General features: G+C 35.6%; 3 protein-coding genes across 4 annotated transcripts; 1 reads left to right on the top strand and 2 right to left on the bottom strand.

Moving 5' to 3' along the window:
- The first annotated feature begins 29,879 nt into the window (after nucleotides 1–29,879).
- On the top strand, nucleotides 29,880–30,932 carry LOC110781122 (uncharacterized). Its single transcript, XM_056841373.1, has one exon. The coding sequence runs from the start codon at nucleotides 29,880–29,882 to the stop codon at nucleotides 30,930–30,932; it is 1,053 nt and encodes a 350-aa protein (XP_056697351.1).
- Nucleotides 30,933–39,639: 8,707 nt separating this feature from the next.
- On the bottom strand, nucleotides 39,640–53,390 carry LOC110792570 (ultraviolet-B receptor UVR8). Of its 2 annotated transcripts, none has more exons than XM_021997398.2 (15): nucleotides 52,916–53,390; nucleotides 52,596–52,672; nucleotides 49,664–49,742; nucleotides 48,806–48,865; nucleotides 46,015–46,116; nucleotides 45,815–45,908; nucleotides 45,342–45,384; nucleotides 45,202–45,247; nucleotides 45,062–45,108; nucleotides 44,855–44,957; nucleotides 43,492–43,546; nucleotides 43,301–43,367; nucleotides 42,719–42,755; nucleotides 42,367–42,449; nucleotides 39,640–40,428 (listed from the first exon to the last, which is right to left on the bottom strand). In XM_021997398.2, exons 1-15 carry the CDS (start codon nucleotides 53,175–53,177, stop codon nucleotides 40,309–40,311), a joined length of 1,275 nt encoding a protein of 424 aa, XP_021853090.1. In that variant the 5' UTR covers nucleotides 53,178–53,390; the 3' UTR covers nucleotides 39,640–40,308. The 2 variants fall into 2 exon arrangements, with proteins under 2 accessions (XP_021853090.1, XP_021853091.1); XM_021997399.2 differs by having other exon boundaries at nucleotides 42,367–42,446; nucleotides 52,916–53,384.
- A 4,667-nt stretch (nucleotides 53,391–58,057) lies between these two features.
- Nucleotides 58,058–62,339, bottom strand: LOC130471319 (uncharacterized). The gene is made up of 2 exons (XM_056841372.1): nucleotides 61,868–62,339; nucleotides 58,058–58,278 (listed from the first exon to the last, which is right to left on the bottom strand). The coding sequence occupies exons 1-2, from the start codon at nucleotides 62,337–62,339 to the stop codon at nucleotides 58,058–58,060; spliced, it is 693 nt and encodes a 230-aa protein (XP_056697350.1).
- Between the last annotated feature and the right edge of the window lie 9,750 nt (nucleotides 62,340–72,089).

The raw sequence follows: 72,089 nt of genomic DNA, 5'->3' as shown, positions 1-72,089 counted from the left end.
ATTTTGATAGAATGTCACATCCTCATCAAGACTAAGCTAATAAATTTGGTCAATAACTTTATAAGATTATTTAATTGCTTTTAATGGTTTTTTTTTTTTAAAAAAAAAGATTGTAATCATAAATAAATGTTTAAATGCATTTAAGAATTCATGATCATTCTATTTGTCCTTGAATTTTTCTTGGATATATAAATCTCATTTTACTCCTTATCTTAAATTTTACTTATGTCCAAAAATAGGTTACAATTTTATTTCAGCTTGATCCAATATGATAGAAACTTTAAATCCAATTAATAACGATACAAATTAACGGGTTGACCTAACCAAATGTTACGATCACCTGCTTTTTCTTTTGTGTAGCAAATGAATAAGAACCTACGAGAACGATTTTTTATTTTTTTTTTAAAATAAATAAGAATTTGCCTAAGCCCCCTGCACTTTTATTTTTATTATTATGATGATCTCTCTTCGCGTTGAAAAAATAAGTTCCAAGTCTATTAAGTCCAGGTAAATTTTAATCAGAATCAATATACTCCATTAGTAAGTTTTAATCATATCTAATCTCTTGGAAATACGTCAAATAAGTACGAATCAGGTCCAATCAGGTATTTTCCTCGATAATTACGAGATAAGGGGTGAGCAAGACTAACTAACCGGTTGAAATTGTTCCTAATTTCGTTACCCGTCCAGTTCCAAAACCGTCGGTTTCTAACCGATTCCGGTTCCACTTATTTTGCTCACCTATTTCAAGTGAGTATTTGAAAATAAAAAAGGAAAAACAGTGTGAAAGAAATGGTTGAATAGAACATAATTTATCTATTCTTATGTTTACGTTGGAGATAATTGGGCGCGCCTTATTCCCTCATCATACTTTTTACTGTTATACTTCTTCTGTTCAGCTGTTCTTCAGCTGCCAAATTTTTTTTAAAAAAAAACAGTGAATTAACTATTTTAATTTCAAAAAAAATGTATTCCAAATGAGTGCATGGGAGTAAAAAATGGTCCTGTATGCAAGAAATGGCACAGTAAAAACTCCATAAAAAATAAAAAAAATAAAATGAAATTGGTAAATAAAAAAGAATGGTCTCCTCCTCAAAAGACAGAATCTGTCTGTAAAAAAAAAAAAAAACAAAAAATTAAAAAAAAGGCAGTAAAGAAAGCTCCCCAAGACTTGTGCTGAAACATCTGAACACACTCAGAACTCAGAGAGATCAGTTGTGAGGAGAGAGAGAGAGAGTTAAATTTGATTTCCCAATGACTCCAAAATTAAAAAATTTGTCAGTTGCTTACTCCATTTATTTCTCTCAACTGCTCACTCATTCATTCACTGTGACGACCCTTGTGTTTTTTTAAAAATATAATAAAAATATGCTGATTGTTTAACATTAATGCATATGATTATAGAAGGAAAACTGAATTTGGCTCACTTTCTAGTAAGTATGGAGTAGAGTATGGTTTTGCCAAACTCGATGTTTGGTATGCCAAAATTTGTATCCTTGTAGAATTATAGATGAATTAGACATTTAGACCTGGTTAAAAGGTGGGCCTGGTTGGGTTTGATCCAGGCCACCACCAAAAAATTCTACCCACCCGACCTAATGGGACAAATTTTTTTTGCACAAAATCCGCTATTTTGGGCCAAAAATTATGGGCTTTCGGACACTTTTCAGATTGGACCAATTTTATAACTAAAATTCCAATTTCGAGTTGCCTAAAATCCACCTAATTTTTTTTAAAATGGGGTCGAACTGGGCCTGGAGACGGGCCAAAAAACATGCCCAAATCCCACTATTTTTTGGGCCAAGTTGGGCCAGCGGTCCGGGTTCATGATGATCAGGTACAAGTAGAGATGGCAACGGGTCCAGGACCCTACCCTGACCCTGTCAGACCCTACCCTAAAATTAGGGTATGGGTCTTAATTTTCTAGATCCTATAGGGTAAGGGTAGGGTATGGGTATATGATGTATCGAATAGGGTAGGGTAAGGGTCCAACTTTTTCAGACCCTTACCCTACCCAGACCCTACCCATAGACCCTTAAGATCCATACCCTACCCAGACCCTAAACTAAACCCGCTCAAATTTCATTAAAGAAATATAAAAATAACACAAAATCTTAAGGCAATCCACAAAATCACATTTACTCCTCTAACCACCATCCAACACTACCACTCACTAGTCAAAAAACCCTCTAACATTGACATTGTGAGATTTTTTTTTTAATCCGTGACCTTAGTACATTAAATTGTAAATGTTTAAGGAAATACAAGGATGATTTGGGGCACTAGGATTTATTTGTTTTAAAATGTCAAATTAATCGTTTGTCTTGTATTTTTTTTTTGTGCATTACATATGGTTGGATATAAAAAAAAAATTGAAAAAAGTTATAGAAAAAATAGGCCATACGGACCCGCTCCGGACCCTAGACCCTACCCATACCCAGGACCCATAGGGTCCGGGTAAGGGTCTTGTAATTCTAGACCCTATAGGGTAAGGGTAGGGTATGGGTATAGGTCAAAAAAATAGGGTCCGGGTATTGCTAGACCCTACCCAGACCCTACCCATTGCCATTCCTAGGTACAAGTAGATCTGTCAAAACGGTTACTCGAATCGGGCCCGGGTCTGGTCATCTCGGGTCATGATCTGATCGGGTCGTGTAGGGTTATTTATCACCCGGGTGCAGGTCGAGTTCAGGTTGGGTTTGGTCAGGTTGATTATTTGTCGGGTTATGCCGGGTTATTTTTTCATTTCGGTATAGGTCGGGTTTGGTCGGGTCTTTTTCTAGTCGGGTACAATTTTGGGCAGGTCTTAACAAGTCGGGTTTGAGTCAGACTTGTAGCAGTCAAGTTGGATCGGATAATTATTGTGTCGGTTAAAATTCAGGTGGGGTTCACTATGGGAGTCTGATAACTATCAGGTCTAGCCAAGTTTTAACCTTATAATTAACTTTTATAAATTTGGTTAAATTTGGTTTAACGCTTTTCACTTGTTCTAGATTAGGTAATTATAAAAGATAATATTAACTTGATTTAAGTTATTATTTAGTTAGGTCAATGACAAATCGGGTTGTCAACAAGTCGCGTAAAATCAGGTAACTCGTTGTCACGAGTTGGGTCAATAACATGCTTCATCGGGTTATAATCGATTTCGGGTTGACATCGGGTCGAGTGTTGAATCGGGTTCGGGCGCCAGGTTCGGATCCGGGTCATGCACTAACGGGTCGAAATCGGTCGTCGGTTTTAACGGGTTGGATACGATCGGATTACGGGTTTCATATTTTAACAACATTTCGGGTCTCGGGTCCTTAAAAGTATAGGTCGGTTTCTCGGCTTTTGACAGCTTGGGGTACAAGATGAACGTGTTAGAAGTGTTCTTGTTCATATTTCTACCACGAGTAAATAAGGGCTAGTGTTGGTATGATTTGGATAATTCAGTTTAGTTTACATCATATTCGTGTGACGACTAATTCAATTCAATTTATTTTAGGCTATGTGAAATCACAAATTCTTATTTACAATGGGTGTATAATAAATATTGTACACCGAAGTAAAAGTTGATTCAAAATACTTAAAAGTTACGTTTATATATGTAAAAGTTATCTATTTTTTAATGATAAAATTTTTCATTCCAATAAAAATTATTTCTTCAAAATCACTAATCTAATATATATATATAAAGGGGAGTTTTTTCAAGAGATTTCGGAGCGCCACGTAAGAATTCCACGTCATCAAATTAAATTATAAAGATTAAAAAGATAATAAAATGATAATCAAGGTAAATTTAATCTAAATAAAAAAGATAAAGCCAAAGTAAATTTAATCTAAATAAAAAAGATAAAGCCAAGATAAGTTTAATCTAAATTAAAAAAAAATAGTCCTTCTTCAATTATATATTTTGTCCTATAAAAACCATTAACAAATTTTCAAACTAATGCGTGCATACTCTTTTGAAAAGAAGAAAACCCTATTATAAAAATAAATTATGAATTAAGGCTTTTGACCTGTGAACCCATTACGTACAATACCGATTTCTACACTTGTTTCAGCTTTCATGGAATTCTTTTTTAAGCATAACAACTTCAATCCCCAAGATTTCTCAACTTTAAGAGTTAAGATATGTAAGTTTCCAAAAACCTGAAGGAGCTATCTAGCATAGATGCAGATTTTACACCAATCGTTGACCAGTAATCCTGTTGAATACTTTAAAATAGAGATTTATGGCATGAATGCATTTTGGACGCATCGTACGAGTTTACCATATGATTATTATGCTTTATTTTTTGCTATTGGAAATTTTTAGTATAATTTGTTGTGGTATGCAAGTTAATATTATTGAAATTTATTTTACATTGTAAATTAATTTGTTTTGTGATATTTTAGTATAATTTGTTTGTAGTATGCAAGTTAATATTATTGAGATTTATTTTAAATTGTAAACTAATTTTTTTTTTCCCTTTATCCTTCATAAATGATATTAAAAGTGTTTTGTATTCTTTATTTTCTTTACATAAATTTGGATGTTGCAACAGTCCCTGTCAAGATTCAACACTCTTCTATAAAGTTTGACAATAGTAAAGATAAGATTTTATTTTATAAGAGTTTTGGGAAATGAAAATACCATAAGTGACGATGAATTTTTTTTTAAAAATCTGGCATATAGTAAAGTGCATTTAGATAAATCTTAGCAAAGATAATAAAATTAGTTATTTAGATGATCAAAGAAGTTTGTTTAGGGTAGAAATAGTCCATTTAGATAAATCTTAGCAAAGTAGAAAAATAGAACAATATATGTTAATAGATCAGTTCATATACGAAGTATATAATTTCATCAAAGATTTTTCTTATTTAGAGTAAAATTTTAATTTTAGCTTTGGTATTACAATTAGCCCAATTAGGAATATCATAGACTGAGCATAAGAGTTTTTCATAAACTTATATTTTCGTATAAAATATAAGTCATTGTATTTTAAATATTGTTTTTTTTAGATGCACGGGCTTCATACTAGTAATGTATAAATTAATCATTTAACCCTTTAAAATGTTTATCTATCAACTTTTTAATTTTATAATATAAAAGTTACAGAAAAATAGGTTAAAGTTACGAAAAACTGCATAAAAGTTATCTTGGTGTACAATAAATTTATTGTACACCTTGTGCGCGCAAGACCTTTTGATGTGAAATTAGTTTATGTAGGTTTTTAAACAATTTCCAAGTCAAAAAACTAATAACACGGAGTCCTAAACAAACTACTCCATATAACATGTAAAGATCTCAGGCAAATTGATAAATTTTGGTATGATCAAACTCGTATTATCAATCTTATATGTTGCGTATATAGTTTCCTGCATTAAACTTGATTATTCAATTAGGGTAATTGAATATACATGTCAATTAATTTGTCGAGTTAAGATGAAAGCAAGTCTTGGACAACCCTAAGTTCTCAATATATTTGGATTAATAGAATGCGTCCTAAGTTCTTGTTTAGAGCTGGTAAAAATTGACCCAACTCACCAACTCAACCCGAACCCAACCCAATAATAAAGGGTTGGGTCAAGATTTTCAACCCGTTTAAATTAAATGAGTCAACTCACCCCAACCCGTTTAATTAAATTGGTTGGGTCATGTTGAAATTTTCAACCAGAAAACAACCCGTTAACCCGTTTAAGCAAGTACTCCGTATGTAATATCACTACAAAAAGTTGTACCATTAACGACGGGAAATCCCGTCGCTAAAGGCCAATAATCATTGATTAATGACGGGATTTCTTGTCGTGAACCCGTCATAAAAGGGGGCCGTCGTTAATGGAAAATCTCGTCGTTAATCCGTCGTAAAAGACATTTGCGACGGTTGTTCCCGTCTTTGTTTGGTTGTTAGACCCGTCGCAAAAGTCTTTTGCGACGGTTTTGACCCGTCGTAATTAGGTTGTCGTTAAAGATACAAATTTTTGTAGTGTATACATCTGTAGAATATTATTTGAAAGATTTTATTTCTCATTTTCCCTTCAACATTGAATAATTATTTGACATTTTGATTCATGTCAAATATATATTGAAGTATTACTTTTTGCTACGAGATATGCACAAAAAAATCACCTCGCAATTCTATAGTCTAGTCAATTTACACTTAAAAGTGGGAAAAAAATTAAAAGGATCAACTTCAAGTCAACCATTTATAGTTGGGTTGGGTTGGGTTGAAAATCTCAAACCTTTTAATTAAACAGGTCGGGTTGGGTTGGAAAAATCTCAACCCGTTTATAAATAGGTCGACCTGATTTCGACCCGACCCAACCCAACCCATTACCCACTCTATTTTTGTTCGTGGTTCTTAAGAAATCACTATAAAAAATTAAAAACAAACAACAACATAATAGTGTTTATTAGAGAAAGAGTACAGTTATCTCGAAGGAATCAACAACAGTAGCAAACTATTAAGATGAGTATAATTAGATTACCAAGGTTGGCAACTGTTTAATTCTTACCAAATTGAAAAGCTTCATCAATACTTTTCCTCTTTTATATCTCTGCAATTCCACCTGTGTTTCCTTCTTAATTGTGGCATTCATTTTTATTCCAAACAAATAATTAATAATGTCGTATCGGAGTAACATTTGCGTCACCTTTCTACATTTTTGGGGGATGTCCATTTTTATTAATTTTTAGAACATCATTACCCAACAAAATCTATTCAACCCTCTACATTATTGTTAATTGTCAACATCTCTCTTTCTCTCTCTCTCTCTAGATTTTTAGATGATTTTCTCTCTCTAAAAATATGGTGTGAATGTTTGTCAATGTCAACATTCCATGGCATGATGGCTGAAGACATTATGAGAAGAGTTAGCTAAGTCGATCGTCCACAAGTGTTGCTTTACTTTGCTTACATCTTTTATTAATTGGACTTTATTACGTATTACACTTTATTGCTCATGCATTCAGTCACTTCACGTACATATGCAAATCCTTTAAATGCCTCGTTATATATGTTACCTTTTGACATTAGATATGTAATCCAAACGATATGTATGTAGCTAGGTTAGGCCGTGTCGTGCCATGGACAACACATTCCTAGATTCAGTGACACTTCTGAACTTGACATTGGATCTATGTTGTGGGTTGTTCGATTATTCCTATACTTAGTCTCGTGCTAGCTATGTGTCCATAGTCATCAGTTGCGGTGGGAGTGAATGTTAAGTGGGGTCATGTGACCTCACTTGTCAAAAAAAAAAAAAAAACCTAATTCTAGTTAATTTTTAGAACTTTTTTTTTAAAATACTTAATTTTTCATTCCTTTAAAATAGTGATCAATTATCTATACTTTTTGCATTCTCTATGATAGCCATTGGCCCAGTTGCCTACCTCGGCTTGTAACACTACAAATTGTACCATTAACGACGGTAAATCCCGTCGCTAAAGGCCAATAATCGTTGATTAATGACGGGATTTCCTGTCGCGAATTCGTCATAAAAGGGGCCGTCATTAATAGAAAATCCTGTCGTTAACCCGTCGTAAAAGACATTTGCGACGGTTGTTCCCGTCTTTGTTTGGTTATTAGACCCGTCGTAAAAGGCTTTTACGACGGGATTTTTAATCCGTTGTTATTAGATTGTCATTAAAGATATAAATTCTTGTTGTGTAACTCAAATTGACCCAGTCCATTACCGGCTCAATATATATTACTCCGTATGAAGTAAGGTGTTATTGCTCCGTAATATTTATTATTACATCGTCATGTCTTTCCTAGAGTGGAGACAATTTTGGACTTAGGAAACCCAAGTGAAGGTGTGCACATTTCAAATAAAGGCACACCCAATCTATGGGCTATGGATTGGATTTTTCCCTTTTGAGTTTTGGCAGAGGCCGGGTTTCTTGCTTGCAAATATATACTGGATTTAGTTATAATGCTTTGAAAGAACATAATCATCTTTTGCTAATTAAATAAAGGTAAAATTTTAGCAATTTATTTTTTAAGTAAGAAACGGTCATTTTTGTGCTTGAAAATTATGAAACGCTGATTTGACTTGTATCTTACACTGAAATTATAATGATATGTAATGATACACTGAAATTACTATAGATTTGTAATCTTAAATTGATAGTATAATTATGCTTAGTTCATTGTCTTTACACTACAAAAAAAATTGTACCATTAACGATTCCCGTCGCTAAAGGTCAATAATCGTTGATTAATGACGGGATTTTCTGTCGTGAACCCGTCATAAAAGGGGGCCGTCGTTAATGAATCCCGTCGTTAACCCGTCGTAAAAGACATTTGCGACGGCTGTTCCCGTCTTTGTTTGGTTGTTAGCCCCTTCACAAAAGGCTTTTGCGACGGAATTTTTGACCCGTCGTAATTAAATTATGGTTAAATATACAAATTCTTGTAGTGTTAACTAATAGTCAAATTGACCTAACCCAGCCCGAACCTGGATGGATGCGTTAGCCCACTTATAACCCTAGCAAGAAAAAATTGAGGGGTAACCCTAGATATTTATTTAGAATATAAGCATGTGAGCAAAAATAGCAAGTTTTGTAAATGTACGGCACACAAATTAAGACGAACATTATACGGAGTAACATACTTTCGTGGAATATATATTTTTGAACAATGTTTACATCCAATTTCATGTAGCAATTTCATTTTCATGTAACGCCCACATCACAAATTATTCGAATTTAAAACTCCCAATAGTTACATTTGAGGCCTTTGTCTTTGTCTTCTAGCCCTATTTTTGCCTTGACACTAGATACCCATAGAAATTAATATTTCGTACTCCATGTTTCTACATATGGTATTCGTGAAAATGAAATTAAGTTATCTTATTTAATTATAATTTATCCCAAAAAATAATATTCCTCATACATTCTAGCGTTTGGAAGTATTATCGAAACTAGTTCATGATGTTTGATCCGTTCTCGTGCTAATTCATTGTTTAACCAAACAACCATTTACGACTTAAGGAAATAATAGATATTGAACCACTTAGTAAATTAACCCGACTCAAACGTACCGGATTATTGAACCCGTCTCTTATTCGTACAAGTTATATTTATATTACAAAAATTACATTGAGAAAAAAAAAATTATTATTATTAGTGAGAAGAAACGACAATAAATCTTAAAAAAAATAAGTCAATCAATAAACAGTAAAAACACTATGAGTTGATCAAAAATTACAATACCCTAGAAAAATACAGTATATGTTGAAAAAAACCTACGTACAATTGTACAAACATAGCCTAGCTGTGGCTCGTGAGCTGTGTGATATACATCAATATATGTCAAATCAAAAATTAAATGAAATAAAAAAAACCAAAATAAATTGGAATAAACTTGAAATTAATTATCACCAAAATATTTACCATAATACCATTGTCATCAAACTGAGATTAGTGAGATCTGAGTTCAAGAACCCATCTTCATACATTCATCCACAATTTAAACCAGGAAAAAAGACCATTAGTTAATCAAACAAAATATATATATAAAAAGGAAATAATTAAAAATAAAACTTACCTTAAATCTTGAAAAATGGATGGGAAATTGATATAATTATGCAAAAGAGTTGGAGGGTTGGGAGGAATGAAGCCTGGTCCGAGAATCATGTAGGGTTTTTCTTTTTTTTTCCTTTTTATCTTTTCAATTTATACAAATTATAAATGGAGAAAAACCCCATAAATAATTTGTAAAAACAGAAAATTATTTATAAGAAAAATAACAAAAAAAATAAGTTAACCTCCATGATCTCGAACCAGACAACATACCCCACAACCAAACCCTTTGATATTTTGACCTCAAAAATAAATAAATAAATAAATAAATAAACTCCACAGTTATGATATTTGAGGGGAATGAAGCCTGGTCCGAGGCTTCAATCATCATCATCATCATCAACAACAACATGAACATGGAGAAGAAGATGGATAGCAAAGCCTCGAGCCAGCCAACATTCCCCTCAAAATCTTTTTTTATTTGAGCTTTCTCTCTCTAGATTGATTGTGTTTTTGAGTTTCTCTCACTAGTTTTAGAGTTTGAGAGTGTGAGGGGTGAGAGTGAAAGTGAAACCCTAATTGAGAAACGCTCACAAAGGGCTCTCTTTATAAGAAGAAAAAAGAAGAAGAGGGGGAGGAGAAAAAGGTGGGGGGTGAGTTGTGAATGAGTAAAAAGAGGTCAGAGTAAAAAGTATCAAGTCAAAGGACAGAGATTAAAAAAAAAAAAGTAAATAAAAACATAAGATAAAAAAGGCTAGAAAATAGAGGAGGAACAAATGAAGGTCTATACAATTACTGAGCTCACTAAATCTCAGTGCCTAATTGTGCTTTGGGAATTTGCATCTTTTTTTTTACTATTCATTCTTTATTACTCTTCCCGTTTTCATAGAATGTCTTGTTTTGCTTTCAATTTACTCATTTGCCCTTTATTTGGTGTTTTTTACTTAACCAATTCAGTATCAGATTCTGTTAATTTTTTGGATTTAATTTTATTTTTGGATTTAATTTTATTAATTAATGATTATATTTTAATTAAGGCACTACAAAAATTTGTATCTTTTATGACAACCTAATAACGACGGGTAAAAATCCCGTCGTAAAAGGGCTTTTGAGACGGGGATAACAACCCAACAAAGACGGGAAAACCGTCACAAATGTCCACTAAAAGAATTTGTATCTTTAACGACAACCTAATTATGACGGGTCAAAAATCCCGTCGCAAAAGCTTTTTGCGACGGGGCTAACAACCAAACAATGACGGGAATAACCGTCGCAAATGTCTTTTACGACGGGTTTGCGACGGATTTACGACGGGATTTCTATTAACGACGACCCCCCTTTTATGACGAGTTCGCGACATGAAATCCCGTCGTTAATCAACGATTATTGGCCTTTCGCAACGGGATTTCTCGTCGTTAATAGTACAATTTCTTGTAGTGGTCTTTTACAAATGTTTAACGACGGGATTTTCCATTAACGACGGCCACCTTTTATGACGGGTTCGCGACGGAAAATCCCGTCGTTAGTCAACAATTATTGGCCTTTAGCGACGGGATTTCCCGTCGTTAATAGTACAATTTCTTGTAGTGAGGGTTAATTATAATGTAATCAGTGGATTAATTAGCCAAAACATGGACTATGGTAGCAATTGATATCAATTGTTACTCCGTACAAAGGTAATTGGCATCTTTTAACAACCTAGGTATAGTAATAATTGACAACTTTTAACTATCCTAGGTAGTAATTGATCGACAAACTTTTTAAACAATTAATTATTGATCACATGCCAAAAGTGAAAATTTTGCAAGTATTCAGAAGCGTTGGGGAAAGAAGCAATTATTAAGGAACGAAGAGACTGATTTTTTGTGGTTTCCATATAAATTTTTGTTTTTAGTTTTCTAAAAAATAGAAATCTGAAAACCAAAAACGACACATAAAACCATTCAATAATGTGGGTAGATTAAATGGGTTAATTTTTTATTTTTTAGTTTTCTCAAAACAGAAATCTAGAAACAAAAACGATACCGAACACCATTCAATAATGTAGGTAGATTAAATTGGTTGATTTTTTGTTTTTAAGAGTTTTGTGTGGGGTTTATGGTTTATGATATAGACGATAACTGGACTTGAATCTTAAAATATTATTTACTCCTTATATTCATACTCCGTATAAATTTATTAGTTACGATTAACTAACATAGAAGATTGATCCGGTTGAAAAGAGCTCAAGATCGATCTACATTTGAGGAGGGGTACATCGCACATCACACCTTATTAGGAAAATCAAGTACTCCACAAGTATGGCATGGAAATATGGTACTTCTAACTCATAACTCATTCTCCTTGTGTAACATCAATATATCATCCACCACGAAGATGGATTCTTTAAGTATTGATTTCAAATATCATCAAATGTCGATCAGCTCACGAGTTCGATATAAATATTTATGACTATATATATGTCATCTCAATCATAACAATGTTACGTGGTATAATTAAGTCTAGCAACATGCACAATTGCACATCAATCATGTTGAGCTCATAACGTACGTAGAGGGAGTATTTCTTAAATTGATGAAGCATACTCCTTATGTAAATTGTCCCTACTCTTTACCTACTCTTTTAAAATTTTAATTTTTTAGTATTAACACACTATATACTCCACCTATTTCAAAATAAGAGAAACTTTTTTTTTTCATTTGCTTCAAAATAGGTGAAAGATTTTTCTTTTCTTGACAACCTTAACTACTCTGTAATATTTTATTCTTTTTCTTTCCTTCTTCATATTGGCGGATCTTTTTGGTGGTTGGGGTGGGCCCACTCCCCTATCGAAAATTTTCGTAGTGTAGTTTTAGTTCTGCCTACCCCCTCAAAATTTAATATAAGTGTATAAATTACATACTACATAGTATATTGCTTAATTTTTCTACTGACTCCCTTCGTAAAACTATCTAAGATCAGTCACTGCTTCTTCTTGTTGCGATAATACCAAAACTTAGAACAAACTTATCTGATTGATGAACAATGTTGCATCGTGGACACCCACTACGATTCCGCGCTACCTCTCGATGAAGTAGAACAGAATGCGGTTGCCCTCCATGATTAGCGCAACTTCGAGTTTGTGTGCATTCACAAAATCGGATGGAGTCAGAATATATGCCCAAAACGAGAGCAATTTTGGAAGAAGTAATGAACGTTTTTTTGTGTTTCTGGAAAGTTGTATGTTGTTTTTGGAAAGAACCGAAATTCTGACTAAATAATCATATTTAAGGAGATCAACCGTAAAAAATGGGCCGAAACAATAAAGGTTGCAATGGCCAAAAAACGGACAGAATTATCAATGGATGTAACGGACATACCTTAAGGCTAACTAATCCAACACCTACATAATCAATACAGATTCATGTAACAAAGACTTAACCAAAATAACCCGGTACCAAAAAGAATTAAGGTCCACAAAACCCACCCAGTCCCACGCCCGCGCTTCGCATTCCCAAGATCCCATGAACCGACCCTACCGGGCGGCGCGCGTGGTTACCTGTCCATCCATATCACTCTCACTTTCATATACAAGAGTATAACAAACCTCCTTCGAAGTGCTTTATAAACAAAGCCAAGAGGAGAATTTCTACCAATGTGAGACATATACCACAACACCCTTTTTCACTCTTTTCTTACTTTTCTCACTAGAACTTCCAACACTTCTCACAACATTCTACTCTTTTATTATTTCTCTTTCCCTACTTAGAGCACTCTCAGCAGTGGGGGAAAAATTAGCTTACGAGAAAAAATACGTGAGGAAAAAAAAAACACGGACCACATCAATGGGGAGGCGAATAATTTCTCACGAGCATATAAGAAAATGCTCGCGCAGCGTTCTACTTCATGAACTTGCTCGCCAGAAATTGGGTCCCACCAATCAATTGAGAATGATAGGTATTCCCCCACATGTTAGTGTTGAGCCACAAAATTTCAAAACAAAATTGCTCTCAACAAATCTGATCACGTGTCAGATTCATCCACCAATAAAAAATAAGGTGCAAATTGTAACGCCTCTTTTATTTAACGACTAATTTTAGCCCAAAAAACTTAATAAAAAAATAAATAAATTATACCAACGGTGATAAAATTTCAAGATCTAAATAGAGACTCATTTTGCTATATTTTGACACACTTTTAAAATTTATTTTTCTCAAAGGGGTTCAATTAAATTTAGAGTATTAAAATATATAAATATCGAAATATATATAAAAATAACGTAATTAAACAATTTAACGTAAATAAAATAATTTTCCTTAATTAATTGTCAGAATTCATTTAAGTTATTAATATTATAGAGTAAATTACAAAATAAATTACTGCCTTTTGTTTTAAAACAAGTGTTTCACGTAGTATGAAATGGAGAGAGTACGAGTTGTCATACTTTTTTTTAAAAACATTAAATAAGCATCATGTGCATATAAAACTAATACGAGTACCGATCATGCATGGCAGGTGCAGCTAATAATGAGGAAGTATAAATCAATATTTGATACTCCCTCCGTCCCGAAATACTCGACCCGGTTTGACCGGCACAGAGTTTAAGATACTTGAATTGACTTATTTAATTTAATAGGTAGTAGTTGATAGTGGGGTATTATTTTAATGTAGTTAGTGGGAAATGTGTTAAGAGGTGGGGTTGGGGGAGAGTAGGGGTTAAATTTTTAATTATTTTTTGTATGGAGTAGGGGGTAGGTGGGTTAATAGGGGTGGAGTGAGAAATAATATAATATTGTTAGAATATTTTCATTTTTAGAAACATGTCAAGTATTAAGGGACGGCCCGATAAGGAAAACAGGTCAAGTATTCCGGGACGGAGGGAATACTCCGTATGTATTTCACAAATACATATCACCCACTAAACGACAAAATAGGGATAAGACAAACGCTAAAGGACATTTTTTTTTTTTGAAAATGACATCCTTTTTGAAAAATGGCATTGGTTTTTGAAAAATGGCATCCATTTTTTCAAAATGGCATTTGTTCTTTGAAAAATGACACCTGCTTTCATGTTTGTCTTATCTCTATATTTTCGTTTAATAGTGATATGTATCTTTAAATACATATCTGATATTGATCTCTCCACCCTCGCTAATAACTAACTAAACTTTAAATGCATTCTAAACTTGAATATTTGTCCCAATGGTCAAACAAAAATATTGGACACAAAAAGTGATGAAATGTTTTTTTTTTCCCCCTTAAAAGAAGAAGGAATGGGAATTGACAGTTGACACGAGATAATACAATGACCAAACTTATTTATCATCATTACCTTATTATTTTTGGGCTTCCGTTCTTTCTTTCTTACTGACTGACTACTTTTAATTTCTTACCCTTATTTGTACGGCGTTCATGCACATCAGCCAAAGCTCTTTGCCTTCATCATTTCACCTATCTCTTCCATGTCTTGCATTTATTAACCTTGTACGTACCCTTTTTTATTTTTATTTTTTTTTATTTTTTTACTGTCTCTTGTTCCTCCCTCATCCTAGATGCAAGAGATCTTATTTTATTTTTTCAAATTCAAAATTTACACTAATATAAATATAGAGTTATCAACCAGATGGTAAATAATCTATGAATTACAAAGTACTCCGTATAAAATTGGACTTCAGTTCCAATAAAGTCTATTTAGATCTAATAAGTTAAGTTTAGTTCAGATAAGTCCAGGAGATTTCAGGTGGAGAGAATGCATAACAATTTCTCAAGCCAATCGGATTAGGAAGTGGCATTATCAGTGTATCGTTATCGGCAACTTGTGAAGGTAAATGAGGAGCTTACATAGGTGATGTTTGGTTGACATGAAAAAACCATGGGAAGCATGGGCTTGTTTGGTATAGAAAATTGTAATTCAAGAAAAATTACTTCCCTTGTTAAATTCATGGGAATTTCCTCAAGTTGTTTGGTTGACAACATGAGAATTAGAATTTTCCATGAATTTTGATTGACCAAGGAGGGTTAAGTAATTTACTTCAATTCCCATGTTCTGTAGGAATTCTAACTTCCTCCATTTTTACCTTTTTATGTCAACCAAACAACTACCCTATCTATAAATTCCCATGAAATTTCACTTTCCTCATTTTTAGTTGTCAACCAAACAACCCATAGTATTGTTTAGTTGACGTATAAAATGGTGGTGAAGTCACACTTCCTACAAAATGTAAGTGGAACGTACTTGTCATGAGAATTATTTCCTATGTTTAACCAAACATAATCATACACTTCCTAAGAAATGCTCAGTACATGGGAGAAATTTCTTCCTAGGAAATTTTACAGTACTTCCTACAATAAACCAAACGACCTCATAGAAGTGGATCAATTTAAACAAGGGTGTTTTTATACCACCTTTCAAAAGCAGGATTCAGGCCCAATAGGTTCATATAAGTTTCTACGAGGCCCAATCAAGTTTAATAAGTTCGTATTAGATATATTTGTAAGTTATAATCAGATCCAGTAAGTTTAGATTAGCTAACATAAATGACTTCAGAAAAATTCATATAATTTCAATTCGTTCAATTCGTTCAATTCGTCTTTATGCCGGTACGAATCTATCAAATATTATTTTTATGTATAAATTTATGAATGAATTTTGAAATTCCATAAGAATAAGGGATGTTTACGTTTGATTGTTTGAAATCCTACTACTAGAATGCAAAGTCAAATTTAGTACGGACACTCTAGCTCTGGAATGAGATAGATTTGCCCCCCTTAAACTTTTCAAGAGAGAGGTGGAGGTGAATAAATTGTAGTGCGTAGTTTTCTGTAAAAAAGTGGTACAAATATTTAAAAAATGCAAATCCCAAATTCCAAAGGGTAAAAACTAAAAAGCTTTAATTAGATCCGCTTTTGGACAACTTTTACGACATCATAAAAGCACATCCAATAGATTAGTAGAATAATAGTCACCTTTTTGGTCATCTAGAGGATGTTTTCTTTTCTTTTCTTTTCTTTTGCTACCCCCTATTTTAGGTCAAGCCCATTATTTACGTTTCTTTGACTCTTATCTAGTCTCTGAAATTTACAGCTCTAGCTATAAGCACAATTCGGCATACGATCATGCCCACGATTGTAAGAAATACTTGTACTCGTATGTTTTTTTTTTTTTTTTCCGAATTGAAATAGTTACTCATCTTTTGTAGGTGGGTTACTCGTATGTTTTTATTGATTGCCATAAAAGCACCTCTAATAGTTGATTATAGAGAGATGTTTGCAAATATTAAGCTTCTTACATATTTAACTAGTAGCTAAATCATTGTTGCACATAGAATTGGCTTTGTAGAGTTACTTAGCTTGAAAAAATATGACAAACAAAATTTTACTTAAAAATGTAAAAAAAATAACAATTGGCAAGTAGCCGACCATTAAACTTTTATATAAGGCGGTCTTACACGAAAGACCACGTTGATGTCATATAAGTTAAGTAATGAAATCAATTAGTTAAACACTTGAATTAATTAGTTAAGCACTGAAACAAATTAGTTAAACAATGAAAATATTAGTTAAGCACTAGACCTAATTAGTTAACCAATAGAACCAATTAGTTAAACAATCAAAGTGGTCTTTCCGGTAAGGCGGTCTTACACAAAAGTTACCGATTTGCAATAGGTGGGAATTGTGTAGCTTAGAAAGTTGATGTAGTTGTAAACACAAATTTACGAGTCTGCAAAAATAATAGAATCAAAATAATGTGAACAAAATTGGCACGCTCGGTGGGCCTATTTGATTTATAACCCAAATTAAACAATTTATCTGACATTTAAATAATAGAAGTCAATATTTGACTTTTTCGGGACAAAAAATGATGACATGGCATTTACCAAATTTTTAATGCCTACAGTAGTATACTAGCATCACAAGTTATAATACTTCCTCCATTTTTTTTAATTGCACCATCTGAGATTTCACGCTTATCAATGCACTGTTTTAACCACTAATATATATTGTAAGACGAATCTAACAAGACCCCAATGAATATATTTTTCCTTACATATAAATCACAAAAAATAACTATATAAGAATATGTGAATAGTGCCAAAACCAAGATGGTGCAATTATTACAAAATGGAGGAAGTAGACCTGATCAAACGGCGGGCCGGGCCGGGTTTGGGCATAAAAAACCAGCCCGCTATGTCGGACCGGGCCCAAGATTCAGGCCAATTTTTTGTACCCAAACCCACTATTTTCGGGCCTAAAATACCGGGCTTTTCGGGCCATTTTCGGGCCGGACCAAATTTATAACTAAAAAGTGTATTTTTGTGTTTCCCAAACCCGCCCAAAAAAATAAAATTTCCGGGTCAGGTCGGGTCAGGCCCGGATCCCGGGCCGAAAAATTCTGCCCAACCCCGCAAAAATTTCGTGCGGGCTGGGCCGGGCTCATCTTGATCAGGTTTAGGAGGAAGTATGATTTTAGCCGATCACTGGAGTTGCTCTTATGCTAACAACACTTTGAAAGATCTAATACTCTCGGATAGATTTTGACCTTCCTTACGAGTAATTATAGACTTGCAAACGGCAGTGTCAAAGCCATTTCAATTCCCTATATGTTGAGAGTCAACAATTGTAGGAGTCAACAATTGTAACTAATACTTAGGTGAATGCAATATTTTTACACAAGGTTTTCTACCACCTACCCTAGTAAATAGTAGAGCTACTAGGCATGAATAGTAAGAGTATTTGGCTATAAATACTCCTTGCTTTACCTTTGCAAATGATACGAGCAATACACTTGCTTCACAAAAGTTTGTATTGTATTTTACTTGTATCAGATATAAACTTCTGTTTCTTTCTATTACCTCACAACACGTTATCAGCACGAATTTTCCTCAGGTATATTTTTTACCTGTTACTCAATTTTTTTTATAAAATGTAGTATATATTCTTAACAAAATATTTTGAGGAGTATGCTCTATAGTTGCCCATATTTGGGATCCTCTATATCAGAAACTCTAAACACCCGCTTTAATCATAAAAGAGAGTTCACATTGCTACCGATATTATGATCAACTTGGTAAAAGGAGAATATGCTTGTGTACTACATTTATGACACTTGGTTGTTTTTTTTCTCATTCATGCATAGTAATATTAGCCATGCATTATCATTACATATATATACTATTCCTTTGCATGCCTACATGCATATAGCTAGACTATACTTAAAATAAAATAATTTTTTTTTGGTAAAAACGATGTAGCCTTTATTTTCAGCTACATCTTTATTTTTGTTTTTCGAACCCACGATCTCTTAAACAGACTAGGGTTCTCGGACCATTACAGCTTGCATCCCGGGGGATATCTTTTTACCATTTTAATTCTATATATCCATTATTTCTTTTCAAATCCACAGTGATATTTTTTTGGTAGTAAGTAATAAAACTATTAACCTCTTTAGACTATAATATACCAGTTTACTGTAACAAATTGTATAATACAATCATGATTTATCCCTTATAAAAGGGGGATTACCCGTCCCATTTGAAGGAAATAATGCCCTTGGTCCAAGTATGCATTCTATGTTAAGTTTAATAAATGCGGTTCAGTATTAATTAACAAGTTAATAATTCAGTGAGATCAAGTGAGCTGAATGCCTAGCTAGAGGCCGCTTCAGTTCAAGTGGAATTAATGATATTAATCCACAGCTTACTCTTGACTGAACCCGTAGGGTCACACAAATAGTACGTAAACGGATCAAGTATTTAATGGCATTAGATACTCCATCTATGGATATTCGGAATCGACGGATCTTGGTTTCAGTGGGAGCTGAGATCGTCACAGGCAAGAAATGAATACTCCGGAAACGATGATATTGCCGGAAACGGGAATATGGATCGTATCGGAAATATAAATATTATCCAAGTCGTAGATGTTGCCGGAAACGGAAACATGGTACGTATCGGAAAATATTATCGGAAATGGAAATATTACCAGAATCGGAAATATTGCCGGAAACGGAAATATTGTCAGAATCGGAAATATTACCGGAATCGGAAAATAATTCCGGAAACGGAAATATTAAATATTTGTTCGAAACGGAAATTGATTCCGGAATCGGAAATATTAAATATTGTTCGTATCGGAAATGAATTCCGGAACCAGGAATTTAATCGGAATCGTATCGTACGAATTAGCATCGGACGAGGCCTGCCGGACGAAGGCCCAGCACGAAGTTGGGCCATCGCCCAGCAAGCCAAACGCGCGCCCAGCCAAACGCGCGCCCAGCCAAGGCAGCGCCCAGGCCCACCGCAAGGCAGGCCCAGCGCGCGCCAAGGCCATGGCCTCGCTGCATGGGCTGCTGCTCGCACGCACACGCATGGGCGGCCCATCGTGGCTGCCGTGTGTGTGTGAGTTTGTGTTCATGCACGATTCCTAAAACTATTAGAATTAGTATATGATTAAAATCCTATTCCTAAAAGGATAAATTAATTAATTAGAGTTCTTGTAGGATTCTAAGTTTAATTAACTCGTATCCTACTAGGATTCCAATTCCCTTTCCATAACTCTATAAATACGTGCCTAGGGTCACATATTTTCAGAGATTAATTCAAGTATTCAAAGTGAGTTTTGAGAGAAAAATTCAGCCATATTTCTTACCTAAGAGTGCCGAAAATTCTAGTACCTTAAGGGCGATTCTAGTTGGTCAATCTTAAGGCGGATCCGGACGTGCTGTGGACTATCTACGGAGGGACGACACTTGGAGTCCTAAAGACTTGTTCTTGTTCGGTTCGGGCGCAGCTAGGGAAGGCACGCAACAAAAGTATGCATCTAAATTATGCTATATGATTATGTGTAAATAATATGTATTCCTGGCTTAATGGTTGTTTCCGCATGATTTATGTATTATCATATGTATCATAACCTAACAGTGGTATCACGAGCCCCTTATTATTTTCATAATCTAAATTGCATGAACATGGTTAAATATTACAAATTTGCATGAATTAAAAGGGGTGATTAATTTTCGTAATTGTTAATTAATTGCAAATTGCGTTTATTTAATTATACGTACGCAGTTTTTCGGCAGTTTTTTCGTTACTCATCCAAATCGAGTGATTTTTGTGTCAATTCCAAATCGAGTGATTTTTGTGTCAATTTCGTTACTCATGCCGAACCCAGAATTCTCAAATTCGAAGCCTAACTATGACTTTTCGAAGGTTTTAGTTTTTCGAATGCAAAATTTCGTAAATTTAAGATGTTAAATTAAATATTTGCGATTCTTGTTGATAAATCTTGAATTTTTGATTGACCTACTGTATATGTTTAACAAGTTTGAATGCCTAGCCTTGTTAATTATGCAATCTAATTTGTAATTATGATTAATTTGTTGAAAATTAGAATAATTTAGAATTAATTTGATTTTCATAATTAATTATAATTTAATTAGAAACCTATGATTAAAAACCACCATAAAAATTGTAAATTTATGATAAATTTTAAATTTTTATGACCTAGGCTTGAATCCGTAATAATCGGAAATCAATTGAAAAATAAATTTTCGATTTTTCGCCCTAAAATTATGAAATTAGTATTATTTATTAATTTGTCATGCGATTCGTTCATATAACTTGCACGCACAAAGCAATGGACGCTTCGTGTTACCCTTAAGGGGTGTTGTATAGTGCGGGCATGCGACGACGAGCAAGGGAGCTCGTCGCCCGTGCGGCACGAATGCAATGAGCAAGGCATGGTGCACGAGCACAAGGCAGCAGCCCTGCCTTGTGTCGTGGGCCACGAGCTATGGACGAATGGGCATGGGCGAAAGGCAAGCCAAGGCAGTCGCGTGTGGGCAGCAAGCGAGCTGCGCCACGACGCGCACTGCCTCGCGCGCAGCGAGCGCAAGCTCGCGTGCCACGAGCGCTGCGCCCAGCGAATGCTCGCGCGCACAGCGAGCGATGGCTCGCGCGCACAGCGAGCGATGGCTCGCGCGCACAGCGAGCAATGGCTCGCGCGCACAGCGAGCGATGGAGCACGCGCAGCGAGTGCTGGCGAGCGCGCACAGCGAGCGATGGCTCGCGTGCGTCGAGCGCTGGCGCGCGCGCAGCGAGCACCATAGCGTGCGATGGCTTGCGATGGAAGATGCAGCAGCTATGCGACGAGCGCATGGGCTGCGCGCACATGGCCAGCGATGGTTGTGTGCGTGCGGCCCATGGGCGTGCGATGCGTAGGGTGTTTGCGTTGCGATTAGATCGTTTTGAATGTTTAATTTGAAATTTTTCAGTTTACGTAATTTTAATTAATTTTAAAATTAATAATTTAAATTATTTTCTTGGATTTTAATTTTGAATATTGTAATTATAATAAATTTTATTTATTCTAATTATTTTACTAAAATTAAAATCATGAATTAATTTAAATACGACTGAAATTAAATTAAACTTTTTGGATTCAATTATAAATTTATATGAGCTTTAAATTTTAATTAAATTTGTATGTTTCCGGTTAGACTTGAAATACATTTTTATGTTTAAAATTAGTAAAGCATATGAATTTATTGGTTTAAGTGGGAGCCCTTTTAGTCATAAACTCTTGATTAGGTCTACAAATCATTAAGGTTAAAACAACTTGATTAGAATTAATAAGGACTGAATAATTGGTAGATTATTGGTGCCCTTGATTAATTGCTGCAAATGTTTACGTGATGCATAATGTGTTTTACTAACCAGCTATGTGGGCCATTCATGATAATGAATGGGTGAATGGTATATATTGTATATGTACTGTTTTGCAGGTTATGAAGTGACTAGTATGGCCCAAATAGGATAGAAAATATGGTCTGCGTACCATTAATTTGAATGTAATTGGTCTAAAGTACCAAAGTTATTTTTCAATTCAAATATGGTCTGCGTACCATCAAATAGTTGTAATTAGTTATAGCTTATCCTATTTGAAGAAAATGGTGCCTCCCACGGAGATTTTCAAAACGGACTTTGAAGTCAAAGCTTCAAGATGAAGTCGGGCCATACTAGATCACATTTATCTTATGCATGTTTTAAGTTATTTATTGCTTTTAAATATGTCTTAAAATGCATGAGATCAAAAGCTTGATTATGTTGCATGATTAAGGATTTTAGTTCACTTAAAATCTAACCAACATAGTAAGAGCCTTAAGTTCCAAACTTAAAAATTGAGTTAAAAGGTGCCATGCCAAAATATACACTTGCTTGGATATCCTTTACATCAATCTAGTAATAGTTTTCGCTCAGCGAGGTGTTACTTATTGGTCCTAAAGGGGCAAGGTACACAAATAATTGTGAGTACATGTTAGTTTTGGTGAAACTCAACGATATAAGTAAGGAGTCCTTTTATGTCGTGGCAAAATCGATAGGTTTACCTAATAAGTTCTTAGACGTACCTATCAACCAAGAATAGTTTCTAGACTATTAGCAAAAGGCTTTTGCTTACCTAAGATGTTCTAGGATTAAGTCGACAAACTGTGCTTAGTTCTTCAATGATTTTAGGATCTTGGAATCATTTTATTCACACCTGCCGGAACACATAACTTGAATAAAATGCTTAATAAACATTGAATTATGCATGTATGCTAGAATTTAAGTTTATTAAGAGAAACTGTGAATGATTATTTATTTGTTTATTCTTTTCAATTGTAGTTTTTAATATGGCAAACAACAATTCATTCAACATTCGATCAATTCTCGAAAAGGAGAAGTTGAACGCGAAAAACTTCCTTGACTGGCAAAGGAACTTGCAAATAGTTCTTATGCAGGAAGAAAAGGAGTATGTCCTAGATGAGGCGATGCCCGAAGCCGCAGGCAACGGGGTCACTCAGGCAGCCCTCAATCGTTGGATTGATGCCAACAAGGATGTGAAATGTCTAATGCTCGCCACCATGAGTGCGGATCTGCAGAAAACGTTCATCAACTCAGATGCTTTCACAATCATCAGTGAGTTGAAGAACATGTTCCAAGATCTGGCTCGAGTCGAAAGATTCGAGACTCATAGGAAAATTCTTGAGACCAAGCTTAAGAAAGGCGAGCCCGTAAGTCCACATGTTCTCAAAATGATTGGACTCATTGAGAATATGAGTCGGCTGGATCAGCAGTTTTCTCAGGAAATGGCTATAGACACCATCCTCCATTCTCTTCATAGCGGGTATGATCAGTTCAAACTGAACTACAGTATGAATAGTCTGGACAAAACGCTCACTGAGCTTCACGGTATGCTGAAGACCGCTGAAAAGACGCTCAAAAGTGATAAGCAGGATGTGCTTATGGTGCGTGGGGGCAAGTTCAAGAAATCTGGAAAGAAGAGGAATGCTAAGAAAGGTGGCAACAAGGCCAGCCCAACTAAGCAAACTGGCGCCAAATCTGTAAAGAGGAAGGTCAGTCAACCCACTTCTGAATCCGAATGCTTCTACTGCAAGAAGAAGGGGCATTGGAAGAGAGATTGCTTGAAGCTAAAGGAAGATCAGAAGAACGGAACAGTCGTTCCATCTTCAGGTATTTTCGTTATAGACTGTATACTTGCTAATTCAAATTCTTGGGTATTAGATACAGGTTGTGGCTCACACTTATGTTCCAATCCACAGGGACTAAGAAGAAGTAGAAAGTTAAGCAAGGGTGAAGTCGACCTACGAGTGGGAAATGGAGCACGGATTGCTGCATTAGCTGTAGGAACTTACTATTTGTCGTTGCCCTCCGGGCTAGTTTTGGAACTGGAAGAATGTTTCCATGTTCCAAGTCTTACTAAAAACATCATTTCAGTTTCTTGCTTAGATGCTAAGGGATTTTCCTTTTTAATAAAAGACAATAGTTGTTCGTTTTATTTTAAAGAGATGTTTTATGGATCTGCTAGATTAGTCAATGGACTTTATTTATTAGATCACGACAAACAAGTATATAACATAAATACCAAAAAGGCCAAAAAGGATGATTCAGATCTCACCTATCTGTGGCATTGTCGATTAGGCCATATAAACTTGAAACGCTTAGAAAGACTTCAAAAGGAAGGAATTCTAGAACCATTTGACTTAGAGGATTATGGTAAATGCGCATCATGTTTACTTGGCAAAATGACAAAGCAACCTTTCTCTAAAGTTGGAGAAAGAGCAAATGAACTATTGGGTTTAATCCATACAGATGTATGTGGACCAATGAGTACAAATGCTAGAGGTGGTTTCAGCTACTTTATCACTTTCACTGATGACTTCAGTAGGTATGGTTATGTCTACCTAATGAAGCATAAGTCTGAATCCTTTGACAAATTCAAGGAATTTCAGAGTGAAGTAGAGAATCAATTAGGCAAGAAGATTAAGGCACTGCGGTCTGATAGAGGCGGTGAATATCTGAGCTATGAATTTGATGACCATCTGAAAGAATGTGGAATTCTATCAGAATTGACTCCTCCTGGAACACCACAATGGAACGGTGTGTCAGAACGGAGGAACAGAACCTTGCTAGACATGGTCAGGTCAATGATGGGTCAGGCCGAACTTCCATTAGAATTTTGGGGACATGCACTAAATACAGCTGCACTCACTATAAATAGAGCTCCGTCTAAAGCTGTCGAAAAGACTCCATACGAATTATGGTTTGGGAAGCCTCCAAATGTGTCTTTTCTTAAGATTTGGGGATGTGAAGTATACGTCAAACGATTAATTTCAGACAAACTTCATCCAAAATCTGACAAATGTATCCTTGTGGGCTATCCAAAGGAAACAAAGGGGTATTACTTCTACAATACATCTGAGAACAAAGTGTTTGTTGCTCGAGATGGTGTCTTTTTGGAGAAAGATCACATTTCCAAAATGACAAGTGGGAGAAAAGTAGACCTCGAAGAAATTCGAGTCGAACAACAAACTCTAGAGAATGCTCAAGATGACATTCAGGATGAAGCTCAGAGATCTTTAGAAGAATCTGGTGAGAATCATGGTCAATCTAGAAATGTTACCCCGCGTAGATCGCAAAGATATAGATCTCAACCGGAAAGGTACTTAGGTATTTTGACGAACGAGAGCTATGACGTTCTATTACTTGAAAGTGATGAACCTGCGACTTACAAACAAGCTATGACGAGCCCTAGCTCCAAGCAATGGCAAGAATCCATGCAATCTGAATTAGACTCCATGTCTGAAAACCAAGTATGGGATTTGGTCGATTTGCCAGATGGCTACCAAGCCATTGGAAGCAAATGGGTTTTCAAACTGAAAAAGGACAAGGATGGGAAACTTGAAGTTTTCAAAGCTAGATTGGTTGCAAAAGGTTACAGGCAAGTCCACGGTGTGGATTACGATGAAACCTTTTCACCAGTTGCAATGCTAAAGTCTATTCGGATAATGTTAGCAATCGCTGCATATTACGATTACGAAATATGGCAGATGGATGTCAAAACTGCTTTCTTAAACGGCGTTTTAACAGAAACTGTGTTTATGACACAACCTGAAGGTTTTGAGGATCCAAAGAATGCTAAAAAGGTATGCAAGCTAAAGAAATCAATCTACGGATTGAAGCAGGCATCCAGGAGCTGGAATATACGTTTTGATGAAGCAGTCAGTGACTTTGGTTTCATCAAGAACGCAGACGAATCTTGTGTATACAAGAAGGTCAGTGGGAGCAAAATCGCTTTCCTAGTATTATATGTCGACGACATATTACTTATCGGAAATGACATTCCTATGTTGAACTCTGTCAAGATTTGGCTTGGGAAATGTTTTTCGATGAAGGATCTAGGAGAAGCACAGTACATATTGGGCATCAAGATTTACAGAGATAGATCTAAAAGGATGATTGGACTTAGTCAAAGCACTTATATCAATAAGGTGCTTGATAGGTTCAAGATGGCGGACTCCAAGCGAGGCTACCTACCCATGTCTCATGGAATGACTCTAAGCAAGACTCAGTGCCCAAAAACACTCGATGAGCGTAGACGAATGAATGGGATTCCATATGCATCATTGATTGGTTCAATAATGTATGCTATGATATGTACACGCCCGGATGTTGCGTACGCACTCAGTGCTACGAGCAGATACCAGTCAGACCCAGGAGAGGCGCATTGGACTGCTGCCAAGAACATTCTGAAGTACCTGAAAAGGCACAAAGATGACTTCCTGGTCTATGGTGGAGATGATGAATTAATTGTTAAAGGCTATACGGACGCAAGTTTCCAAACCGACAAAGATAATTTCAGATCACAGTCTGGGTTTGTCTTCTGCCTCAACGGAGGAGCAGTAAGTTGGAAAAGTGCTAAGCAAAGCACCATTGCGGATTCTACAACTGAAGCGGAGTACATTGCTGCACATGAAGCAGCAAAGGAAGCTATATGGCTAAGGAAGTTCATAGGTGAACTTGGTGTAGTCCCCTCCATTAAAGGACCAATAGCCCTGTATTGTGACAATAACGGAGCTATTGCACAGGCAAAAGAGCCTAGACACCACCAGAGAGTCAAGCATGTACTTCGTAGATTTCACCTTCTACGAGAGTTCGTTGAAAGAAAAGAAGTCGAGATAAGCAAAATTGGAACTGATGACAACATATCAGATCCATTAACTAAACCCCTGCCGCAGGCGAAGCACAACTCGCACACTGCAGCTATGGGAATCAAGCATATTGGAGAATGGCTTTGATGTCTCTGTTTAATGTTTTGAAGTTTTAGAGTTTAAATCTTTGTAAAACATTATTGGTTAATCATTCACAATAAATGAAAAGAATTCATTTTTCCATTTAATTTGTGGTTTATTAAATGATGAGTCCCTTCAATTTGACGATATATTCAAGATAGACTGTCAGGACCAGTCCTGTGACTAAGAAATGTCTATCAAGTGAACTTGAATGTCAAAGGTTGAAAATGGTCCCTAGTCGGAGTTTTCTATAAAATTGGACGCATAGAAAACGTTAGACGACTAGAATGCAAGATGACTAGTAGTTCTGTTTCTTGAACTATGTGGACATGGCAATGTCATAATCATTTGCATAGATACTTACTTTGGGAAGACTAGTATCGAACAAGACCTATGAAACTTTACTGTAAGAGATGAAAATCTGTCATAAGTAAATTTCATTAAAATTATTAGACACTAAATCCTCAATACCTGAGTGATTTGAGATTACTTGTTTGAGAACTGGTTGCTTTGACGTTGACCAACCGTCGCACCGTAAAAGGAGGCTATAAAGGCAACGCTCAGGTAATCACCTATCAAACGAAGTCTAATCTCAAGATCGCAAGATTGGGATTGTCCTCCCATAAATCGGGATGAGATGCTTAAAAGTTGTACAAGGCCACTCGGAGAGCTAGAAACTGTGAAATGCATGGCCGTGCTCGGATGAATCATAGGCTATGATTATCTGTTTATTTGATCAGTTGAACTCTGAAACCGAGGAACACCTCTGGACATAATAAGGATGACAACTCTTACCTTATGTTCAAGAGCAAGCATCGAGCGACAAAGGAATTAGGAAATGCACACTTGTCCCTAAGGACAAGTGGGAGACTGAAGGAAATAATGCCCTTGGTCCAAGTATGCATTCTATGTTAAGTCTAATAAATGCGGTTCAGTATTAATTAACAAGTTAATAATTCAGTGAGATCAAGTGAGCTGAATGCCTAGCTAGAGGCCGCTTCAGTTCAAGTGGAATTAATGATATTAATCCACAGCTTACTCTTGACTGAACCCGTAGGGTCACACAAATAGTACGTAAACGGATCAAGTATTTAATGGCATTAGATACTCCATCTATGGATATTCAGAATCGACGAATCTTGGTTTCAGTGGGAGCTGAGATCGTCACAGGCAAGAAATGAATACTCCGGAAACGATGATATTGCCGGAAACGGGAATATGGATCGTATCGGAAATATAAATATTATCCAAGTCGTAGATGTTGCCGGAAACGGAAACATGGTACGTATCGGAAAATATTATCGGAAATGGAAATATTACCAGAATCGGAAATATTGCCGGAAACGGAAATATTGTCAGAATCGGAAATATTATCGGAATCGGAAAATAATTCCGGAAACGGAAATATTAAATATTGGTTCGAAACGGAAATTGATTCCGGAATCGGAAATATTAAATATTGTTCGTATCGGAAATGAATTCCGGAACCAGGAATTTAATCGGAATCGTATCGTACGAATTAGCATCGGACGAGGCCTGCCGGACGAAGGCCCAGCACGAAGTTGGGCCATCGCCTAGCAAGCCAAACGCGCGCCCAGCCAAACGCGCGCCCAGCCAAGGCAGCGCCCAGGCCCACCGCAAGGCAGGCCCAGCGCGCGCCAAGGCCATGGCCTCGCTGCATGGGCTGCTGCTCGCACACACACGCATGGGCGGCCCATCGTGGCTGCCGTGTGTGTGTGAGTTTGTGTTCATGCACGCTTCCTAAAACTATTAGAATTAGTATATGATTAAAATCCTATTCCTAAAAGGATAAATTAATTAATTAGAGTTCTTGTAGGATTCTAAGTTTAATTAATTCGTATCCTACTAGGATTCCAATTCACTTTCCATAACTCTATAAATACGTGCCTAGGGTCACATATTTTCAGAGATTAATTCAAGTATTCAAAGTGAGTTTTGAGAGAAAAATTCAGCCATATTTCTTACCTAAGAGTGCCGAAAATTCTAGTACCTTAAGGGCGATTCTAGTTGGTCAATCTTAAGGCGGATCCGGACGTGCTGTGGACTATCTACGGAGGGACGACACTTGGAGTCCTAAAGACTTGTTCTTGTTCGGTTCGGGCGCAGCTAGGGAAGGCACGCAACAAAAGTATGCATCTAAATTATGCTATATGATTATGTGTAAATAATATGTATTCCTGGCTTAATGGTTGTTTCCGCATGATTTATGTATTATCATATGTATCATAACCTAACACCATTTTCACCACACAACATCTTATCTCCTTCTTACTTTTTATCCAAAACCACACAAATTTTTTCTCCTCCAATTTTCCGATCAAACATGTTTCCGGCCGGCAACCCCGACCCTCCACACGTCTTCACCTTCGAGGAAGATTTAAGAAAATTAAAACAATATTTTGTTTTAATGATGGCCTTAGTAGTCCTTCTTATGGAATTAATGATTTTCATAATTTTCAACAAATGAAGATCTCCATTTTTTTGTAGTACTTCATTCTCCATTTTGATGTATTAATTACATTTTGTCGCATTTTTAATTTTTTTTAACCATATGTATAATATTATTATTAATGTTATCATTATTTTTTTTCGCTTTTAATTAACGTCATTACCATGAATTATTTGATTTATTTATGTGGGATTCATAATAATAAACTAAGGGGGAGAAGGAAACATAAAATTTTAATAGTTAATTATTATGAATATGATTAATTAATTATAATCTTGATTACTAAGTTTAATGATTATTTGATTGTAGTTAAAATGGGAGATTTGATGAAAAGACAATTCAATGTGCTAGACTTGTTTGGGCACAATTTTCTGGAATGGACTGTTGATGCACAGATGAACTTAAAGGCCCAAGGACTGGATCATACCATAAAAGATATAATGGTTCCAGGCACCACAGAAATCAAAACTGCCACCGAGCAGGAAAAGGCCAAAGCCACAGTCCTCATAAGGCATCATTTACATGATAGCCTGAAAACTGAATATCTGATGGTGGAGAATCCCAAAGAGTTGTGGGATAGTCTTAAAGAAAGATATGGACACCATAAAAGGATGCTCCTGCCAAAGGCTCAATTTGACTGGACTAATCTAAGGTTCCAGGATTTTAAATGTGTTAGTGAATATAATTCCACGTTATTCAAAATTGTATCATTGCTGAGATACTGTGATCAAGCGGTCACAGAAGATCAAATGATAGAGAAAACCCTCTCCACCTTTCATGCGAATAATATTCTATTGCAACAGCAATACCGAGAGAGGGGCTTTAAGAGATATTCTGAGCTGATTTCTCTATTGTTGGTTGCTGAACAGAATAATGATCTTCTGTTAAAGAACCATAATCTTAGACCAACTGGGTCTATGGCATTCAATGAAGCGAATGCCGTTGAAAGCTCAAACCCACCTGAGGCAAATGTTGCCCATAGAGGTGGACGTGGAAGATTTAACCACCGCGGTAGAGGACGCGGAAACCACCGTGGCCGTGGTCGTGGTCGTGGCAGGGGTTATCTGGGCCCTAGAAATAATAATCACAAAGGGCATCAACAAGGAAATCAAAAGCACACCCCCTCAAAAGAGAAAGACACATGTTTTAGATGTGGCATGACTGGCCATTGGGGGAAAACATGCCGTACTGCAAAATATTTGGTAGATCTGTACCAAGCCTCCATAAAAGGCAAAGGAAAAGTTGCTGAGGCAAATTATGTAGATGAGGATAATCCCTCAGGGCCAAGCTTTGATGTATCTGATTTCTTCAATGATAACCCTGACAGTGGCAATGATCTGATATTTGGGGATAATAGTAACATATAAATACCCCATCTAAACTATGTCATGTATCGTTTTTATATATTTTCTTATGTATTTTTCGATTACCTTGTTATGAATTTCCAATTTTCATGAATAAAGTATTTTATTATAATCGTTTCTCTAAACTAATTGCATATTTATTTATGAAGATATGAATCTACATGAAGTTGATTCCAAGTACCAATGTCTTCTGGACAGTGCAGCAACACATACTATCTTAAAAGATGGGAAGTATTTTTCAAAACTAACAATGTACCAAGCAAATGTCAATACAATTTCCGGGACAGCAAAGCTAATAGAAGGATCCGGAAAAGCTTGCATTGTGCTCACAAATGGAACAAAATTGACTATTAATGACGCTTTATATTCGAGTAAATCTCGAAGAAATCTCTTAAGTTTCAAAGATGTGCGTCAAAATGGATATCATCTAGAAACTATGACAGTGGATCAAAAAGAATATTTATGCCTCACGGCAGAAAAATGTGGCAAGAAACATATTTATGAGAAATTGCCAGCATACTCTTCAGGGCTATATCGTATGGATATACGACCAATTGAAATAAATATGATATCTAACAAGAAGTTAGATAACAAGAATTTGCTTACATTATGGCATGACCGTTTCGGTCATCCTGGAACAGGAATGATGCACAAGATTGTAGCAAATTCAATCGGGCATTCAATAAGGAATGTTAAAATACCCCGATCAAATGAATTGACATGCTCTGCATGCTCGCTTGGAAAACTGATTATAAGGCCATCCAAAAACAAAATTGCCACTGAATCTCCATCATTTTTAGAAAGAATTCAGGGAGATATTTGCGGGCCAATTAATCCTGCAAGTGGACCATTCAGATATTTTATGGTATTGATCGATGCTTCAACACGATGGTCACATGTGAGTCTCTTGTCAAGTAGAAATGTTGCATTTGCAATTCTACTTGCCCAGATCACCAAATTACGAAATCAATTCCCAGACCACACAATAAAGAAAATAAGACTCGACAATGCTGGGGAATTTACATCCCAAACTTTTAACGATTATTGCATGTCGATTGGGATTGTTGTTGAACATCCAGTGGCTCATGTACATACACAAAATGGTCTCGCTGAGTCACTGATCAAGAGGCTACAATGGATTGCAAGACCATTGTTAATGCAATCAAAATTACCATCATCTGCTCGGGGCCATGCTATTTTACACGCGGCAACATTAATAAGATTGAGACCGACAGCTTATCATGAGTTTTCACCTCTACAGTTGGTATATGGTCGAGAACCAAATGTCTCACATCTAAAAATATTTGGTTGTGCCGTGTATGTTCCCATTGCTCCACCCCAACGCACAAAAATGGGTCCACAAAGAAGGCTGGGAATTTATGTTGGGTATGAGTCCCCATCCATAATTAGATACCTTGAGCCAATGACTGGCGATTTATTTAAGGCAAGGTTTGCTGACTGTCATTTTAATGAGTCAGTATTCCCAGCCTTAGGGGGAGAGAAAGTGGACCCAAGGAAAAAGGAGATTGAAATCACATGGAATGCAACACAACTGTCAATATTTGATCCACGAACAAATTCATGTGAGCAAGAAGTCGAGAAAATTATTCATTTACAAAGTGTTGCAAATCAATTGCCTGATGCATTCACGGACACAAAGAAGGTGACAAAGTCACATATACCAGCAGAGAATGCACCTGCACGCATTGAAATTCCCACTGATAATAAGGTCATTGAAAATGAGTCTATGGCACGACGAAAACGTGGAAGGCCATTTGGTTCAAAAGATTCTAAGCCAAGAAAAGTAAAGAGGCCTGATAGAGTAACAAATGAAATCAATATTGATCCTCCAAAAGAAGGTCATGAAAGACCAGATGAAGAGGAAAATATTGATAAAGATGATCCTCCTAAAGAGGTGGAAGAAAATCATAAAGAAGTCGATGACGATGAAATTTCAATGAACTATGTTTCAACTAAGAAACATTATAATCGGAAAAACGTTATCGTAGATCAAATATTTTCTTACTCCATTGCAATTGAATTGATATCTGATAATGATGACCCTGAACCGAAAACAGTGGATGAATGTCGTCGCAGACATGATTGGCCAAAATGGAAAGAGGCAATTCAGGCAGAATTGAAATCCCTTGAAAAACGAGAAGTTTTTGGAAAAATATCCACCACACCAAAGGGTGTAAAACCTGTCGGGCACAAATGGGTATTTGTGAGAAAAAGGAATGAGAACAATAAGGTTACAAGATACAAGGCAAGGCTAGTTGCCCAAGGTTTCTCTCAAATACCAGGGATTGATTATGAGGAGACATATTCTCCAGTAGTTGATGCTACTACGCTAAGATTTCTGGTAAGCTTGACAGTTTCGAAAGAACTGCAAATGCGATTAATGGACGTTGTGACCGCATATTTATATGGGTCACTTGACGCAGACATTTATATGAAAGTCCCTGAAGGACTAAAATTACCAGAAAACCACAAACCTAAAGAAATGCTTTCCATAAAGCTGAAAAGGTCACTTTATGGGCTAAAACAATCTGGAAGAATGTGGCATAATCGTCTTAGTGAATACCTTGTGAAAGAAGGATTCAAAAACAACCAAATCAGTCCCTGCGTTTTCATTAAGCGATCCCAGTCAGGATTCGCTATCATTGCAGTATATGTGGATGATTTAAATATCATTGGAACTCCACGAGAACTTGAACAAACTGCAAAATACTTGATGAAAGAATTTGAAATGAAAGATCTTGGAAAAACCAAATTTTGTCTTGGACTACAAATTGAGCACTTGAAAGAGGGAATTTTTGTCCATCAATCAAATTACACAGAAAGGGTACTAAAACGCTTTTACATGGACAAATCACATCCAATGAATTCCCCTATGATCGTTCGATCTTTGAATATGAAAGATGATCCATTCAGACCTCGAGAAGAAAATGAAGAAATTCTTGGTCCTGAAGTACCATATCTAAGTGCAATTGGCGCTTTAATGTATTTAGCTAACAATACTAGACCCGATATTGCTTTTTCAGTGAACTTGTTAGCCAGGTATAGCAATTTACCAACAAAGAGACATTGGAATGGAATAAGGCATCTATTCCGTTATCTACGAGGAAAACCAGATCTTGGTCTACTCTATCAGTCAAGAAAAGATGCCACCCTCATTGGATATGCAGATGCTGGATACTTATCGGACCCACAGAAGGCCAAGTCACAAACTGGATATTTGTTCACTTATGGGGGTACTGCAATATCTTGGAAATCAACGAAACAAACATTGACCGCTACATCATCAAACCATGCGGAATTGATTGCTCTTTATGAAGCTGGACGAGAATGTGTATGGCTCAGGTCAATGATCAGCAATATCCAAGAAGGATGTGGAATGAACTCAGTAACAGAAAATCCTACCATCATCTACGAAGACAATACTGCATGCATCGCACAAGTAACTGAAGGGTACATCAAGGGTGATCGAACAAAACACATATCTCCAAAGTTATTCTTCACACACGATCTCCAAAAAGAAGGAACGATAAACGTACAACAGATTCAATCGTGAGACAATCTTGCTGATTTGTTTACTAAATCTCTTCCTTCAAAGAGGTTTGAGCAGTTGGTACACAAAATTGGAATGCGTCGTCTTCGTGAGCTATATTAAATTGAGGGGGAGTATTATATGCACTGCACTCTTTTTCCCTTCGATCAGGTTTTTATCCCACTGGGTTTTTCCTGACAAGGTTTTTAATGAGACAGTATGCTAAAGCATATAATCATAGACTTTTATCCCCTAACAGTGGTTTTTGGTTCCACTGAGTTCTATAAAGTAATGAGGCAACTGACACCATGCTTAAACTGACATTCAAGGGGGAGTGTTGAGAGTCAACAATTGTAGGAGTCAACAATTGTAACTAATACTTAGGTGAATGTCATATTTTTACACAATGTTTTCTACCACCTACCCTAGTAAATAGTAGAGCTACTAGGCATGAATAGTAAGAGTATTTGGCTATAAATACTCCTTGCTTTACCTTTGCAAATGATACGAGCAATACACTTGCTTCACAAAAATTTGTATTGTATTTTACTTGTATCAGATATAAACTTCTGTTTCTTTCCATTACCTCACAACACTATATACTCTTTCCTACTAGATATTTTTATTTATTTAAAAGTTATTGACATAAAACCGTAACTACTTTTTTTAGTTTAAACAAAAAGAAACTACAAATGAGAATTGAAGATTAACATGGAAAAGAAGTGGGCCACCAAAATCACCAACTATGAAGGCATGTCTGTTACTCCCTCCGTCCCGGAATACTTGACTTGTTTTCCTTATCGGGCCGTCCCTTAATACTTGACCTGTTTCTAAAAATGGATATATTCTAACAATATTATATTATTTCTCACTCCACCCCTATTAACCCACCTACCCCCTACTCCATACAAAAAATAATTAAAAATTCAACCCCTACTTTCCCCAACCCCACCCCTTTACACATTTCCCACTAACTACATTAAAATAATACCCCACTATCAACTACTACCTATTAAATTAAATAAGTCAATTCAAGTCCCTTAAACTCTGTGCCGGTCAAACCGGGTCGAGTATTCCGAGACGGAGGGAGTAGAATTTACGAGTAAAAAAAGCAGAAAGTCAAAAAACCTAATAAGATTAGGAAAATGTAAATAAATACGGAATAGAATTCAATTCAAATTCGAGGTCCCGCCTTATGAAATCAAGTTATTGGAACAAAATATAGGGTTGAAATCAATTTTTTTTATTTTAAGAAAATTTAACAAAATGAAATAGTTATGCATGGAAGAACGAGCTAGGCAGTGCCAAAATATGGAGTAGAACAAAAAATGAAAAGATTGGATATGTGTTGTTGTATCATTCTAAAACTCACCCACCAACAATATTTGTATTATACCAAATTACTCAAGTTCCCATGGCCCCTCATTTTACTACTCCGTACGTCAAATCTCTACTGTAAATTATGCCCTGTATGAACAAGATCATAATACTTGTTGTATCATGCATTGAAACCGCCTCTCAAACACCTACCACACCGTACCTTGTCACCATAAAACACGACATTAACCAAAACTACTAACTAAGGAAAAGGAAAATAAAGGGTCCGAGTCCGACCCAACGTCAAGAAGATTGAGGAGGATCTAAGAGAGTGATATGTAATTTTTAAGCACAAAGATTGAGATTAGTTCAGACAAAAATAAAAAGTTTCATATAAAACTTCACTTCTGATCCCTTTTAGTTCTTTACAAACTTTTTATATAGGACGACCATATAAGTTTAACAATTGAATCAATTAGTTAAGCACCAAAATCAATTAGTTAAGCACTGAAACCAATTGATTAAGCATTGAAACTATTTAGTTAGGCACTGGAATCAATTAGTTAAGCAATGTAAATAATTAGTTAAGCACTGAACTAATTAGTTAAACAATGAAACCAATTAGTTAAGCAATCAAAGCGGTTTTTCGGTAAGGCAATTTTACACAAAAGTTGCTGTTAATTCTTTATGTGTGAAATATTTCTTTTTATATTGCAGCACAAATGTCACTAATTGATGAAAAAAAACAGAAAATCGAGGTGGCGGAATCATTATTGAAAATTGATGAAATTTTAACTAAAATTATGTATTTTTAGAAAAAAAAATTAATGAAAATTTAACAAAAATAATATTCCAAATGGGGTCAAGGATCCCCCTTAAAGCACCCCTGGCTCCGCTACTGATTATAGTCAATTAAACTCATTGGGGCATTAAATCTTTCACACTTTCCATTAAGATATTAAATCTTTCACAAATTCTCAATGTCAGCATTTAGATAAGAATGAAAACAATATTACAGAACGAAGCTTATTCAATCGCCAAAAAGAGGTTGACCAACTTCATTCGCGCTCCGGCTTTGGGTTAAGTCTAACACGAACATTGACAATTGCGTGCATAACACTAACTTAAAGATTAAAAAAGGACGAAGGAAGTACGTACTCCGTAATAAGTTGTCTTATAACTATAAAAAGTTTGGACCAAAATAGAAGTGTAACTATAATTAAAGAACGGTAGATGTAAAACAATAATCATTTATCTTAAATTGCCAGAGAATCAGAGATCATGTTAGAAACTGATCTCAACATACTTTAAATTGATTATGAAATTATGGGTTTGGTACACGGGCCAATATAAACTCCAAGTATGACCATATTTGCATGATACGGAGTAATCTAATTAAATTTATGTACAGAGCCACGTGTAAAATAGATGGAGCTGACAAGGATGCCAACGTGGAAGAATGTAATTGGGTATAAATAGCAATGGGGTTGAAGTCTTAATGATGGGGACCACAGGAAAATGCAATAATGAGTTAATGATAGAAATAAGGAACAGAGTACCTTATTACCCAGTTATCCTTGCCCTGTATGAGAGGGTGGGTGGGTTAAGAGGTAGAGTTACAGAGTTATTATAGCCTATAAATAAAGCAAAAGCTTATGGTGGTCAGCTGGATTTACGTTCTTTCTGTTTGACCTTAAACTAATCATCACTTTCTCATAAAGTTACTTACCCCAATTATTGTCTTATCATTTTTGGTTGCTTAAATTCAGGGGGGTCACACTATAATTTCTCAGAAATTTTTACTAAGATTAAGGCTAATTAGTTATAGATGTTCTTATGTAATGTACTAATGTGTGTTTCGTATTTTTTGCACATGTGAACTACGTTGAACAAGTAGCTCCATACTATTCTCGGGTATATCTATAGATTTTGTCAAGTCGAACTCAATCCATTGGAGTAAAATTTATGTTTTACGTATCAGAGTGTGATGCTCAATTCGATCATGTTTTTGTGAGACTCTTCTGCACCTTAAGTCCAAAAACATCGGATTCCTTAAAGAGTAAACATATAACCACATTTCCCGTGAGAAAAACTACCTAATTCAAGAAAAAATCATGCAACAACAATAAAAGTTTGGTGGCACATAGACAACTAGTTTTCTAAACCTACTCTCCTATAAGCTATGAGTCGTTTGAATTTTAAAAATTATTGTATACTTGAAAGAAAATCTCAAAATTGATGAATGTCATATCCCCATCGAATTAATGGTAAATATGACCCAAAGAAAAGGATAGATGCTTTGCTTATAACCAAATACACTATATTTCCTTGGTCATAAAGATCATAATACTAAATTTATGTAATATTCTTTTTCTATGAATTATTTCACCATCTTATAAAATCTAAATGGCCAACATAGAAATTGTAATGTCACAAGTCACCATAAATTCTAATATATGTGTAACAGAGCCATAACATTTTTTGATATTTTGAATTTTATTTTCAATGCTTAGTGGGTCCAAAATAATTTTTTTTTATAAAAAAAGTCAAGACCCACAGAAAAGAATTGATGTGAATATGATATATCAAGGTCCAATTTGCTTAACAAGTGTGTCAATCCGCCACACTGCACAACTGAATTGCTGTGGCATGTATCTCAGTGACAGGAAGAGCAATCAACATGGACTTGTCAAAATTCTTTCATCTATTCTCTATATTTTTTTAATATTAAATACTTTATGTTTTTCTGAATAAGTGTAAACACTTTGAGTTCGACGCTATTCATAGCCTGACTTTGACTGGATTTTTTCCCACTAATTTTAAAAAGAAAATGCTATCGTTGGATGGGTTAGGAAGTATATTTTCATTTCAAATTGTTCTAAATTTTACTAATGATCAAAGATATAGAATATGCATTGTCTCGTGAACCACTCAGAATGTTGCAATTATTTAAAAACAGGGGGATTACGTATTAATATATGTACCATTTTTTCACTGGAACATGTAGATTAGACATATGAACATATCCGTTGGCAATTTGGCATGGACCGTTGTCTTATTTTTTCTACATGTTTGGTGTAAAATATTGCCTGTACATTTAAGTTAACAATGCAAACAATATATAATTCCTTTTGCAATGGAATTTACTATTGTCAAGGGAATACTTTGTAGAAGTAGTATAAGATACTAATATAGGACACCAACATATAAAACTACAGGGACTATAGACAAATTTCCAAGTCTACTCTCATGAACGTTTAAACTAGTTTCTGACATACTTAGAGACGTTTTTAACATTCATGAACTTAACTAACTTATTTTTTTCAAAACAAATGGAAATAAGATGAGTAGAGCCGTAGAGAGTAGAGACGCTTTTAAGATTCCTGAACTTAACTGAACTTGTGTTTTTCAAAAACAAATGGAAATAAGGTTAACAGAACTTTAGCCATTTCTCGGATATGGAGGAATCAAGCATGAATGACATGACTTTAAAATTCTGTTGATGGTGAATGTTATTAGGGTAGTGTCCAGTGTGTAGTTTAGTCTTGAACATTTCCTGGGGACCTCTAATTTTGAAAAACAGATTCAAAACACAATAATTTGAACAGAAAGAACATCATGCTGTTAGGTTTTAAGCAATAAGCATAATCCAACAAATTCCAAAAATGAGAATATGTAGCTCCCAAGAACTGACTAACTAAGGAATAATCACGTGATTTCGAAAATTATGTCGTCTAAACTCATACTTAACTCATATATTACTGGTCACAGTTCAATTATAAACAACCCCTTAAGAGAATATTACCTCATCGGATAATACGCAACAACTTGTAACAAAACCCATGAAAACAGTTCACATAAAATTAAGAAACAAACGACATTTTACATAGGACATTCAGTAACCAACAAAACACAATTTATTTTGTTAATCAAATAGCTGAACTACCGCAACATTGATATAATATAAAATTATGGACTTTCTCATAACAAAGAGGTCAGCAAAATCACTAGCATAATCACAATTTCATCAGTTTAAAGGGAAACATATCTGCCTTTAAACACGAGATTGAATTGTGACTCCTAAAAGATCAGAAACACGCGAGAAGAGTACAATCCACAACAATATAAGCCAAGAGTACCTTTTGTTTGAGAACTGAATGAGAGAGCTTGATCATTCGTTTCCAATTTTTGCTACATCGGTTTTAAACAAAATTCGAAACAAATCTGATCACTCACACAATTTCAAGTTGGTATGGTATAACTGTATATTTCAAGGTTTTATTCTGAAAATTTGGAACTTATTGTGGTTTCGTTTACAATTACTATACATGCATATGGTACAGGCAGTACAACTACTAGACGAGTAGAATTTATCTGCTCACTAAATACAGTTATCTTGGGCCGGTTTTATTATTTATGTTCATATTGATTATATTACAAAAAATTAACTCAGAGATGTAAACAAAAGAAATAAGAAGTTATCTGCATTACAACATCACTTTCTTCTGGAACTTACTTGTATTCAAATATGGCACCAGTGTGATTGAATCCACAGGATACTTCTACTGCCTTCACATCGCTGCCAAGATCAATGACAGTTGGCTCAATGTAATCAACATCAGTTCCATGGCCCTGCATACGGCAGAAAAATTCAAATGTGACGACATCAGACTAGGAAGATATGAAACATGTAGTAACAAATTAGCTGAAATTTCATTCACAGATAATTCTGGATTTCCTCACTACTACAGAAACTCGCAAACAAGATACTAAAAGTGTCTGCATGTCCTATTCGAGATGCAATGTTGTTTATGACCAATCTGACACCTGTGCAGAGAATAGCAGCAAGATCCATTCCACAGACCGGTGCTATATGTAAGAAGATATGAGTCTCTAGGTTTTACACAATCTCCAGCAATCGCTAACATCTATCAGTTACTTAACCATAATCATCGTACACTTGACCTTAAATGATCCCTCTAAATGAATATATACCATTGCCCACCAGACCCTTAGGAGCTCGAATCAAAATGCCAACAGAAAATCAAGTCAAGTCAAGTCTCGTGATTGGCGAAATAAACACAGCAATAATAAAATTAGAAAAAAAAAATGAAGGCAATTTTCTCAGACAAAAGGGCAACATATCAGTGTAGGAAAAGTTTCCAGGAAAGGGGTTTCTAGCCTCAGAAGCAACTTCCAGAATCAGCTGGTATACATATTGTGATATTAGTCACCTAAAGATTAAGGTTGACTGAATGAGGATATAGGAACCACATGGGTCCAACAAAGCCTACTTACTCAATTTCCTGGGATACTAGCAGAAAACATTTGCTTCATGGCTACAGATGAATGATCATTTAGATCATTATGAATGCTAGACCAGCATGTGGCAAACCAATTTTTGATGGCTTCACATTTATCAGACCACTAAGTTCATGAAAAATATGGAGAAGCTCTCCTGGTATCGCTCAATAACGAATGCATGTGATGAGATTAAACTCCATGTTTAACAGACCACTCAAAATTCTAATGGACAATCCCCAAATAAAAAGTCGTGAACTTCTCAGCATCCCAAACAGACTTGAGCCTTATAATTATGGAGATAAAAACAGCACCTACCCATGAATTACCATTACGTAGTGTGTTTCACATCAGACATAATCCTTTGACAATCATAAAATTAAAACAAGGCCTTTCCTCAGATACAGGCAACTTGTAATGGATTTTCAACTTGCCATTCCATAAACGTAACCGGAGTTATAAAATAAAACCATGAAACCTTTGCAGACTGTTATATTTTTACTGCGGCAGCCAAATACAATTTTCCCTTGTCTTCGTCCACTTTAACATTATTCTTTCTTTTTTCTACTTCAATTCATTTACCAAAATTTCCGGACTAATCATTATTATTAGTGCAGCACTACCATATAGCATTGACACTGCACATCGCTTTCTTTTCACAGTAATTTTCGTATTACTGTTGAAATAACTGAAGTAAACAAAGGAGGGGAAGGCTGTATGCCTGTACCCCTCTCCATGTCCCAGCAATTGCACCCCCTCGGAGTTTAACCACCGCTCAATGGTTATAATGTACCAACTCCGTTCCTTTAATATTGGAACATTTCTCTTCTAGCTCCATATTTATCGCAATGTGTCTTTATTTGCATATGATTTCTCTTTATCTCACTTCCCATCACATGGGCCCCTCGTTATTTTTATCCTCATCACATTGACTCCTTAAACTCCTCGCATCTCGATGAACTTATATTTTAAAAACAATTAATCGACAATCAAACGTTGTGAGTGACACACTAACACGTATACGGAGTACAAGTGTAATCCAACCACCTGTCCGCTCGGCATATCTACACTTCATATACAAGTGCAATCCAACTACAAACCAAAACAGTAAACATGCTCTATCATGCATAACGACATAACCATCAGCTGGAAAATTCACATAAGGAACATTTTAGCTTGATGTATCAGAAAGGAGCATCTGTATTAAGACATGGTTCATGTGACGTCAAACATGAAAAACTTAGGGGTGCACAAGAGAAAGGGACAAACCAACTGTCCACCGGAAGAATGACCATCCACGGAAAATGTTCCATGAGAACCTCCCCATCCCCATGTGAAAACATAGCCATCTGCTAAACATCAGGTAAAGCGCACAACATCAGTGTAGTCAGGCAAACTCTTTAACTTTTTTTACAGGGAAAAAAAAAACTACATGTAGTACGGGCATCGAATCGATAATAGTGTAAATTGTAATCTCCGGTGTGTCATAATAGAGAATTAGATATATGCACTTAAAAGTAGAAAAACAGCATTACCAACAAAGATTATACATATACTAAAATTATGGAGTTAAAATATAGAATTGGATAGAAATAAAAACTTTTGCAATGAAAGCACCCACCTGAAATGGCAGCTGTGTGTTTCCACCCACAAGAAACCTGAGACATGAAACAGGTAAAAGAATGTAAAAAACTAAAAAATATAGTAATAATTAGAAAACTAGAAGCCTCATGATTTTGATGCATTGGCATTGTTTGATCATGTATGTAAGATTGTAAGTTAAGAAACAAAGAGCCGGAGCATGTGAACAAACTCTCTAAGGCAATGCACATATGCACCTCCCGACGATTCAAGTTCATGTTGGTGGAAAAAAAAAAACATTCCACTGTTTTGATGATAGATGTTTTAGCCGTTTCAGTTGTTGACTTGTTAAATAATAGATGTTCTTGGGTCATTTAATTATAAAAAGAAACGTTGGCAACATTTCTTATTGGAATCCCCATGAGATGGTATCAATAATCCAACCTCCTAATATAACCTAGTAAACAACAGTGGTTGGAAAAACTTAATTGCATTTAATTAGGATTGATACGCATATGACAGAAAAACTAAGCCAAATATATATCACCCTTAATCCTTGTTCAAAAGTCCGAAAAAAACCAAAATAAAATAAAATAGAGTTGATTCCAAGGAGAGCACAAACCTTACTGACTGACTGCCTTAGAAAAGGACCTTCAACTCTCTCTGGGGAATGAATGACATCTGTACACCTAGGACAGTAGAGAAACGAAAGGGACAATTAATACAAAATGATGCATTATGGTATATCTCGATTATGTAGTCTAAAAAAAGGAATCAATGTAATTCAAGATCAGAAATCCAATGAAAGCATACCCAATGCCAAGACAGCCATTTTCGTTTGAACCCCATGTATACAAGTCTCCATTTCCTAGCAAAAATTTACAAAGACAAACAATGAGATTAACTTTACAAAGCCAGCTGAATGGGTGTAACCATTCATGCGAGTCTAAAAACCAGAGGTGAAGTTTGAGGGTAAGAAGAGTTTCCAGGAAACACGGCTGGGACCTAAGTGTCTATTTCTACACATTCAACGTCACTACATGTTACATCCTCAAGTCTTGGAGACCAAATGCTCGGTCATTTATATATACTAAACAGAGACATAAACATATGCCAAACTTTCCTGGGTAACAATAACATAAATTTAAAAGAATAATTTTGGGTAACAGGATTAGAAATCTAGGTATGAGAAATACATAGCTTATGCTCTGTTTGTTTAAATTTGTTTTATCTTAACTTTTTATGTCTGGATTTGTTTTCCCTGAAACGATCTTATTTTGTCTAAAATTGTTTTAATTATGTGTTAAAGTCTCGAAAAGTCTCAACTTATCTAGACTTATCTCTGAAATAAGTAAAAATAAGTTGAACCAAACAGACCCTAAATAAAAAACAAATGCCAAATAAGTTCAAACTTAGCAAACTGAGTAGATTACTAGATCCAACCTCAAAAGTAAATGTGACTAAATATACTCTTCAGTGGTGCTTGTTAAAGAATTAATTCGGGGATTGGGGTGTGCTGATATAAAGCTAGATTTGCCAGTACCAAATTACTCCTTGGCATATTGATTGTTTTGCTTATGCTTTCATTAAAAAATATAAAACTATAAAGTCGCTTCAAAATTAGTTTTTTAGTGGATTGTTCATCAAAACACACTAGAAGTATTTGATTTGTTGGCAATATATGAAATGTTTCCCCAATTTTAGCACTCATGGAATAACGGTTAAATATTCCATTTCTCTTATTAGTTTATCCCTGGTTTGCTCAGTGGTAAGGCTATATAATGTTTATTTATAATTATGTTTAGCATATTGCAGTGAGTCCAATATCTAATCAAAAGTTTCCTTTATTTTTGTCATATTTCTCCAATAAAATTTGTACTGCATCATATATTCAGTTATCTAGGGGTTTGAGGATATAATTGTGACTGCGTTCAATTTTTGTTTTCAAGTGGCGCCAAATAGTTTCTTTTCCACTTATTTTCATGGAAAAAATTACCCCACATGAACCATCAAAATGAAATCTTATACAGAGCCTTGAGCCCTCGAGTTTGCAAGGGGCCTTTATCATAGAGCCACCTTGCACCAAGGCCCGGGCTCTCATACCCCATAAGCTTCTTTTATGAAAAATGGATTCACAAGAAATAAAAACTTTCAGAAGGAGAGATTCAGAAAATACTTGTTATAACACAGGTGTGATAACCACCACAGGTAACTTCTTCAGATATTGGCAGTTCCGAGAGCATTGATGGTCCAGTAACATCGTCAGATTTTCCAAAGTTCTGCAAATTGATTAAATTAGAATGGTTTGAGAAACTGTAAACATCAAGCAATCAGAAAATTATAATAAATTTGATTCATTTAAGCATTAGCAATAGAAACTCACAAGCTTGTGTAATTTTCTCTCACCAAAAATAAAGACGTTGCCATTTTCTGCAGAATCAAAGAAATTGGAAGACATTTAATTCAATACTAGTAAAGAAAACACAAAGATACCTCCAAGAATGCCATCCACAACACAAATACCATCAATACAAGCAGAATGCAGTAAGCCAGCAGCAACTGTATTGACCTAATAAACAAATAATAAATTCATATAACATGTTAAATTCTGGATGACCAAAACATTTAAAGACCTTAACTCAGAAAGACGGATATGGAAGTACCTTGATTCCTTCAAGTCTCTTGACAAGCCTTGGAGAATATTCACTGCAGTAAACCGGTTATATAATAATAAGCATCGCATGTGAAAGCTGGAGACTTAAAAGCAGGCCTCTTTGGTTTAATGTTGCGCAGTAAAAATGGGACAAAATTATAAATAACTAAAAATAGTTGCCTTTTTAGTTCATCAAACTGATCTAATACAGAAGAACCGGGAATCGGGAATTTTACTTTTCAAATTTGATCTTTATGCCAAAATTTCTGATTTATGTGTAATGCAATGGAACATAACAACCATAAGAAAGAGAAGGATGGACACAACCATAATTTCCACACAACTCCTAACCTAAGTTCTTAACAGGATCTGCTAATAGTAAACCTCAGAAACAGTGATCTGACCTATGAACAGAAAAACTGAAAATATACCAATGTAATCTAGGAAATAGACAACCAAAATAATGATATAAGATGCACATACCTCCTGCTGCTTAGGAAATTGAACAAGCCCGATTGACGGTCATGACCAAGTCTTCCAGAATTACCCTCACCCCAGCTCAAGGTGGCACCTTCATCTTTGAAGCCAAAAGAATATAGAAAAGTTAGCAAGTAAAGTAAACTACCATAAGTTATATAATAATATATAGATACTAGGTGTTGAAAATTATACAAAGTATCTACCAGTAACAGCAATAGAATGCTCTGAACCTAAAGCAGCCATTTCAATGATGATCCCTGTCAAGCATTCAATTTTTGATGGTGTTGAGACTGCTTTTGGTGCACCTGACAAATACAAAATACAAAGCATCAAATTAAGTTTAAGGAAACACATTAAGAAGCAAGTAGAAATGCCCATAAATAAATTCAAAATTTAAGCAGTAATGAAATGCTAAACTTGATAAAATAAAGGAGCTTTGATGTCAAACCAAACTAGTTTTAATCCCGTGCAATGCACGGTCTTTATTTTTTCTGAAACTTTTCCTTTAAAAATATGTTTGTAAGGTTTTTATTAGTAAGATCCGTTTAGCCGAATATGTAATAGTTTTATAAAAAAGGATTTTACACTCGGAGAAGTCCAGTTTCACTAATTACAATTTATGAGTTATATTATAACATTTACGTAGTAAAAAGTAAAATGTAACAATTCTTTATACTGGTAAATAGATCAAATTATGAACTCAATGTCTTTAGTATTAACAATTGTTGTTAGTGATTGTATTTGGTCTTCCCTAAAAAAATGTCTAAAAATATCACATATTATGCAAAAGATGCAGAGATTGCATAAACAAAGGAGCACAACACGATAAGTTTAGGTAAAAGCTAACAACAATAAGTATAATTGAACCTTTAAAAATTGAGATACTTTCCAGTTACAGCTTAGATTACATAATGTCAATTGCGAAATGCATTATGTTTCAAACATGAAGTGTTTCTTAAGTAGCACAAATTATCTTGTTTTTCTTTTACTATACAAAGACAAAACAATAGAAATACGGAGTACTCTGGTAGTGAGTGTAAGCAAGTGTCCGAGTGTCTAACAGACTCAACACTCATATTCAACTTAAGGCATGCCCCATTTAGAATGTTCAAATGCTAAATAGCTCTGGATACATGGCATCGTTTGCCCTAACAACACCAATATAATGCAAGGTTCCAATCTTAAGTGTTCTAAAATACTTCATAGAAGGAAGCATCGTAGTCTCAAAACATATTAAACATCTTTGTTTTCCTACTTTGCATTACTTACCAACGAAGAGAATTAAATACACACCAAAGACAAAAGAATTTCCCAAGTAAATCACATGTGCACACATGACATATTTGTTAAAATTGTACTATGTACTTCATATAAGATGTGAGAAATATACAGAGTACTCGATAGACATCTCAATGGACACATTTCACCTACCTTTAAGGTTTTACAGTATCCAAAACACTTCATATTTCAATATCAAATCACCATATATATTTATATAAGCATAAACCACATGTTATTTCCGCATTGTGAGATTGTCAACCATAAATAAGATGGACACATAGTACTATGTATATGAGAATATCACAAGTTCCTGGAATTTTATTATACCAAAACTTTGTTATACAAAGCTGGTCCTTAATACTAATCAACTCCACATCCATTTAGAAAAATAATCACGAATAAAATACTACGAGTACCCAGTACTTCGTATAAATCAAACTTATTGCTGAAAATACAAACATACTAACTCAAAGTTACTGACCATTCCCAACATAACCCATCATCATCTAACCCGTATATTTTTTTTCTCCATTCTTAGAAATTAGTGTTGCATGCTCTATACCCAACATCATCCAAACAATTGTATGAACTGCTAATTTGGTTATCCAATAACACAAATTACGGAATTTAAACTAAGCAGTAAAGCAATTCGTAATTTTCATATAAACACCTAAATAATTTAATTCGAGAATTATAGATAATTGATTGAAATTGAGAAGACCTGCTTAAAAAGAATTTGAATTCTCTGAATAATAAGCGTCAAATTTGTGAATGCTACTGTAAATCTGTAGAATTTAAGACAACTGTAAACCACAAGGTTTCTGATTCTCTGTTTTATTGTATAATCTATCGGAAAGTCGCAATATGTTTTTGTATATAGTAAAATTGGAAGGGTCATGAAGAAACAACTGAAATTTATAGAGAGAGGAGAACGAAGAGACACTATGTTTTTGTGGTTATATAGTAAAATTGGAAGGGTCATGAAGAAATAACTGAAATTTAGAGAGAGGAGAACGAAGAGACGCAATGAAAACTAATCTTTTGTGAGAAGGCTAAGAGAAAAGATAGAAGGAAAAAGTAAAAGAAAAAAGAAAAACAGAGGGGGGTCTCCAAATAATGACATGTAGCTTACAAACTCCCTGTTATTAAATAGTAGTATAGATTTGGTGAATCAACTTTTAAAAAACAAAAGTACATGCTATCCAAAAATCTAATTTGCCCACATTTAGAATGACATACTTATATACTCACAGCTGGGTACCATCCAAGTTCAGGACAATAGTAACATAAACAACTATGCATTTTTCAGACATGACTATATGAGCTATACTCAAATCCTAGGGGTCCAGAAACATGCTCAATTGCTCACTCACAGCCAACAATCGAATGTGAAACAAGAGTAACAAAGACAATATGACAGAATTTTCAAATGAATGACCACCATGGCCTGAAGCAACAGAATAATGATATATCAAACTCTTGACAGTTGACACCAATTAAAACACAACCCATAATATTCAGAACAATTACCACTTTATCATGAAAAGAAAACCTCTTCGTCTAAGAAACGAGATAACAACTAAGAACTAAAAAGTCTGGCAGCAGACGCAATTTTCAAAGTCAAAAACATGGAAAACTATGGAGAATGACAATACAAACAAAGCAAAGAATTTAAATAAGTCTCGCGAAAAAAGTTATATGATAGATGATTACTCTTCCCAAGCCCAAGCTGACCATTAGAGTTCTTTCCCCACATGTAGAGCTCCCCATCCACTGCAATTTGGAGAAAATTAAATGAAAATCCACACAGCAATTAGGATCCTTGAAGTTGAAAGATAAGAGGTATGAGATTCTACAATCTTAAGTTGTAATAGAAAGTATTAGAAACAGTGTATAGCTGACTTTTAGACAAGTCAAAACGCAAAAATGACAATTGTTTTAAGACAGACCATACCAGTATAAGACTTCCCAAAAGTACAGTCTATTCTTTGATTTTTGGTTTAATACGGACTTCACTAAATGGCTGATTAAAGGATACAGATGGTTGTTGCATGATTGCATATTGGATGAAGGGTTTACCCACAACAACCTAGTCATTATCATAGAGATAAAGCTGCTTAGAATTATGATCTGATGCCTACTTAACCTGCCAAGCTGGGAGCTTCACATAGGCATTAGGGTAAGGTTCATGTCTTTGAACAACGCATACATAATGTTTTAAAGGTGGTTGAAAATTTTAGGATATTCTATGAAAAAACCTTACGATACAAGACCTGCATCATATCAATGATCTTTCTGCAAGCAAGAATAAAATGGCAATAGAATAATAGTTTCCCCTTCTTTTCCTATTTCAGTTTTACTAGGAAAGCCAAATGGTGAGATGTGGAACAGTTTTAAATCCAATCCGCTTTGTTTTCTAATTAAATCAGTTAGTTATACCCTTAAATTTGAAAAGGTACTACAACTTCACATCTGAGCCCACATCAATAAACGAGCAGGCAGATAAACGAGCCCACAGCAAGGTGATTATTTAATTAGAAAGATATAAAGTCAGTTTCTCAACCTCCTTACCTGTAATTGCACATGAGTGACAATAACCAGCTGAAACATGTTTGATTTCTTTCTCAATTCCAGAAACTTCAACTGGCTCCTAAAAAGAGATGAAAATTAAAAATCAAATAGCTATGTTTAGCAATTCAGCATTTCAGCCGCAGCCAAGGGCCAAACTGTTAGCTCCTACACGACAGACAGCCAAATCCAAGAGAAGTAGGAACGCTAAAACAAAAATTGAAAAAAAGAAAAAAATATAGAGTTACAGTGGCCACGGTGTCACGAGAAGCTAACACACCAATTAAACAACTTCTGAGTTACGGTAACATTAACATCAAGAATAAGAACTATGAACTCAAGATGTTTCTTCAATGAAAGTTATGAAACGCCTTCGTGGTAAGGCTAAAGAGTAAACACAATAGACAGAAGATATGAACAAACACATCTATTCCCATCACGCCACCAAGAATATGGATACTCAAGACCTGGAGTCCTGGACCAAATAAGATGTGGAATTGAAGAACTTCTCTAACATCTCATGCCCGTTTCTAATGGAGCTAAAAGATCCACTATTATTTGGGACAGTTTATGGTAGTTGTGTACTTTTGTTTCAGACAAAGGGTCCAACAAGAACAAAATTTCTGGTATGGGAGGAGCAAAGGTAACTATATCTGGCTCCTACACCCACCGCGCCTTATAAAGGAGCCTCTTTAAAGACATTGGGTAATGATGACGTAATTTTGTCCATGCCTAGAAGGAAACTAGATCATAACTAAAGGTGTTTTTCTTGGTTTATAAATTAGTAAACTTAAAACTCTTTAATTTCAATTCAACTTATTTCTATAAGGTCACAAACTGGAGCCTCGAGAAAGGAAATGCTTGTATTGCTGACCTAATCGGCTAATCTTAGCCCGTCTTTAACCTTCTTACGAGATTACTACCACAAAGGGAATTAAGAAAACTATGATCCCATTATTCAATTTTGGTGATTCGGCCTCCAAAGTCTACCTCATCTGTAGTTTCTGGTAGTTTCTGTACACTACAACAAGAAAGTGTGAAAAAATTGGAACTCTCTGAGATGCTCATCCATGCAAATGCACCTTAATGTGTTTTTTAGAGTAATTGCCGGATCCAACAGGGAAATTAGGCTCTTCTATACGCTCTCTCATTCACACAGGAAAGTATCTGAACCTGGTCTCCTTCCCTTCTCTCTCTCTGGCCTCAGTTCTTATAGAGCACTGTCCATTCTACTCTAACTGTTGAGTCAAACTGAGAACATCACCAACATGCAGTTCTGACAGCAAATACTACATAATTTTTAAGTCTATCTTTCATATTAATATTTATCCCCTTACTAACCGTCTTCTACTAAAATTCATAGATTGTAATGCTTCAATACTTTAAAATCCACTTCTAAGAGGAGCAATTATAATTTAATGGAACCAGGGTAGGATCTGGTTAGAGTTTGACAGCAAGCTGGTTTGTGAACCAAAAAGTTCCATATAGAACACAACTCTTGGTCGATTCATGTAAAGCATTCTCCCAAACTTACAGCTCAAGGTCTTCCTTACCTATAAACAAGGATACAGATACTACAAGAAAAGCTCGAACTACAAAAGTATTGGAACACGTCACTATCAATAAATCTCTGCCTCTCACTCTTTTGTCCTTTAAAAAGGTCCAACTTTAAGGCTTGATAATCCAAGAATGGTATGGCAGGCAATCTGGCATTTAATCCCCATTTTAAAGAAATCCACTGTATCATTGTATGCATCTCTTACAAGGAGGGATATTCTAATCTAGTCATCCATTTACATGGGCGTCGTGATTCGTGAAGAGGCAACCCTTCTAATATCTCTTTTTTTTTATCTATTTGTTGAAAATATTGCTCATGCATTAAGATAGACAGAGGGAAGTCTCCTTCCGTTTGGCAGCTAATTACACTGACTCAATAATAGCTTGTCTTCATTCAACAATTTTCCTATTTTAAAATTGCAAAAATGATGTTAAGGAAATTACCATGATTATAGTTCATCAGGAAGTTCCATTTAGCCAAGATGTTAGAGAAAGTTTATGCTTTGGAGACCCTATGGTAAGGTAGGAGACCCTATCAAAGTCTTAGGATGAATTGGGTCTTAGAAATGTACTCCCTTTGACCCAAATTAGTTGCCAAAAACATTTTTATATATTTTCCAAGACACAACTTTGAGCATGCATGCCTTTAATTGTGTATTGAATTATTATTTTTGAAAAATATGATATTTTGAGAATACACATTGAGATATATTTAACATGATCCCACAAAACTATATACTTCTAATGTATTGATGAGAATTCATGGTCAAAGTATGTATGATTTATGAAAAAATATTGTGGCACTTGATTTGGGATGGAGGAAATAATATCTATCTGACAATCAAATCTTGGTGAGGAATGGTTATGGAAGTTTCCTATACAACCCAATCAAGATCAAATTCCTAGCAATAAGTATCAGCTTGCTACAATCATACTTCCCGTTTCCCCTTCAATACCCCCATTACCACTACATCAACACAACCAAACTCCTACCTCCCGACCAACAAAAACTGTAACCAAGGAAAGGTATCTGAACTTGTGAAGCACAGTCGCAACAAATGTTCACATTTCCTTCATATAAGTTATTTGTCAAGAGTGCAACACATATACAATCCAGCATAGTTTTGTATATAAGAGAAAAATATTAGTTTGGTAATCAAGCAAGATAAGAATTTATCAATTGCTTATGGAAAAAAGGTGCTTCTCATCCTTGTTCTAGATTTGCAAGATTCAAACACCATTTACATTGAGGATGATATTGAATACTCTTATAGAAAAACGTTGTTGCCTCATTTTGATTTATCTGTTGGACAATCAATAAAGTTCGCATGAAATAGCACCAAAAATTAACGCTAACACATTGCACTCGGTATCGTACCATTGCGTAATTCTTATCATCCGAAATCCCAAGCTGTCCGAAATCATTGAGCCCAGAGGCATAAACACGCCCAGATTCTGTCATATGACAACTAAAACTGAAATCCTCCCAAAATAATACAAACAAATAAAACTCAAAATTCAAAAACCAAAGCATTGCATCCTTACATCAATAAAATAAAAATTAGCCAAACATAAATCAAAATTGAGGAGCATAAGTGCATAACACCACAAACGAGAATGATCAAACACATCAATTCCAACCACATGATCGTAATTGAAGAACAATTCAACAACAGCAAGCTAAATTGAAGTAAAAACCTGTAAGAAAAAGAGTGTGAGCACCGCCGCAAGCGATAGAGCGAACACTATCGCCATTGAATGCAGAACAAATTACAGGCCTCCATTGAGAATCGACGCTCCCAAGCCCCAATCTCCCGTAATCTCCGTTTCCCCAAAGAGCAGCAAATCGCTTCCCTTTTTCTGCAGTAGAATAACATCTCGTACAAAATCCTAATCCTAACCCTAGATTTTTGTTGCGATAAGATAATTTGAAAAATTGGGAGCATGCTCTAGTCCACATTGTTGGAAGAAAAGAGGTACATGGACATGGAGGAGGGAGAAAGTGGAGAAATTGGGGATTGGTGGTGGAATTTGAGAGGGAGAATTACGAAAAATAATTGTTTAAGAATTGGAAGATGAGAGAAATATGTGAAGTTTGAAGTAGAAATGGAGAATTGATGGTTTTGAAAGATGCAACGTAGGTGAGCTATTGAACTTTCTGCAACGAAGTAACGAACCCTGTAATAAACGGTTCCACATTTAAGGTGCAGGCAAATGGTCTTAACCAGGGATGTCAAATCTCAAACCAAACCGTTGAATCCGCTGGGTTAATTCGATTTTTTAAGAATCCGAACCGTTAATAATGTGTTAGTTGGAACCCGAAAACTAACCGAACTGATAACATTCAACCTGAACCCGAACCGTCTCGAAAATATTAAACCGATTAAGATCCGATACCCGATAACAAACCGTCATGCGTCAACCCGAAACCGTTTCTACCCGAACCGAATGGACCCGAAAACCGTTAATGACCCGTACCGTTTCAACCCGGGGAAAATCCGTTCACAACCCAAACGGTTTACAACCCGAACTGTTTACAACCCGAACCGTTTACAACCCGTAACCCGTTTACACCCCGTTTAATTCGAACCGTTTATAACCCGCAATATCAAATATGATACTAACATAAGTGTTTCAAGGTTTGACTTTCATATATGTATTTATTTATAGATGAATAACTTTTAAAACAAAACTGTCAAAAGACCAACTCAACCAAACCATAATGTTTAAAGCCCCAAATTAGTTTTATAGTTGATCACGCCCCCCTCATAAAACCTTTTGAACTTAAAGCGTGGATGTAGTAGCATGGGCGCTAAATATTCCTCTTTAAAAGTAGGAATGAATGTCCAATTATGTCGTTTTTTGTGGATTTCTTCTGGTTTTAATGGCAATTGGGAATTTCGCAAATACGGTGCAGACTTTACTCGTCAAATCACGGTTTAAGGCAAAGATGAAAAGGACTAAAAGTAAGCAGCAGTTAGATTAGAGAAGGCTTTTCCGAAAGTTCAATAGTCTTTCATACTTCTTATTTATATCCTTGGTCTGTTAGCTTTGTGTTGCCCAAATCTTTTTAATGGAGTTCAGAATTGTACACATTGTTTCATAGTAGATTTCACACCCCCTCCCCCGAAAAAAATAAGAAAAGGAGAGGTAATTATGTAAAAATTGTCGTATTTACCACAAGTTCGAATATTTGTATTATTTAGCAGCTTGCCTGGATTGGTTTGTATTTGTCAATAATAAAATGGGATGATCCCTATATTCAATTTTGATTTATTCACTCTCTATTTCTTCCTAATCTTTCTCAAAATTGATTATTGAAATCCCGAAAATGCCCTCACCATGTTCGTGATTCTTGTGTCTTGTACCGGTTTCCAAGTTTTTCTTTTACAAAGCTAAAAATATAAATATGGAAGCAAGTGGAGGTAGTTCGCGGTAGTATGTTGTTATTTGTTGCCGGTTTGGAATAATTTGGGGGATTTTTATTCGACGCCCTGTTCCGTTAATAACGCCCTAATTTATTACGTTAAAGTACGATTCTACCCTTTAAATTCAAATTCACCCCCTCCTCCTTCATGAGCCTTCTCCTTCTCTGCTCTCTCCCTCCCTTCCTCCTGCCGGCTATAAACATTTCCGCCGCCCTCAACGCCGCCCCATCTCCGATCCTTACCTGGCGCACGAAATTTGCATATGTTTCATGGACTTGGTGCACGGAATTTGCGCCAGTTCCATGGACCTGGCGCACAGATTTTGCGCCAGGTTCATGGAACTGGAGGAAATTCCGTGCGCCAGGTCCATGGAACTGGAGCAAATTCTGTGCGCCAGGTACATGTGAACGGTGCAAATCTTGTGCGCCAGAAATGAATAAAAAAAAAAAAAAAACACCATTTTTACCTCCTCCATTGAAGTTTACGAGCTTTCCGGGAGCGATTTTCCGGGACAACTTCCTCGACTATAAACACCGCCGCAACTCTCACACGAATTATGAAGATACTAACGTTTTCCAGAATTTCAGTTTTCTGGCGAATTATGAAGAAACAGGTATGAATACAGTTTTCCGACGAATTATAAAAGGGGTAAAAAAAATTCTCGCCGGAATTTCATTTTTCCGGCGATTTTCCGGCAGCCAGATTGGTGGGGAGGGGGGGATGAGAGAGAGGTGAGGTGAGAAGGGTAAAAAAAATGAAAGGGAGGGGTAAAAAAATATAAGGGTAGTTTTGTACTTTCGCTATGAATAGTAGGGCGATTTTAGTGTGGGCGGGTGTCGAATAGCGATACACATAATTTGATATTAACTGTTTTTAAGTTTATTATACTCCGCACACCGTATTTGAAAGTTAATACGCTGGACAGTGCCTTGAAACATGCCTAGCTACAAATAGTATTAGGCAGTAACCAAGCAATTTTTGCTAACAAAGGACACATGAAAAACAACAATGTATTTTTTATTTAAAAGAACTTAACGAATTAAACTAATAAAAGTATAAAACAAATAAACAAACGTAATATTGCGTATACTAGAACATATAAAATAATTAAGACCGCAAACAGATGACTGGAGCCAAACATGCTGATTTGAATGATGACAATGATGATGAAGCATGATCCCGAATGTGGTTGCCACCGCTGACTTCTTGTTGTTGATGATGACGACGGTGGTGGAGGTTGCCGACGCTGACTTCTTGTATTTAATGATAATGGTGGCGAATCTGATAATAAGCCCTTTCAGCTTCCATATTTTTACCAACAACAAGAACCTCTTCATCAATATAGCAGAGATAAACACTGAGATAAACAAAAGAGATTGAAAATTTTGATTATAAATTCCCTCAGATATTATAATAAAGCAAGCTTTATTATAAGTAATTATTCATCATAGGGAATTACCACACAAATAAAGCCAGCAAGTGGCATCTCAAATTGAGTTCCCAACATAGAAAACAAGGGCAAAATAAGGTAGTTTTAAGACATCGGCATCTTTAAATGAGTTCCCAGATGCTACGAAAAGGCAACACAAGACATCTCAAGTTGATGAAGTACTTTTAGCTTCCATTTCTTTACCAACAACAAGTACATCTTCATCAATATCGCAGAAATAACCACGACTCCAATTTTATGCCGTAACCATAACCTCAACATGCTTACTCAACAAAGCACCTCTATACTTGTTCAAAATGCGACCACCCATACTAAAGGATGATTATGAAGCAACAGAAGTGATGGGAATTGCCAAAATATCCCTAGCTAGAGAAGCTAATACAGCATAGACAGACATTTGGCCTTCCCAAAACTTTAGAACATCAAACTTCTCCCCATCAACAACTCGAGAACGTGGTGTACTAAAGTATAACTCAAGATCACCAATACTATTTCCTTCGACCTCATTCACTGTCATCAAGTAACTATAATGAAAAACAAATTTAAATAAATAAATTAATAATAATACAGACATTAATTTATAAATGCATCACGATTCAGATTATATGATTAAAAAAAATTACCCTTGATGCATTTGATTTTTTATAAACAGTTTGACTAGTTGAAGTAGAAGAAGAACCAGATTGTTGAGAAAGATAATGCTTATAAATATCTTGAAGAGCATCTTTAACCCTTTTCGTCTTTTCCTCACTTGCATGTTCAACATAAAGAACACTAAAAGCTTTTCTCACACGTTGAAGCTTATAGCATGGATCAAGGACAAGGGCAATTGATAAAATTAGGGAATATTCACCCCAATAATCCTCAAATTTTTCAAGCATTTCAACAGCCATAAACTTAAGCAAAGGATTTTTATGTGCTTCCTTCAGATTGTACTCAATAAGAAAAACATTCTCAAAATATAAGTTAGCAGTGGGATATTCAGAACCAGAAAATAGAACAGTCATATCAAAAAAAGGTTGAAGAAATTCAAACACAATCTCAACAGTAGCCCATTCATCACCAGAGAGATGATAGGTAAATGCTAAATACTTTTCAGCATGTACATTCAAAGCTTCTTTAGCTTCTAAAGCTTTTCGATCATCTGAGAAGTTGCATTCCGACGAGTAACCACATCAAGACATAACTTACCCTTAAAGACAGAATTTACCTCAGAAACAGCCTGCTCAAACTGACAAAGTCTAGCATCAGAACTATCAATATATATGACAACATCACGGAGGTTAGTAACACTAGCATCAACCTCTTTCAAACCTCTTTGAACAATTAAATTTAAAACATGAGCACAACAACGAACATGAAAAAAGTCACCATGGCAAGGAAGAAAAGAAGATTCACATAAATCAGACTTAAGTTTGTGGACCATAACATCCATGCTACGAGCATTATCAATAGTCATAGCAAAAGCTTTACTCTCAAGTTGCCACTCTTTTATGAGATTAAAGACAAACCCAGCAACAACAATCCCTGTATGGGGAGGCTCACAATACCTAAAATTTAAATTTTGGACCTAAGAGTCCAACTTTCATCAACAAAATGAGTTGTTAGTGTAAGGTAGCCACGACTAGTACAAGCAGTCCACAAATCACATGTAAAACAGATTTTACCTGGAATGTTCTGCAAAAGCTTAAACAAATTATCTTTATAAATGTCATGCTCTCTAATGCAATGTTTAAGGATGGTGTTTCTAGTGATATGCACAATAGCAGGATTAGCATAAGTAAGTGCTTCCCGCATATGCTCATGTTCCACAATTGACAAAGGGTATGAATGACAAGTAATAGCTCTAGCATACAAGCGCAGAAACACTTTTGGGTCAAAGGAGGAAGCAGTAACAACCAATTGAGGACGACCAGGACAATTTTTAAAATGATTATTAGCAGTGCTAGTACCCATTGAGCTTTATGCCTTGTATTGCTTAGGGCAATAGTTACATTGAGCAAAGCAAACCTGTTTATCACCTTCCATTTTCTCAATAAAGGTAAAATGTTGCCAAATTAGAGCGTTACGTTTATGCTTCATCGAAGGCAAACTAGATGGCACCATTAACGGAGCCACTTGGGAGCTCGTGGTCAGAATGGTTGGAGCAAACACATTTTCAGCAGTAGATTGTGATTCCATTTCTACAAAACAAAAAGAAAACAATTTCAATAAATTAGATGTTAAAATACACCATAAACAACAATATATATATATATAAAAAGATTGTCAACTAGGGAGGAAAGATGTACCAAACAACTATTGCAAATATTATAAACTTGAGCCATTAAATTAGATATTTGCATATCAATAAAGAGCAAAACCATAAACACACTCTAGAAATATGGCTAGTAACAAAATAAGTTGCAGGATCGAGGGCCTCATTATCACTTTCGTATACGATTTGATTGGATGCTCTAATTTGTGGACCACCACACTTGATTGCAAAGTCAGAATCTAAACAACAGATCATCAAAATGGATTACTGCAAATAGATATATGATTCTATTTGGTCATTGAAATGTATTTTCCTTTTGGAATTTTAGAAGCCATCATAGTAAAGCTCAATGGCAAACCAACAAACATCAGGCAAAAGCTCTTTGGGGTTATCAGATATGAGAAGAATCATCAGGAAAAATCCAAACAATCATTAGAAACAATCCAAACAAAGGCAAAATTCAATATGAGAGTCAGATTGTATCTATGTGCCCAGATAATACATAGTATTGAGCTCGTAAAACATGAACACCTAAGAAGAGTTAGAAATTTAATAAACTTTCTTCAGTTCCTTATTTCTTTACTTATACCTTGTTTTTTCTGGTTTTATTATTACATACCCTTCCTCTTATTAAGAAGATGGGATACAATGCAGTACAGTTATTTGGAGTTATTGAGCACAAGATTACTTCACAACTGGGTATAGAGTGAGTTAAAATTTTCATTTTCTTACTGAGAAAAATATGATGAACATTTAATTAGTAGTTCAGACGAGCATGTCATGTTTTCCTTGTTCATTTTTTTGTTGTGATTAGTCTGCCACTAGCTTTGTGTTTCACATACTTGATTCTTCTTGAAACCGTTATCTATTTTTGTTTACCTATAATTGTCTGTGAGATTAATAGAGTGAACTCCCGTAAAACTTATGTTTGAACATAACGATTAACATTACCTCAACCAAAAATGGGGAAGGTTGTCTTTTAGCTTTCTAGAGCTTAATAGTCGAACTGCAAAGCATATTGAACTTCTTCTTGTTTTTTGTTTCAATGGATCATTCCGAGTTTTAAGAATGGGTAGTAACCAAGAGTTCCATTCCATATATACATGGTTTGGTTTTTATCTTATTATTAGATTTTATAATCTCTGGAATCAGAAGAGAAAGTCGTATGTGGTCGACCAAAAACTTAGTTGTAACATGTATTTTGGTAAAACTGTCTAAGGTTCTTTTACTTGCACAACGGCCATAAACTTAGTTGTAACATGTATTTTGTAAAATTTTCTTTTATTTGTTTATTCCAAGCCTCCAAGGGGATAGACAACAAATTGATTTTAGTTGTAAATGTTTTTTGTTAGGTCTAGGACTGCTGGTATTCTTAGACATTGTGCATTCATACTCAGATCAACATTCATCATAAATTAAAACCCATCAATCCAAAATGATCATCAAAAACCCAAAAAACATACCAAAATACAATCAATTAAACCAACCAGATGAGAAAAACCAAACAGAACCCACAAAAACCCAGCAGAATATTCATTCAGCATGCATCAATCCAATCAAAATGGACAAACTGATGGATAATAGAGTAATCAATCAAAGGAAAAAAAGACAGGAAGATACCGAATCAAATCCATAGTAAAATCGGCAAAATTAACCATAAACATTAGCACATAAATCGAAAAAATAAGAAAATAAATCGAAAAAATAATTCACCTAGTGAAGAGGAAGCCGAAAACTTGAGGAGTTGGGAGTAGAGAGACGGAGATCGGCGCAAGAAACCATAGATCGGAAAAATGAAGAGAGAGAATTAGTATCAAATAAATCGACTAAAATCAACTATTTAAATCGACAAAATCAACCATAACATTAACATGAAAATTAGCACATAAATCGGAAAAATAAGCCAATAAATCGGAAAAAAAATCACCTTGTGAAGAGGAAGAAACCGGATAAGAGAAAGAATGAGATCCAGAAAAATAAAGAGAGAGATCTTTGAGAGAGAGAGAGAGAGAGAGAACCGGAAAAATGAAGAGAGAGAGAGAGAGAGACTGACTGCAAGAGAGTGTATGGTGAGGTTTTAGGGGTTTTGAGTGAGCTTATATAGTCATTAGATTTTAGGGTTATAAATAGGATTTTGGGCTTGGCCCATTGTTTTATTAGGGTAAGATACAAAGTACGTACACAAATACCTAGTACACCGTATAATTTATTCCGTATAATTTACTCCGTACATAGTACACCCAAATTACATTATTTTACATCGTACATAGTACACCCAAATTAGTATTTTATTTTGTTACCAACTTAAAATATTAGTTCTTTATTTTTTAAATATAAATTTGAAAATAAATTTCTTTTCTTTTAGAACTTTTAGGTTATCGGGTTGGGTTGATATTGCGAAAGTAATTATGTATAAATTATACTCATGTAATTTACTAATAGTGTAATTGTGTAAAACTTATGTTTCAAATTATTATCATTCAAGAAATAAATCGCTGGTGTTTTGTGCTCGTGGATTGTCTTATGATGCTAGTAATGCAATGATCATTGATAAGTCAACAAATAATTTCATATTTTACCATGATCATTTATAAGTCAAAAAATGATTTTGAATTAAACTAATAACATAAATACGACGATCCTAATTATATGTGATACGCAAATAATTGATACGCAAATAAAAGATACTCAAATAAATGAATTCTGTTTTCATATGCTTTATCATCATTAAAATAATATTAACAAAAGTAAAATGATATTTGATAACCCCAAAAATGATGTCCTCCCCCCCCCCATAATCTTATGGAGTCTTAGAAAATAGTAGATTTTGTTGATTAATTTATTTATTTTACTCTTTTTTATAAGTTAAAAGATCAAAATTATCTATAGCGTCTGTTTTTTCTATGGTAAAAATAGTCTAATATTGTTAAATAATAGAATTTGGATAATCCAATATTGATATATATTTTTTTTAAGGTAATATTGATATCTTTGTATATCGTATATATTATAGTGTATCACTCGTAAGTAATTGTACTTCCTGAACCTTTATAAATCAAAGATATAATTCAATGTGCGTTGTTCAAACGAGTATTCGAACTGTTGTTTATCAACCGACTAAGTAACTAGACATGTTCTCATTTAAACTTATTTAACATATTCTTTAATAGATAAATTTTCAATAGAGTTATATTACTGTATAGTTATAGTCTTGTAGAATTAGATAGATGTAAACCGGTCTATAATCTCATAAAGTCATATATATTTACATAGTTATATAAGTAGCTTCATATATAGTTTTATAATTGTAAACTTGTAATCTCATAAAATTTTATGGAATTAATAGATAGTTTTAAACTAATAATCTCATAAAGTTATATACTTATATAATTACGCAATTATATCTTTATAGATTTATATCCTTACATAGTTATAGTTATATCTTAAAGAGTCACAAACCACAAGATATCTTGCCTACTTACATTTTTTTGGCATATATAACTACCATTACTCACTCCTTACAAGTTGTTTCAAGACATTCATTACATTTTGAACTGTTGGGAAAGCCTTATCCCAAAAACTGCAGTTCCTACTCCTCCAAACTAAGTAGACCAAGGCAGCTACTCCTGCATACATGACATTCCTTTTGAATTTTGAGCCATTACCATGAGAAATATTCCTTATAAGTCTCTGCAAAGTAGTAGGGGAACTCTGAATTCCCATCCACCTCTTTAGTGATGCAAGACATCTGCTAATGTAAGGATACCTGGAGATTAGATGACCATGCTCCTCATCATCCTGTCCACACAACAAACAATTAGGGAAGGAACTAATTCCAATTCTAGCAAATTTTGCAGTTGTTTGCAATCTACACTGAAATGCAAGCCAACAGATGAACATGTATTTTGAAATATTGAGCCTATTCCACACCATCTTATCCCAGGGAACCATTGGCCTGGTAGCAACCACTAGTAGAAAAAACTCCATTTGCAACCCCTCGGTTGCAACTCTCCCTCATTGACCTTGCTGCAACTAGATGTAGTCAACGCGGGTCAATGCATTAAATGAAAAATTTGCAACTTTGTTCCGTAATAAAACGCTGCGACAATGACAAAAAAAATAAAAACAAAATATTGCAGCGCGTGAGATTGCGTTTTCTGCGATAAACGCTGCGAAATCCCTTCAGATCTAGAATCCCCTTATCCAAGACATAGAGACCTCCGCCCAACCTCTCATTCTTCTCTCACAATCTTTCACTCTAATTCCCTCCCCTATTCCATAATCTTCCAAGATCTAACTTTTATTCAATTCTGCTTTGATAATGTCGACCAGATAATTGAAATTGAAAAATCAATTCAAATCTAAGAAGTTGGATACAAGAAGTTATGTGTTTTCTAAAAATTGGAAGATATGTAAGTTCCCGGCCGTCGAGGTGATTGATTTTCTTCACCCTACTCTGAATTGTAAGTCCTTAGATCTCCTGTTTTTAATCTTTATATTTACATAATTTTTGGTACTTGTGATTATTTGTGTATTATTTTGACAGATCTACTTGATTATATGTGTATTATTTTGACAGATCTACTTGTTTTTGGGGTTGCGCTGTTGAGACAACAGTGATCATGCTAATTACGCCTCAAGGGAGCAGTTGGGATTTTCCCGGCGAAGATTGTCGAGGAAGCGGTCCCTTAGGTCGACCATTGATACTGATGATAGAGGTTGGACTCCGCTTCACATTGCTGCTCGGAAAGGGGACCTTAAGGAGGTATATATTTCCTACTTTTTATGTAAGAAGTGGAGAGTGTATAAATATTACTGTTTTAATCTTGTTTGTTGAACTTTTTTGTATTTATTGCTAAAATTCGTTAAGTTGTGGATAGTGTTCTATGAAATTAGGAGTTGATTCCATGTTTATGTTTTTCTTGGTTAAGATGTGTGATTGAAAGACTGCTAATTTGCTGCAAGCCCGTGTCACTTGTTCTTATTGCTTTATTACTGCAAACTGAGGGAAATAAAACCCTTTTGGTTCTTCTTGAGGAGTTTTTTTTTATACTATGAAGAGATGCTACTCCTCCCCTTTCGTTGCCTTCCCATTACTTTCATGTCATCTGATGTGCAAATTTGTTTGCTCTTTCATCTTGCCCAACTTCCATTTGGAGGCCAACTTATTTCCTTATGCTGCTGAGTGCTGACCAATTTCATAAATCTATTTGTTGGCTGTTTATCTCCCCTGTAGTTCCTTGTATACCAAAACTACTAACTAGTATAGATTTTTGGGTTGACAGAGTAACCGAGTAGGTGATAGAAGTAGAACGTTACTTATGGGTTTGAATGAATGTGATTGAGAGGGTCAGCTGCTGGATAGGGATACTTTGTTGCTCCAGTGGTCCCTTGAACTGTTGAATGCTATTGTTTTTTTCTTGGGGGGGGGGGGGTTAGGGGTCTTCTTTTTTCTTTTTCCCTGTGGATCATAAATTTGGCAAACTCAATCTTAGATCTCTAAGAAAAAGGGAACTGATTAGACGATAGTTGCGTCCTTTGGTCTATATGAAGCAATGAATCAAACAGTGTGCTTTAGTGTTCTATGTTAAGTTTCCTTTTTTCAGTGAAATATTTAATGGCAGTTTTCAGAATTATGTAGGTTATTCATAGATTGAAATCATATCAAGTTATGTTAATCCTTTCAACACTAACTTTGTAGATATAGGAGTTCTTATATTGGCTGTATTAATTGCACTTTTAACAAGTTAACAGTAGCTGGATTTGTTCAACTAGAAGAGTCATTGAAAAAAAGATCACAATCCCAAAAAAGCAGCCCAAAGTGACTTATCCTATTCTTATTTTCAACTGTTTTTGTCATTATAGACCTAGCTCATAGAAGCAGAGAACTAGTTTGGACTTTGGAGAGAGCGAGCTGGAGAAAACGAAAGTTTAACGAAAGAGCAGCAGCAGCAGCAGCAGCAAGGAATCTCCTCCATTGATCATGTTATGGTAGATGATAGTTCATCACCCTCTGTTGACAACATCATTAGAGATGATTAATCATAGGAACAATATATAGTATACCCTCTTCTCCTCTTTACTGTTTTCGCAATTTTGAAATTTGGGTTAGATTTGTGTTTAATTGGATTTTAATTACTGTGAATTCTGGGGGAATTTGGGAAGTTCGTTTAGATTTTGTTGGGTTGTTGTTGTTGAAGGAGAAATTTTGGTGTGTTGTCTGTTTTTGGTAATGCACGCCAAGTGTTTGATAAATTGTCTGAATGGAAAAATGACATGAATTATGTTTGGGGAGGTAAAAATGTGTTGCGTCTATTCTTCTTATTTAGTTGATTGTCCTGTTTATATGCTGCTCCCAGCTATGGGCATTTCATTTCTTTTACTTGTTTAGTTCTCAATTTGGTTATTTCAATTGGTATCACTTGTATCAGTCAGTCTTTTTTGCCAGATTAGGGGTCATGGGACTGAGTCCAATTCTCTCAATTCGGTTATTTCAAGTCGTATACTTGTAACTTGTATCAGTCAGTCTTTTTCGCTAGATTAGGGGTTATGGGACTTGAGTCCAATTCTCTCAATTTGGTTATTTCAAGTCGTATACTTGTATCTTATATGATATTCTATACTCTAGGATAACTACGTTATCTTCAACAGTTTTTCTTCCTTCCCCTAATTTAAGTTACTCTTCCGTACTCTTGGCTATTGTATGAAGTGCATTTTAACTACGAGCATACCAAAGGAACGTTTCTCTTGGTTTTTATACGTGATTTATGTCAACCTATCATTCCATTGTTCATTCGGGGGGAGTATGGAACACATTTTTTTCCAAATACTTCCCTTGGCGAAAATTGTGCTTGCCTTGATGTGTTGTTGATTATTTCTTGGCAAAAGTTGTTGCAACAGTTTTGTAACTCTTTTGACAAATAAAAGATGTCATTTATCTCAATTTAGAGTTTGGACTTCGGAGCTTGCCGGGGTTCGTAACAGAGATGCTATAAATAGTGTTGAAAATATGTTTCCTATTTCTCCCTGTTATGATGGTGTTAACTTAGAAATGAACATAGCCACTATCTAATCATAAGTTCATAACCACTGAAGTACGATAGCAACATTCTCTTCGTCGGAAACAAGCTGATAAAAAATTAAAGAGAGTTTCTCTCTGCTAAGATAAATTTTTAAATTAGATCTTCTTACAGATATAGCTCCATTCATATTTTGATCTTCTGATTTTTAATCTTTATCTTTACATAATTTTTTGATAATTTTGATAATTTATTATCTGTGCATTATTTTGACAGATCTACTTGATTTCCCTGAACGCTAATCACTGGAGAACGACAAGTATGAAGAAGAAGTATGGACATCAACAAGATCTTCGAGGGCGAGTTTCCTGATGTTTACGGTGTCGCCACTATCAAATATCCTAACTCACAAGTTTTTTCGTTTTTCTCTATCAAAGATACTTGGAGAACAACAAGTATGAAGAAGATTCACTGATTTAATTGCTGAATTGTTGGTGATATATTGTTCTTCGTTTTGCTTGTTAATTTGATGAAAATCTGGTGGGTTCTGTTGTTATATTTGATGAAAATTTGATGAAAATCTGGTGGGTTCTGTTGCACAAACTCATATTTATATTGTACATCAACATTGGTTAGCCAGTATGCCCCTAATTATAAGCTCCAACCTTCTTACTGATTATTGCCAGGAAGTCTAGTCTTCGTTGGAATTCACTAATATACTTTCTTAGGAAACTTTGGTCTAATTAAAAAATCCTTCAGTGTTTTAGTAGGAAAATTCCTTTAGCAATGATGTTGGTGGAAATTTATTGGCATGGACAACCTGCATGTAGTCTCGTGTATGGTTTTGTTGATAGTCTCTGTCATTGAAAAGCTTCTTTTGTTTGCTGCTGTGAACTGTAACCCAAGATATTTTACTTGTTAGGCCACTTTAACTCTGTCAGTCAAGTGGTATTTGAAATTGCCTAATATGTAGATACATTGCTAAATAGTAGCTCGACTGCTAGATAATGACAATGCCTTCTACATTTTCAGGAACACCCTGTATTTTTTATTTTGAGATCCATGAGCGTTCTTAATTGACCCACCATGCTCAGAAAAGTCCGAATGTCTTAAAAAGAATCATATAGTTTTTTCTTCATCTCTACTAAATCGTTATATATCATCAACAAACATATTGTGGAAATTATAAATCTTTAATGCTGAATTGGAGGTGTTTTTGGAAAGTGGATTACCTTCTTCAATCATCAAAATGGTACTCATCTAAACTCCCTCCGTTTGTTTGAAGTTAACATTTTACAGTGCTGAGCAAACTGAACATAGATAATTGTATTATATAAAAGAAATTCATAGAAGTCAAGTTATTCTGTAATTAAAAACATAAACAAATAAGAATTTTTTGTGTTGTTTGATGTGGAGATAATATTTAGGGCTAGTTTTGTTCCTTAGGATTTGTTGCTGGTGCCTGTTGTTTTACTTCATCTGTTTTTGCTTTCTGTTGTGTGTTACTGGTTGATGTTGGTTGATGTTGTTGGTGCTGCGTCTGCTTGTTCCTGCAGTTTTTGGCTGCTGTTGAGGCTGCTTTGGTGCTAGTTGCAGTCTACTCAGCTTCTCCAGGTGCTGCTGCAAGAGTGCTGGGTATGGGTTGTACTCCTGATCTAGTCTGTTCTGCAGGGAGTGGGCTGTGTATAGTCAGGCCTTATGTATTGCTAATTTTCACCTTTGTTGTGTTTTTAATGTTTGGTTAAGGAGTGGTCTGTACTCTAACCTTTTATGGTGTTCCTTGTTTGGATTCATGGTTCCTACCTTTTGGTAATAAATTTTGCTAATTTGCCCAAAAAAAAAACAATGCATTATTACTGTAGTGATTTTTTTTTTGTAAAATAAATGTACTATTCGCAGCGCGCACTATTAAGTGAAACGCTGCGAATAGTTTCAGAAATGTGGCTTTGAAATCACTTTTTGCAGCGTCTATGTACCACAAAAAGCTGCGAAAAATAGACTTTTTGCAGCGCGGGTGATACACTGTGCGCTGTAATTAATGGCTTTTTGCAGCGTTTTAGTTCGCTGCAAATAAAAGTACACTAATTGCAACCATCACAATTGCAGCGCTCAAAAACGCTGCAAAAAGCCCCTTTTATGCGCGCTGCAAATGAAGTTTTTTCTACTAGTGAACAAGTTTGTCATACACTAACTTAACGGAATACTTGGGCATGATTCAAAACTTAGTATAAGTAAATACTTGTTTGAGCTTTTCCTTTGTTTCACATACTTTCTTCCAGTACCAACTAGCCGAACTTGTAGGTTGGTACCCCAACTAATCCCTATCCTTGATATATACATAGTTGATCTATTTGATTAAAATATTGTCCTATTTAGTGGCTGTAGACACCTACTTTTGTCCCCATTCCCGAAAGGGAAGGTTCGATGATGAGAACATAAATCTCCACTTGACAACGCATCTCCTATAAAATAACGAATCTCAATCCCCTTTTCATTTCACCCAAAACCTGCTATTTATAGAAACCTGCTATTTATGGAAACCTGCTAAAAATAGTAACTGCCGTAATGGGTAGTTGTTAAAAGTGGCAAGTCATAAAAGATAGAAACCTGTCAGAATTAGGTGTTGCACTCCAACATAAATCCTAAATGAGATAGAAATTGCGAGAGAATCCTATTCCTAATACGATTCGAAAATAAGAGTTACGTATTAATTAAAATCCTAACGAGCCTAGAGTTCGTAACGGGCCCAGACGCATTCCGTCATAAAATTGATACGCAATGAAAGACTCGATTAAATCTCAAGCACTCAGGATTCTAGGAATCCGAATCTGACAAAGAACTCGGCCCAGACATCACTTTCAACGCCCAGAGCTGGGCGCCGAAATCTTTGACGCCCAGAGCTGGGCGCTGAAAATACCTGGTACGTGTCTTTTCCTAATTCCTCGTGGATTAGAGTTCTGCAATTCTATCTTTCCACGAACTCTTTTCTATAAATATAGCCCAAGTTCGACGTGAAAACACAACAACACACAATTCATATTCAGAGTATTGACTCCAACCCCTAGCCTAAGCCTCACGCTGCGAAATTGTCCACACGTTCTGTCGCAATCGATCCATAAATCGAACAGAACGTATCCTGCCCCATAATTTGAGATTCGTTAAATAAAAAGGAGAAATAGCAAAGTCAAAGTGGTTAGTTTTCCGAGAACCGTGACGCACCTCTCAAGGGTGCGTCGTAATGTGTCCCTTTTCTATGATTTAATTGCTTTCCTCGCCCTTTTTATGAACTGTTAAACTAACTGAATCTGATTGTTCTACCACGCCTAACAAATATAATATTTTTGGGAAATTGGATTATCATGCTAGGTCCCTTAATGCTATTTAAATCAGATAATCGCGATCGATCTAGTATTATATGTTGCATATTGCTAAAATCAACTCAGATTAGTTTAATAGTTAACGCATGTCCCTTCAATTATTTATGCTGAGCTAGTAAGGATATCCTGCCTCTGGAGTTATCGACGAGCGAATACTCCTCTCGGTAGTTACAGTCCCCCGAACCCTCAACCTTTACCTTGCGGGTGTATGTTGAGAGATCCCCACACCAGGGATCACAAGGGAACCTACGACCGTCGTGGTCAAACATAATTGCACTCCCTTTATGTCACGATAACCGGGTTTTGTCAGTTTTTCTCATTGTTGTTAAAAACTGAATGGCGACTCCTATATTACTAGTCAATTGGGTGTAAGCTCACAGGAAATACAATTACACTTGATTGAATAAAAAGAATCGTCACCCCCACGAGGGACGAGGTCACGCATTAGCCTCGTGCTTTTTCGACCCCCTCACAGTGGCGACTCCACTGGGGATAGTGAAGGAAATACTCGTGCTTGTAGGTAATCAAAATAGCCGAAGGGTGAAACGATCCTACCCCGCGTTTATTTCCCAATCAAGTTGGGACGACCTGAAAATCAGCATATTAATGTGAACGGGCAGAACCGCATAACGAATCTTGGCTCCCTTGGCGTTTCATCTCGGGAGTTGGGACTAAGGATACCCATCGCCAACCGGGGGGTGCATACGCTGTGCATGTTGCCCACTCGGTACTTGTGCAGGAAGTACACCTATCCCGAACCCAATCGCTCGCTCATTAGGTCCCTCTCGCCTGCATGCCCCGTTGGCTTGCACTTGCGGGTTGGCCTCTTGAGCGGAATTCGTCTGTTGAAGACACTACCTCGACCGGGGCATGTGTTGGATCTACGATAGAAGCGGTACCAAGCCAGGCGCAAATAACTACCCATAGAAGCCTATCATAAACTACATGACATATTATTATTGCCTCATGATGGAATGTTAGTTATGTGTAGCGAAATATATGATTGTGTGTGACAAATAATGCTAGAAAAACCAACGACCTTAAAAATTTCCCAAACATTCATAAACCAATTTGCCAAAGAGTTATACCGAAATACGTGTTCTGCAAACCCGAACGATCGCTACAAAAATAAGCGACGCTCGGGATGGCCTGTAACGAATCCCACAAACGCTGCACAACGCGTAAAGGACGTTATAAGGCAAGCACGCAAAATTAAAGTCGCAAAAACAAAAGTATACGCAAACAGAAAACGAGAACCAGCCAGGGACGCATTTTCAACCCCCCTGGCTGGGCGCCATTATTTCTCACGCCCTATGCTGGGCGCTGAAGTTGCTGCCTGGCCTTTTGGTCAGGCACAGCAGCCTCGGTGCCCGCGCATGAAGTATACGTAGCAAAAAAAAAACTTTCCGTGAAAAAAATTGCTACGAGGGCGTATGAAAAAGCACTCGATTCTAAAAGCGACTTATAAAAAAATAAATAACTCTTTGTGTCGTTGTTAGGCCTCCTACGACGACGATGTTCGGCACCAAAACCGAGCATGCTAATTGAAATAACCTTGAATGTCACATGGGCAAAGTATTCAAAAAAATAATGTTCGAATAAAGTCTTCAAGAAAAAAATAAATGTTCAAATAAAAAATAAATAAATCCGAATCTAGACTAGGCTATGCCAAAGTACAATCAAAATCCTAAGTCTTAGTTGTTTTATCCATAGAATCGGTCCTAATGCTTGGTGTCGTTCTACAAGTTAAAAGGTTAAACCATATTGAGTCTCCCCTCCTAACATTTAAATCAATAAGCACCCATATGTAATTGTCATCCCCTGTTAAGAATCCACGGCCTCAATACTCTCTCTCACCAATAAAAAGAATACATTATAGTATTTGCAAAATGGAAACAGTCACATTCTGAAAATCATTTCCCCATAGTCGCACAACCCCCAAAGTGAACCTAAGGTGTCAATACCATGGGCAAGAAAAATTAATGGCCTCAAGGCTTATGATCACATTGGGTCACGACCATCATAGTCCTCTCGAGCCACTCGCTCCTTGAAATACTCCTAAGTACGGACTAAAAGATTTTCCATGAATGCAACATGAACAACCATGAAAATACCCAAATCGGCATACCATAAGGCTACCATTGGGGGAAAGCAATACACACTAAGAGAGAAGCCGCACTAATGATTCTAGTCTTGCAAAAATAAAAAATTCGATCTCCCCAATTAACTACCTTGCCAACATTAAGCAAAATGGCGCATGACAAATGAACACCCAAGGGGTAAAATCTAAAGTGTCAACCAACGAAAGTTATGGTCCAATTAGCCTAAGTCTGAGAGTCGCTTGGTCAAGTATTATAGGCTTACGCCATGTCATTATTTTGAGTCTAGGCCACCTCCTTGTATTCATACACGGGTTATAATCAGAAAGATTAATGAAAGTTTGAGTCTAAATCACAACTTCCAATTAAATCCCAGTAACTGGAATCTGAAAAGAAGCAAAAAATTATTTTCGATGTAATTCTTTCGTTAAATTTCAATAAGGTAAAAACAACATTTTTGGATCTACGCTATTTGCACATTTTAAGAAACGACTAAATACGCTTGCAAAGTAAGACAATTTAAAAGGTCCGCCCTAGGCCTACTAAAATTAAAGGTCCACCCTAGGCCTACTAAAATTAAAGGTCCACTATAGGCCTACCAAACGAGGCTCACTCAGTCTCGCCTCGTGAATCAAAGACCACAACCATCTACCTTCTAGCCCAAATAAATTTTTTTTTTGAAGGATTTATGTTGGGGAGAAATCCCAAGCAAAAAGAAAAAATAGAAAGAGAAAAGGGAGAGCGAAAAGAGCAAGCCATGAAATACTTAAAAAGAAAGAGAAAAGGGAGAGCGAAAAGAGCGAGCCATGAAATACTTAGCCCGTACCTCCCAAAGTGCGAAATTTACCCAAGTAAACGAAGGAAAAAAATTGAGTCACCAATCCAAATCATAAAATTCTACGATGTCTACCCTTTCCAATCCTTATGCTCTTAGACGCCTTCGCTCTGGGGTCCCTGTGCAGCTCATTTAACCCATCCATGTTCTCATTGCCATAACACCAAGAAACCATTGTTTTTGAACTTGTTATCAACCGCAAATCACGCACGGCCATTGACACGTGCGTCATGCCCATCATTTCCAAAGTCCAAACCTGCTCTTACACCACCATTAGCATAATGACCATATAACTGGTTTGGATACGTCCTGTTGATATACCCTTGAGCCGTCCCTATGCTACTCATTGGCCTTGATTGATGTAAACCCGTGACACTAGCCTGAGGCCGTAAAATGTGAATCCTAGC

This window comes from Spinacia oleracea, chromosome 4, assembly GCF_020520425.1.
Source record: "Spinacia oleracea cultivar Varoflay chromosome 4, BTI_SOV_V1, whole genome shotgun sequence".
NCBI classification, from domain to species: domain Eukaryota; kingdom Viridiplantae; phylum Streptophyta; class Magnoliopsida; order Caryophyllales; family Amaranthaceae; genus Spinacia; species Spinacia oleracea.
The sequence above is the reverse complement of the archived record's forward strand: the minus strand, read 5'-3'. Positions and strand labels throughout refer to the sequence as shown.

Coding starts and splice junctions, on each gene's coding strand:
- LOC110792570 (XM_021997398.2), bottom strand. CDS start 53,177: ATGTGGACTAGAGCATGCTCCCAATTTTTCAAATTATCTTATCGCAAC. Junction 48,866..49,663: donor TCACTCATGTGCAATTACAG/GTAAGGAGGTTG, acceptor TCCAAATTGCAG/TGGATGGGGAGCTCTACATG. Junction 44,958..45,061: donor AGAGAAAATTACACAAGCTT/GTGAGTTTCTAT, acceptor ATCAATTTGCAG/AACTTTGGAAAATCTGACGA.
- LOC130471319 (XM_056841372.1), bottom strand. CDS start 62,339: ATGGAGTTTTTTCTACTAGTGGTTGCTACCAGGCCAATGGTTCCCTGG. Junction 58,279..61,867: donor CTTGAAACAACTTGTAAGGA/GTGAGTAATGGT, acceptor TTTGTTTTGTAG/AAATGGAATCACAATCTACT.
- LOC110781122 (XM_056841373.1), top strand. CDS start 29,880: ATGGGAGATTTGATGAAAAGACAATTCAATGTGCTAGACTTGTTTGGG.